This window comes from Onychostoma macrolepis, chromosome 20 (genome assembly GCF_012432095.1).
Source record: "Onychostoma macrolepis isolate SWU-2019 chromosome 20, ASM1243209v1, whole genome shotgun sequence".
Taxonomy (NCBI): Eukaryota; Metazoa; Chordata; class Actinopteri; order Cypriniformes; family Cyprinidae; genus Onychostoma; species Onychostoma macrolepis.
In genome coordinates, this window is record NC_081174.1 from 28,601 (window position 1) to 100,689 (window position 72,089).

Genomic DNA, 72,089 nt, shown 5'->3' on the forward strand with positions numbered 1-72,089 from the left:
ACCGTTAGGCTATAAAGAGCTTAAGGGAAAGGGAGGCCAATGAACGAAGACAGTATAAAAACAAAATATGGTACACAGTTTATTAATAAAATATAGCCTATTATGCACAGGAAAGCAGACAAGCCCAGAATAGCTATAAACAAAAAACCTAATTTAAAGCGAAACTGAAAGTAGCCTATTGGCTCACGTACCGCTCTCATTCAGCATAAATTCAAATGTTTCCATATTCGCAATGTATCTGAAGCTAAACCATTATTTATTAAAATAACTGGGCATTGTATGTTCCAATATCGACGGGAAAAAAATCATAATGAACAAAAATGTGCCGCACTGGAGTGGAACGGGGCTCACGCTGTACGGCACAGACTATAATACAGACTATTTAAATTGACTGTGTAACATTTTATCTGTATTGGTGATTCTATGTTTTATTTTAATAATGAACAGGCAATGTTCTGTTTGCAATGAATATGTGCGCATGAGGCGCCGGCGCGATCAGATCGCTGAAACATAAAGTACTCCTACAGTAGGGCATAATTAGTACGAAATAATAATAATTTTAAATCGAAATAATAGTTCCAACAAATTCCGCAACAGAACTGGTGTGCATCTCCAAGCAACAGCGGTGTTTCATTAGTGAATGAATCTGCAGCTTTCAATGATTCGAGAGTCAGTACTGATTATGTAGCAAATCAGCTCAAAAGGAAAATGTATATAAATAATTACAATTAATTATGATTAATTACAATTATTTATATCTAACTGTAGCAGAATTAAATTGTCATACACAGAATGTTCGCTGGATGAACAGATCAGTTGAAGTTCATATCAACTCAAAGAAAGGATATTTCCGTGGCCACAGAAAATACTTTCCTATTAATACATTAGAGCATGTAGCGAGGGTCAAAATCGTAAAGAGACATTAATTTGCAAGGCAGAACCAGAGACTCATGTAATTTGTGCACACAACTTTTATTAACTAAACGCTAACACACATAACTAATCTAAACAAACAAACAAATAAACATACACTCAGGAGTACATACAAAGGGGAGCTAAAGTGGGTGAATTAAGCCATTAGAAAAAACAGAGAATGCAGTTATGGAAAGAGTCAGTTAACCACCTGAGTAAAACCATCAGCGCCGTTTATAATGGGGTCTATAACTTATACTAAACCTCTGTTTCGTTTAGTTAAATGTACGATACTTGCATTGCCTTGGTCGTTGACTGAGTGTCCGGATGCAGTCTCGGATGAAAGTTCTGATGGTTTGAAGGTTTGGTGGTGTTGGAGTTCTTCAAGTTCTTCCGGGTTTGAAGGGTGATGAACTCCAATAGATGTTATTCTGGCTCTGTGGTAATTGGGAGTTTCTTCCCTGGTAGAAAGTGAAAAAGAGCTAAGAGAGAGATCTGCTGAGATCCAAGGATCCTTGGTTGAATGGAAAGTCAAGGCCGCAAGGCCTGGCACAAAAACTTAAGGGTCGCTGAGGAGCTCACATCCTTCTCATCTTCTTAGGATCTAACAGAACCGCAGACTGAGGGGTGTCACTGATATGAGAGCTTTATCTGATATAGAGGTCACACCTCTGGGGTGTCAAAGAGCCAATGGTGACTTTCAATTTTGGAGTGAAAGTTTACGACTCTTTGCCTCCGAGCATGGTAATTTGCCTATGAACTGAATTGGAAGTTGATATACAAACTAATAAAGATTCTTAGAACACTAATTATGTTGCATAGGTATCAACATATAATATACACTCTCAATTAGATACGAATTGATAGAGACCAAACATGGTATAAGTAAGGTGATATTAACTAGTGATCTATCATAAGCATACATAAAACAGTATACAATACACAAGAACATATACAAGAACAGTAATAATATACACAATGACCTGAAGATATGTGTGTTCATTCAAAGAAAGGTTTTTCTACGAATTAATTAGAGAAGAGTCCAATTGTATGTGTTGCTCTGCCCGCATTCCTTTGAGCAATAAAACTAGTTTTATCAGATTGGTTGCCATGGATCTGGGGGCCTGGAGTCATTCACAGACATACGGGCACCCAGTATGTGTATGTATCGGTCTGTGATTATTTGTTAATCTAATAACTAATTGATTTGTTAAATCAAATGAAAAATTGTGTGTCTGATTGGTCCAAATGCTACAATTAATAACCCATTCATAACTACAACCATTTGCTTCGTTACTGAATGAATGAATGAATGAATGGCACGATGCCTTGCTCATTAGACAGTGACTTGCCGTCACGATTTTAGTTTTGAATCTACAAGTATCACTTCGTTTTGCCATCATTTTTTGCTTTATTACAACCCAAATTCCAGAAATGTTGGGACGTTTTTTAAATTTGAATAAAATGAAAACTATAAGACTTTCAAATCACATGAGCCAATATTTTATTTACAATTGAACAGAGTACATAACAAATGTTTAAACTGAGAAATTTTACACTTTTATCCACTAAATGAGCTCATTTCAAATTTGATGCATTGCTACAGGTCTCAAAAAAGTTGTCACGGGGACAACAAAGGGCTGAAAAAGCAAGAAAAGATTCAGCTGGGAGAACATCTAGCAACTAATTAAGTTAATTGACATCAGGTCTGTAACATGATTAGCTATAAAAGGGATGTCTTAGAAAGGCAGAGTCTCTCAGAAGTAAAGATGGGCAGAGGCTCTACAATCTGTGAAAGAGTGCATAAAAAGATTGTGGAATATTTTAAAAACAAAGTTCCTCAATGTCAAATTGCAAAGGCTTTGCAAATCTCATTATCTACAGTGCATAACATCATCAAAAGATTCAGAGAAACTGGAGAAATCTCTGTGCGTAAAGGACAAGGCCGAAGACCTTTGTTGGATGCCCATGGTCTTCAGGCCCTCAGACGACACTGCATCACTCATCGGCATGATTCTGTCATTGACATTACTAAATGGGCCCAGGAATACTTCCAGAAACCACTGTCGGTAAACACAATCCGCCGTGCTATCTGCAGATGCCAACTAAAGCTCTATCATGCAAAAAGGAAGCCATATGTGAACATGGTCCAGAAGTGCCGTCGTGTCCTGTGGGTCAAGGCTCATTTAAAATGGACTGTTTCAAAGTGCTAAAGAGGAGAGAGAACTTCCCGCGTATTATCAACGTTCAGTTCAAACGTCAGCATCTCTGATGGTATGGGGTGCATAAGTTTATACGGTAGGGGCAGCTTGCATGTTTTGGAAGGCACTATGAATTCTGAAAGGTATGTAAATATTTTAGAGCAACATATGCTACCCTCCAGATGATGTCTACGTATTTCAGGGAAGGCCTTGTGTATTTCAGCAGGACAATGCAAAACCACATACTGCCACTTTTACAACAGCATGGCTTCATAGTAGAAGAGTCCAGGTGCTGAATTGGTCTGCCTGCAGTCCAGATCTTTCACCTATATAGAACATTTGGCAGATCATTAAATGAAAAATACGTCAAAGATGACCACGAACTCTTCAGCAGCTGGAAATCTACATCAGACAAGAATTGGACCAAATTCCAACACCAAAACTCCAGAAACTCATAACTTCGATTCCCAGACGTCTTCAAACTGTTTTGAAAAAAAGAGGTAAACATGCCCCCGTCCCAACTATTTTGAGACCTGTAGCAGGCATAAAATTTGAAATGAGCTCATTTTGTGCATAAAATTAAAAAATTTCTCAGTTTAAACATTTGTTATGTTATCTATGTTCTATTGGGAATAAAATATTGGCTCATGTGATTTGAAATTCTTTTAGTTTTAATATTATTCAAATTTTAAAAACGTCCCAACATTTCTGGAATTCAGGTTGTATATTAATAATACACTTAATGGAATGTTAAGAATGTGACATAAAACATGACATACAATTAATAAGGCTAGAAAAACTTTGATTTACAGGTGCATTTTTATCGTTATAGAGGCAATTTAAGGGGGAAAATATTGTCCCATAATGGAAAAGGTGTGACTGCGGTCTAAGTGAGGGTACTCAGAAGAATGTTAGGCCAAATGCCCTAGGGGCAGGGATAGGCAGTATTTCAAATACATGTATTTAAAATACGTATTTGAAATAGAAAATACTATTTTGTATTTAAATACCTTTGAAAAAGCAAAATGTATTTTGTATTTACATTTAGTCATTTTGCAGTCATTTTGGATTTAAATACATTTAATCTTAGTATTTTTGTATTTTCAAAATACATAAAATACTTTTTGCCAATCAACCTCTTTATTAGACAGCTGATTTCCTGTATCAACTAGTTCAAACCTCAAACATGCCACTTTCATGCATGTGAGCTGCAGCTGTATGACTCCATCTAGAATTGGGTAATGAAATTTTCTGGAATAATACAGCCTTCATGTGCTATCAAAATTTCCTACTTCCAATTTCAGAAGTCCTGATTACAAGCATGTTGCATTCAAGTGCTTCGCTGTTGGAAAGAATAGGAATCATGGAGGACCCCAGGTTTCCTGGGAAAATCTTATTAAAGCCAAAATGGTAGATATTTAAGATAATTAATTTTGAATAAAATGTAGCATCCCATTTATTGACACCTATCTCATCATTCACAGTGCTATCTTTATAGTTTGCTTGTTGATGATTCTGGATTTTCAGTCAAATACATGCTGTTTTGCTGTGTATAAACCATACAAAATGCTTGAAATGGTTATTGCACTACTATGTGCATGACTTTAACATTAAAACAAGATCTTGATTTTGTGGGAAAAAAAGCATACCTGTCCAGTAGGTAAAAAATAAAAAAAAGGAAAAAAATAAAAAGAGCACTAGCAAGGGCAACATAGCATTAGCACTAGTCATTCTTGTTAGTTTTATTTTGGTTTTAGTCGAATGTGTTCATTAAACTTTAGTCATTACTGCTTGCTATGGCGACATATGTTGGCGATGATATAAAGTGTAAATCGATTGAACTTTTTCTATATCATTTATATATCGTCGTGATATGCAAATATATCTGTGGAGCTTTTAGTGGCCAGGAGCTACTGACACGTCAAAGTGATAAAGAAACATGGATAAATTAGTAATTAACAGCTTTCTGTATGTGTGTACTCCAAGACAAAGATAACTATAATGCTAATAATAAAGATATAAATAAATAAAAACTGTTCTAGGGGCATACTCACACTAGGCACAGTTGCCTCGTACTAAAGTCCAAGCGCGATTGTCCTTTCACTAACAGACAGATATCACAGGATCATTAGATGCATCTGAAGTTAATGGTGGAATTTGCAGCTTTACTCAAACTACAATACCTGTTCATCAATAAGATAAGAACCAGACCCATTATAAATCTAAATGTACTCAAAATTTAGTTAATTGAAAAGTGTGATTTCCAAGTAGTAATAAAGATTTTTGTTGTCATAATGATAACAATTGCGCATACAATAATAGTAAATTAACTGTTCCATGCTACAGCGTGGTTAGCGATCAAACCGCACCCGAGCCACCTCCTCAAGCGGGCTAGGGCATGGTTAAACAAACCGCACTGGACACGGTACAGAGCAGTCACACTTGTGAAATGAACTGGACTTTGGGGGTCAATCGCACTCAAGCATGAATCAGATCCCCTAGTGTGAGTACATCCTAAATCTAAGTTTAGGATGTAGTTCAAGTATGTAAATAACAGATAGCACACCATAACTATAACCATAACAGCACAAAACATGATGAATGATAAAAACATTGACAGCTAATCGAAATCATTTCTGCTTAAAAGAGCTTGAGCATTTAAAGTGACAGATGACACAACTGCACTATATACTTAGAATACACTAATATAATTATCTTTATAATTATCGTTTTTGGTGTAAACAGGCCTTAGTGTTACTTCACTGGATGGCCAATTTCAAATGTATTTTGTATATTTTCAAAATACAAAATACTGTATTTTTATTTGGTAACACTTTATTTCGATAGTCCACTTCAGACATTCTACAAACAGTAGCTTTGCAACTACATGTCAACTAGCAGTCATTAGAGTATTAGTACACTGTCTGCTTAATATCTTATAACACTTTATTTTAATGGGTCCAAAACATACAACATACTGACTAAGAGAAACTTTGCAAGTATATGTCAACTTATTGCAACTTATTCTACTAACCCTAAACCTACTCTGAGAGCTAGTAGACATGTAGTGTAAGATAGAGCTGGAGCCCACCAGGGCGGAGCAGAAGACCTCCACGGCGGTGCAGACAGAGCAGAAGCCCACCACTGCGGAGCAGACAGGACCGGAGACCTCCACGGCGGAGCAGGAGAACCCCACGACGGTCAGAAACACACAGCAGAGATTGAAGCCTAGGAAAAACTGAGAAACAAGCAACAGAGAGAGAGCATATATGGTCTCAAGGACCGAGGCAGAAAACACAAAAAGTTAATCAATATTTTGCCTTGTGATAACAGAGCGGGCAGACAGTCCATAAGTCAACTCTCTGATGAAAACAGGACAAGCAGACAATTCACAATTTAAATCATTGGCAGTGATAGAGTAAACGGGACAGATATAGGGTGCATTTATCCTTTCTGGGATTAGGACAGACAGTTCAGGGTTAGATTCCTTGACAGACACAGGCAATACAGACAGTTCGAAATCAGACACTATGGCTGGTTCAGAACGGAGCAAGAGTTCAGAGGTAGCCTCCTCGGCTGGTTCGGAGCAGGGTAAAAGTTCAAGAACGGCCTCTGTGGCCGTGACAGAACAACCCGGAAGTTCATAGACGTCCTCCATAGCCGTGACAGGACTAGAGTTCAGGGACAGCCCTTCTGGCTGCGACAGGATGAGGGTTCGTAGATGGCCTCCATAGCCGTGACAGGACGAGTGTTCAGGGACGGCCTCCTTAGCCGTAGCAGAGCAAGACGAGAGTTGGTCAGTGGATACCACTGACACCTCCGGAGGTTCTGCAGCGGTTGCCGCCACCTCTAGAAGTTCTACAGCGGTAACAGTCTCCTCGACAGGCTGAGAGGACATTGCTGGGCACCACCACCATACAGTGGGTTGAAGCGAGCCCCGCCGCCTCTGGAGGTTCTGCAGTGGGTGCCGCCACCTCGGGCAGTTCTGCGGTGGTGTACGCAGCCCAAACGCAACACAAAGCGATTCCAATCACAGCTGGGACGTGCTGCTGTGACGTGAAGTGACTCTGGATGATCAGCGGAGACTTGGCTTGACTCGAGAAGACCAGCTGTGACTTGGCTTAACTCGTGAAGACCAGCTGCGACTTGGCTTGACTCGTGAAGACCAGCTGCGACTTGGCTTGACACGAGAAGACCAGCTGCGACTTGGCTTGACTCGAGAAGACCAGCTGTGACTTGGCTTGACTCATGAAGATCAGCTGTGACTTGACTTAGCTCATGAATGGCAGCAATGACATGACGGGGTGTGGTTATAGGGTGTGCCCATTTTGTGAACGGCTCCGGTGTTGCTGCCATTTTGTGAGTGCACGCTGGTACATCTGCCATTTCAGTCACAGATGCGACGTCGCGTTCCTCTTCCGTGACACCCACAGTAAACAAAGAGCCAGCACACAGCAAAGCATAATTCCTAAAATTCCTTAACCTACAATTAAATTTCCCCTCAGGTAAACATGACTTGATTGGCTCTCTCAATCCAAAACGGAAAATGTTTTTTAATACAACCTCAAATGGAATCATATGCGCTAGCTCATCCATTGAAGAGTACGTCACTCAATTCTGTGAAGTCCCCTGTCGTAGATCGAGCAGCTGGTTGAATGGATATACCTGACCAGGGTCCATTGCTGGAAAAGCTGCTGGATCCTCGTGTGGCCGAGTATTCTGTAACGTGGCTGACGAGACGTGAGACGTGCAGATCCATGTGCAAGCTTTTATTTAAAGGCATGGTCATAAATAGTCAAGTCAAGTCAGGTCACCTTTATTTATATAGCGCTTTTACAATACAGATTGTGTCAAAACTTGTGTCAGTAATGTATAATGATAAGATTAAACACTCAATTTTCAATTTTCAGTTAAAGGCATTTCATTATTGAATTCAGAGATGTCATTGTCTAGCTCAGTTTAGTTTAAATAGTTTCTGTGCAATCAAATCGGCGATAATCGCTAGAAATTAAGTGTCCCCAACTGAGCAAGCCAGAGGCGACAGCGGCAAGGAACCAAAACTCCCTCTGAGACAGAATGGAGAAAAAAAAACCTTGGGAGAAACCAGGCTCAGTCGGGGGGCCAGTTCTCCTCTGACCAGACGAAACCCGCAGTTCAAAAGTTTATATTTCTATTTTAATTTTGTTGCAATTTCTAACAATAGTAGTATTATGTAGTTAGGTATTTTATTATATTTTTGTTATTTTGTTATTTTTGGTTGATATATCTGGGGATATATCTCTGGGGGTCATCTGGGTGTCCTGGTCTCCGCTGACGATCAGGGCTGTAGACATCCTCTCTTGTTGCTGATCCACCATCTGACCGGATACAGACTGAGAAACAGACTAGGAAAGAAACAGACAAATATTAGCGTAGATGCCATTCAACTTACGATGTAACGAGTACATCGTGTGTTATGGGGAGTGTTCCCGGTTCCGGTTGATCTAATTAATGCAGCCTAACAATCCTTTAACGGATTTGAATAATAGAAGCGTATTAATGTGTTATGTGTAAGCCAGGCTAAAGAGATGGGTCTTTAATCTAGATTTAAACTGACAGAGTGTGTCTGCCTCCCGAACAGTGTTAGGTAGACTGTTCCAGAGTTTGGGTGCTAAATAGGAATAGGATCTGCCGCCCGCAGTCGATTTTGATATTCTTGGTATTATCAAACGGCCGGAGTTTTGAGAACGCAGCGGACGTGGAGGACTATAATGCGATAAGAGCTCGCTCAAGTACTGAGGAGCTAAACCATTCAGGGCTTTATAAGTAATTAACAAGATTTTAAAATCTATCCGATGCTTGATAGGGAGCCAGTGCAGTGTTGACAGAACCGGCTAATATGGTCATATTTCCTGGTTCTAGTAAGGACTCTAGCTGCTGCATTTTGGACTAACTGTAGTTTGTTGATCAAGCGTGCAGAACAACCACCTAATAAAGCATTACAATAGTCTAACCTTGAGGTCATAAACGCATGAATTAACATTTCTGCATTTGACGTTGAGAGCATTGGTCGCAATTTAGATATGCTTTTGAGATGAAAAATGCAGTTTTACAGATGCTAGAAACATGGCTTTCAAATGAAAGATTGCTATCGAACAGCACACCTAGGTTCCTGACTGATGAAGAAGAATTGACAGAGCAGCCGTCAAGTGTTAGATAATGTTCTAGGTTATTACATGTGGGGTTTTAGGTCAGATAATTAACACCTCTGTTTTTCAGAATTTAGCAGTAAAAATTACTCGTCATCCAGTTTTTATATCGACTATGCATTCCGTTAGTTTCTCAATTTGGTGTGTTTCACCGGGCGAAGAAATATAGAGCTGAGTATCATCAGCATAACAGTGAAAGCTAACACCATGTCTCCTAATAATATCTCCCAAGGGTAACATATAGAGCGTGAAAAGTAACGGCCCTAGTACTGAGCCTTGAGGTACTCCATACTGCACTTGTGACCGATATGATACCTCTTCATTCACTGCTACGAACTGATGGCGGTCAGATAAGTACGATTTGAACCATGCTAAGGCACTTCCACTAATGCCAACAAAGTTTTGTAGTCTATTCAAAAGAATGTTGTGCTAATAAACTAATAAACTAATAAAGAGATACAACCACGATCAGATGATAGAAGCAGGTCATTTGTAACTCTAATGAGAGCAGTCTCAGTACTATGATACGATCTAAATCCTGACTGGAATTCCTCACAGATATCATTTTTCTCTAGGAAGGAATATAATTTTGAGGATACTACCTTTTCTAGTATCTTTGACAGAAAAGGGAGATTTGAGATCGGTCTGTAATTAACTAGATCTTTGGGGTCAAGTTGTGGTTTTTTAATGAGAGGCTTAATAACAGCCAATTTGAAGGTTTTGGGGACATATCCTAATGACAATGATGAATTAATAATAGCCAAAAGAGGATCTATGACTTCTGGAAGCAGCTCTTTTAGTAGTTTAGATGGAATGGGGTCTAACATACATGTTGCTGGTTTAGATGATTTAACAAGTTTATACAATTCTTCCTCTCCCACAGTAGAGAATGAGTGGAATTGTTCCTCAGGGGGTCTATAGTGCGCTATCTGATGCGATACTGTAGCTGACGGCTGCAGGGATACAATTTTATCTCTGATAGTATCGATCTTGGAAGTGAAGTAGTTCATAAAGTCATTACTGCTATGCTCTTGGGAAATGCCAACACCTGTTGATGCTTGATTTTTTCGTTAATTTAGTTACTGTATTGAATAAATACCGGGGGTTATGTTTGTTTTCTTCTAGAAGAGACGAAAAGTAATCAGATCTAGCAGTTTTTAATGCTTTTCTGTAGGATAGGGTATTTTCCCGCCAAGCTAAACGAAATAAATACAGGCAGGGTCGAAACAATGGCAAACAGGTATGGCAGGGACAAGACAAAGAGTAATCCTAGGGCAAGCGTGGGTCGACGATCGGCGAACAGTATCCAATGGGGCAAGGCAGAAAGATAATCCAGGTACACGAGCAAGAATCCAAGAGAGGTGCAAACAGTGTCCAAACGGCAAGGCAAAAAGTGCATACAATACTCGGCAGAGAGGGAAAGAAAGTCCAGGGTTTAAATAGGATATGTAATCAGTGTGTGCGTAGGATCAGGTGTGCGTGTGATCAGTGCAATCAGCCTTGTGTGCAATCAGTGCAATGAATGATGGGAAATGGAGTCCAGTGTCATGGAGTCAATGTGATGAGCGACTGACCTCTGGTGGAGGGTGAATGGAAGTTCACAGACCGGATTCGTGACATGTAGTTGCAAATTAATGAGAATTAGTTGACATGTAGTTGACATGTAGTTACAAAGTTACTTATAGTTAGTAGAATGTCTAAAGTGGACTATCAAAATAAAGTGTAACCTTGTATTTAAATACATTTTCCCACACAGTATTTTGTAATTGTATTTAAATAAATATTTCCACATGGTATTTTATATTTTTATTTTAAACACATTTTGATGTATTTGTGCCCATCTCTGCCTAGGGGGTACGCCACTGTAAAAAGTTTGAGAACCACTGGCTTAATGGATTACTGCGTTGATTGCCTGTAGAATATTTTTAATAAAATATAAAATTTCGGCTTTTTCTATCTCGGTCTTCTTATATTAAGTGTTTTAGAATGTCCGAAAATCATGCCTTGAAAAGCATGCACTGACTATTTCATCCAAGATTAAAATAAAACTCTATGAACCACTCCATTGTAAATGTATGGAGCTGAATGAACCACTACAATCTGTAAACTAAAAAGGAAGTGTTTATCCCAACTCAACTGGTTTTGTGAGGGGAACGTAAATATCTTTGTGAGAGAATACAAATTTCTTTGCAAGGGAATGCAAAAGTTTTGAGAGAGAACGCAAAATAATCTGAAAACGATTTTTTCCTCCCACCCCAATTTTTTTCTGCCTACAGTATATTGTCTGTGTCTATATTGTCTTAATGCAACGTGAGGAGGATAGCTTGAGTTCAATTCAATTAAATTCAATTCAAGTTTATCTGTATAGCGCTTTTCATGATGCAAATCGTTGCAAAGCAGCTTTACAGAAAATTAAAGTTTCTACATTATATTTAGTAATAGCTTATCAGTGGTGACTATCTAACTGCTTGATTTTTACCATACATTTCTGCCATATGGACATCAACTTGAGATAATGTCATGTAATCAAACAGATGATGAACATTATTAACAGAAAAAGCAAACAACAGCACGCACATCTATCTCAAATGGGTGCTCGACTAAAAAACAAGTAGAAGCATATTGAAAATGCAAAGTCGGCAACACCTAAGCTCCAAAAGTATCAAAGTATCAATATTATATTGGTTATATTGTGTTAGGTCATGTGACCTTTTGTTCACATGTATAAATGAAGGCATATCAGTGTTGCTCATTTGTCTGATGAAGAGCCTGTGTGCTCGAAACGTTACACTCTATGTGAATTTTTAATAATGAACATTATTAACAGCAAATATGTAGGAAAGATATGTTGCAATCAAACTTATAGCAAAATTTGGTAGTTTTGTATTTTGTATGAGGGTTAGCATCATCTGAGTGGCAAAAGACTCTCCAAAGATCATAGCTGGATAACGGCAGAAAATATTTAAATCGTGCAGTCAGAAAACCTTATAACGGGCCATGGTTGGTTCTTCCAACAGAACAATGATCCAAAAGGACCATCGAAATCAACACACACAAAAAAGGGTCACTGAGCACAAAACAAAGGTTCTGTCATGGCCATCCCAGTTCCCTGACCTGAACCCTAGAAAACTGAAGAGGAGAGAGTATCAACATTGAGCTGGGAATCTAAAGGTTCTGGAGAGATTCTGGATGAAGGAATGGTCTCTGATCTCTTGTCAGGTGTTCTTCAAACTTATCGTTTATTACAGGTGAATACTTGGAGCTGTTAAATTGGCAAAAGGAGTTTGCAAAAAGTATTGAATAAAAGGGTGCCATTAATTGTGGCCAATGTGTATTAGAGAGAGAGAGAGAGAAAAAAACTTTCATAATGAGATTTCCCTTTTGTTTGTTTTTTAATATGAAGGTAAAATTACGTCGAAAAGATTTGCATGCGCAGGGTAAGATTTCTGAAAGTGTAGGTAAGATAGCAAGCGTAAATTAATTTTGCATTCGCAAGAAAAGTGTTGTGAAAGTGCAAATTTCATTTCAAGCGTAAGAAAAAAAGATTTGCAACCTTTTACTGTTTTTTGTAAGTGTATATCATGTATTGTGAAACTGCAACTTCATGCTAAGGCACAATAAATATGATCTGTATTCTTCTGACTTTCATTTTTCCGCGCTTACACTTTTGCCACTGTTGTTTCGCCCAAATGCAGCCAAAAGTATTGCAAGCCTGTGCCCAGTGTTTTGCAGGTGAAAACAACCATATCAAATCAGATTGACCGCCTAAAACCAATATGTAAGTGTAGAAAAAAAATCGTTGCAACTGTCTAAATTACATCTTGCGTGCATAGAGCAAAATGTTCCCCAAATAACCCGCTATGTACGTCCTGCTTCTTTGTGCTTGCAGTTTTGGCACGATTCTCTCACTGATTTCAGATTTGCAAGTGCGTGTGGAAGGCGGGACCTTCTTCTTTCAGCCAATCAAATGAGGCTCTCGCTGACTCTCGATTTACTCTTATCTGATTGGTTCAATGAACACTCCAGACGTGAGAACACATCTTTATCTTAATTTGACTCTGCGTCATTCTTATTGTGGGGATGGTATTTTTAATGCCCAGATACATATAAAAATAAAATTTAATTAATAATACAATAAAATAAAATAATAAAACAAAAAAAGCATGATCTTTTATAAGCGGTGTAGGCTACCATTAGACTGACTGCCATGTGTTCATTCTGAATTTCGAGCTAATATTAGGAAATTACATTTCTGTGTATTCACTCTATTTATCCTAATCATCCTCCTCCTCTTCAGCAGACCATATAATATTAGTTTGTAATCTTGATGCTACTGAAAGTATCTGCACTACTATGCATAATTTCACCATGTCTCCTGATCAGGGTTGATGCCAGATTTTTTTATTTTTTTTCCCTTTAACATGTAATTTCCTTTAAAAGGAGATTTTACTGTACTAAATATTTACTCCTAAATGATGCATTTACCATCTGTAATGCCATGTGAAACCATATAAAAATATCAACATTACTGTGTATTTCATGGTTTCTGGGAATATTTGATTCAGACATAGTTACTTTGCATTTGGTTTTTCATTTAGATGCATATATTTAGACATTATTAAAGACTATATTTTGTCAAAGTAGTTGTAGTTTTTTAAATGTTGATTTGGTTTGAAGTGTCAGTGTTTGCATTACAGTCAAATCTGGAGACAAATCGCTATTAAACATTTTGATTGTAAAGTTTAACATCATTTCAGTGGTGTAGGCAGATTATCTAAAATCTTACATTTCAATGCAATGTTGAACCAATCCAATAATGTTCACTCTAGCTTGAAAATCAATATATGAGCACGTGGTAGTCAGCCTAATGGTACACAGCTTCTAATCATGCTTTTTGTTTTATTATTTAATTTTATTGTATTGTATTTATTTATTTTTTAATATATATATGTGCATTAAAAATACCATCCCCGCAATAAGAATGACGCTGAGTCAAATTAAGATAAAGATGTGTTCTCACGTCTGGAGTGTTCATTGAACCAATCAGATAAGAGTAAATCGAGAGTCAGCGAAAGCCTTATTTGATTGGCTGCAAGAAGAAGGTCCTGCCTTCCACACGTGCTTGCAAATCTGAAATCAGTGAGAGAATCGTGCCAAAACTGCAAGCACAACGACGCAGACGTACATAGAGGGCTATTTGGGGAACATTTTGCTCTATGCACACAATAAGTAATTTAGACAGTTGCAACGATTTTTTTTATTTATTTTTTTTTCTACACACACGTATTGGTTTTATGCAGTCAATCCATTTTGCAGTTCTTGATACGGTTGTCTTCGCTTGCAAAACGCTGTGCACAGGCTTGCAATACTTTTGGCTGCATTTGGGGCGAAACAACAGTGCCAAAAGTGTAAGCGCGTAAAAATGGATGTCAGAAGAATACAGATCATATTTATTTTGCCTTAGCATGAAGTTGCAGTTTCACAATACATGAATTACACTTACAAAAAACAATAAAATGCTGCAAATCTTTTTTTCTTACGCTTGAAACGCAATTTACACTTTAACAAATATTTTCTTGCGCATGCTATCTTATGTACACTTTCACAAATTTTACCCTGCGTATGCAAATCTTTTTGACGTCATTTACCTTCATATTTTAATAAAAGATCAAAATGATTAACAGTGCAGATTTATTTTCACAGGTTTCTTTGTTCATATCTACAAAGGGTATCAATAATTTTGATATATAAAGACTGGGCATACAATCTTAATCTGAAGTTAAACCTGCGTTAAACCTGCCTCCTAGTAGGTTTAATTTAAGCCTCAATTTTGTCTTGAAGTAGCTCTAGTCTTCCTCCAGGAAAGCAGCCTATTAAAATCTGGACTACACTAAATCTGAGACTATTCAAAACCATGACGGAGAAAGCAGATTTCTGTCAATCTGGTTTAAAGGGCCATTTTAGTCTAGGATTAGGCATAATCTCTGTAATAATTAGAACTGTCAAGTGATTAATCGCCAAATCGTGTAATTAATTAGATAAAAAATTTTAATCACAATCTAATAATCACAAATTTATTGCTAGAAGTGACAAATGCGGAAGCATAGAGGAGAGAACAAAACAAAACAAAACAAAACACCAATCATGAATTAGAAGTACAAAACGAGGATTTGTAAAGAGAAATGTCAGAGGAGTTTGATATAAACCAAGAGGAGACTGGTTTTCCTTTGGTAAAGTAAGGAAACTTTGCTTCCTTTGCTCCTGTAAACAAACGTTGGTTCTCGTAAAACTAGCATATTCTCACAGGCGCATGCGATACGCATACGTCCTTTGTCATCTGTCTGGAACAGTTTGCAAGTACGACAGTTAGCAGAAATTAGAAAAAAGTGTTTATAACGTTTTAAATATGGATATTTTCCGTACAAAAATGCATTGATTTGCAACAGGAGGCCTTTATTCACCCCCCTGAGCCATGTGAGGCAATTTTTTATTATGGATGGATGCACTTTATTGCACTTCTTTTGAACTGTTGAAAGAAAACACCCGCCCACTGCCATTATAAAGCTTGGAAGAGACAGGACAATTTTTAATATAACTCCGATTGTATTTGTCAGAAAGAAGAACGTCCTATACACCTAGGATGCCTTGAGGGTGAGTAAATCATGGGCTAATTTTCATTTTTGGGTGAACTAACCCTTTAAGTGATAAAAGCATATAAAATAGACATTACAAAAAGTAGCTTTTTTTTCAGAAGTTGCATCTGAGTTGGTATTGAGATTTATTTACAGACCGTTTATTGCAGCTCCAAAACAGTTCATAAGTATTACCTGCAGTGCCTGTGAAGTGTTTCTAGAGCATTAATGCAGAGGATTTATGTTGTGGTTACCTTTATCCCAAAATCAAATGAAAGAAATAGGGGGAAAAAATGTAGTTATGAGAATCACTATTGAGAATAATAAGATTGTTTTAAATTTTTGGGTGAACAAATGTTCACATTTCTCATTAAATAAAATAAAATAAAAAATAAATAAATAAAATGATGGTCCTAAAATAGACTTTTCTTTAAACAAAATACAATTTCATCTTTTCTTTTGATCTGGAGATGAAATGTGATCTAGACATGATATCAGAAGATTCACTTTTACAGAGGTTTGATAGTGAGCATCAGCTCTTTGCCCAGAGGAGGGATGATGTATTTTTCCTCTCTGAGTAATCGCAGTAACAGGTCCTTAGCGTCCTCAGGCCACCGGTACAGACGCGTGCTCTGTAGCCACAGTGGAACATGACTCTGCCAGAGAAAGCAACACAATTAAATACATATGTATGTATGAAGAATGCCATAAGTTTACAGTATTTAGTTATTTCCGTATTAAACATGTCTCTCATTTCATGCATTCAGCACATGAGTTCCCTATCAAACGGTCTCTCCTGTTGCGTTGAAACGCATATGGGGAAAACTCCTGTTATACTCTGTACTGAAGCCTGATTTGTTCTCGTTTGTGTAGCTGCACAAATCAATGGTGCTTTAGCCCGCCTGAAAGGGTGGAGCCGACCGCTATATAAGTCGACAGAAGGGAATCAGTTCTTGCTGAGGCCAAAAATCCCTCGAAGAAAGCTCATGCTCCATCATTCCATTCAACACCTGAGCGAAGGAAGTTCTATTCTAGCTGGGCACGTCCTTTTTATTAGAACGTGCCCAAGCAAACTGCTGCTGTGATAGCGGACCCACAAGAGCAATTCTCCTCTCCTCACATCCACGAATGCAAGTTCCCCGCCCACGTTTGGCAAACTTCTATTTGACAATGGTTTATGGCCTGACAGCCATTCCCAGTGTTTCAAGTTGAGTTCTAAATACACTAAATTGACGTTACTCACTATAGTTTGCTCGCAGGCCACCTCGTTTCAGAGGTATTATTCAGACTTTGGTACGGGACAACGAAGCGCATGTTCTCTGGTTCAAAATGGCCAGATGAGAACAGGAATTGGTCGCACACAGAGAGCTGTTACTTAGCCACTTAGAGCACCTCGGGTCGATGATCAACCCGCAGAAGAGTCATTTGTTACCCAGACGGCAAGCTGTCTTTCTGGGAACGATTTTAGACTCAGCCCAAATGCAGGCATGGATTACGCTTGGAATTATTCCTGGTCATTCATCGATTTAGTGGCATCTCTCAAACCGGGGACATTACATCCCCTTGAAGGTCTTATGGCGGACACCCCCTCTGTAATACCTCTAGGCCTGATCCATATGCGGCCTCTTCAATTCTGTCTCAAAGCCTGTGTTCCATCCCACGCCTGGCGCCTGGGATGGTTTTCTATCAGGGTAAACCATCAGTGCGTCATCAGCTGTGGCCCCCTAGACAACCTCTCGAACTCCTCTTGCTAACGGCAGTTCACGTGCCGGGCAGACTGAACCTTGATGCGGATATGCTGTCCAGAGGCAATGTAGCTCCAGGGAAATGGACTCGACATCCTCAAATGGTTCTGAAAATTTGGTCTGACTTCGGGGAGACAAAGGTCAACCTCTTCGCATCAGAAGACAACTCTGACTGCCCAACTTACTTCTCAATACAGCGAGATGCCCTGGCCCACGACTGGCCCAGTGTTCACCTATACGCCTTCCCTCCAATCACCCTCCTAGTGGCCCCACTCTGGAGGAACCAGGCCTGGTTCCCAGAGGTAGTGCAGCTCTCAGCTCTCGCCTTCTCTCACAGGCGAAAGGTATGATTTGGCATCCCCGGCCGGAGCTGTGGAGCCTTCATGTATGGAGCCTCGACGGGAGCTTAGTCAGCTCCCAGCGAGAGTAAGCAGTACCATTTTAGAGGCAAGAGCGCTGTCTACATGACGCCTTTACACCCTAAAATGGTCGATCTTCCATGACTGTGTTCTGCACGAAGTTTGGACCCGGTGTCATGTGTCGTGTCCCACATGCTAACCTTATTACAAGAGCTACTGGATAACGGGTGTGCCCCTTCCGTGCTCAAAGTATATGTGGCAGCTATCGCAGCTTACCATTCTCTCGAAGCTGGCCAATCAATCAGAAGAAACGATATGATCGTTAAGTTCTTGAAGGGCGCTCCGAGGCCAAACCCTCCTCATCCTCAGTTCTCATGGGACTTGGCAACAGTCCTAAGGGCTCTATGAGGCCCCCTTTCAAGCCACTCAGTTCAGCCGACTAGCGGCCCTTATTGTATAAAACGGCCCTCCTCCTAGCTCTGGTGTTGGGTAAGCGAGTGGGCGACTTGCAAGCACTGTCAGTCGGCATTTCATGTCTTGAGTTTGGGCCTAACGACTGTAACGTCATCCTAAAACCAAGACACAGTTAAGTCCCTAAGGTGCTCTTGACTCTGTTCAGAGCCCAGGTGATTACCCTTTTGGTGCTTCCCGTTGCAGAAGGTGAGCAGGGTTCCAATCTACTCTGCCCAGTTAGGGCATCTAGAGCGCTCTAGCCTGTTCAGACAGTCAGAGAAGCTCTTCATTTGCTTCTGAGGCCGCCACAAAGGGGTGCCGGTTAAAAGCATCAAAGGATAGTGGATGCAATATGTGTGAGGCTCCACTCCACAAGGGGAATGGCCTCTTCCTGGGCGTAGGCCAGCAGGATTTCTAGTGGTGAGATTTGTGTGGCCGCCAGCTGGTCATCGACGTCAACATTTGCCAGAGTTTACAATTTGGATGTCCTTGCTCTGCAGGCACATATTCTTTCCGTTTAACTGCCACTACCCGTCCCCTCCCTCCCCCCTCAGTTTGTGCAGCTACACAAACGTGAACAAATCAGGCTTCAGTACAAAGTAAAACAGGAGTTTTCCCCATATACTATTTTTTTTCTTCTTTTTTGGTGACTCACTTGGTTAGCACTGGGAAACAGCACTGGTACCAATCTGAAGTTTAGACATCTCTGCAGAATGAATTCATTTTGGATCTGAAAAAAGGAAACAATCAAAAGCATGCACAGCTAGCCCAAAGGAGAAGTAAATCTATACACAGTGGGTATAAAATTCTACACACCCCTGTTAAAAATGCCATTTTTGAGTTGTCAGTTTTAGACATAATACTGTAACACTTTAGAATACTGTTCCATCATTAATGAATAACTACACAAGAACACATGAGTAATGCAATATTAGCACTCTAGTAACTACTAGTAACTAACAAGCAACTCTGATTAATGAATTAGTAAGTAATAGTGCTTAGTCGAATGTGGTAGTTCACTATTAGCTAATCAGCAAGTTATTTTTTTCATACCTCCCCAAGAACTACTAAGAACTACTGTATACAGGTTGATAATTAATATGAATAATACATAATGTATAATTAATTCTAAAGTAAAGGTCAATATTACCAAATTCTTCAGAAGGAATTACTAATTATTTGGATTATTTGGATATTCACTTTAGAATACTGATCCAAATAATCAGTAGTTTCTTCAGAAGGATGTAGAAACATATGAGTCATTACTATCCAAAACCTTACATATATCTCAAAAGCTCACAATGACATTAGTCAATATTAGGAAGTTATGATGATTTTTACTTTAGAATACTGATCCAAGTAATTAGTAGTTCATTTAGAAGGATTTGGTAATACTTGAGTCATTACTAGTGGGTTACCATGATCTTCATTTTAGAATTAATTATACAGGTTCATAATTAATGTGAATTATGCATAATGAATAAAGTAGTTCTTAGGAGTTCTCAGGATAGTAGTTATTGGTTAGCTAATAGTGAACTACCAGTTTCAACTTAGCGCTATTACTTAATAAATCGTTAATCAGAGTTTCTTGTTAGTTAATAGTAGTTACTACAATGTTAATAGTGCATTAGCCATTTGTTCCTGTGTAGTTATTCATTAACGACGGAACAGTATTCTAAAGTGTTACCCATAATACCTTCAACGTGTGCTAGAGATACCAGTTCAGAATAATTATTCTAGTTATAACTTCAACAACAGCATTCCCTGATGGTAAAATGCTACATCTTATAAGATCAACCTTATCAAAACATTTAAAGAAGCTTCCACACAGATCTATAGAAGGATGAGAAGAGACAACTGTCAGTCAGCTCTCACCTGAGTGTGTATGTACTTGGTGTGTAGTCCATGTTGATCAGATCCATCTCCCTCAACATCTGTCTTATACTTTGGACTGATCACTACAATGATTAACACGGACTTCTGCAAAACAAATTGATCAGATTCCAGTAGAAAGCACAGAATATAAACGCACAAACAAACTGGTCAATTTTGCCTAAAATGTACCTGTTTATAGAATGGATATCTACAGACAAATTACAGCCGTAATAATTTTCATAACAGCATTCCTGCATGTGATATTGCTCAGTTTATCTACAGCTCATAACTGTGATATTCAGTGTTGTTCAAGAAGTAAGTTTTAAATAACATATTGGCATGGTCAGTTGAAGTGAAGGAGAAATGTAGCCCATTCTAGTTGCAGCAGTTTTATTAAAACTCAAAAGATAATCCGAAAAGACAAAAATGACAAAGAGCAACTAATCAAAACAATGAGAACAGACAATGAACAACCGAAACTGAGGGCTATATACACAGGAACAAACAAGCAAGGGCAGGTGAGCATACTCAATTAACCAATGAGTCACTTAGGAACCTAACCAAAGGCGGGAAAATGAGCACAAAGTAAAAAATTAAATAAATAAATAAAAATTAGGACATTTACATTTATTCATTTAGCAGACGCTTTTATCCAAAGCGACTTACAATTGGGGAATACATCAAGTGATTCATCTTAAAGAGAGGCAAATAGACAAAGGAAGTGCTCGTAATACCAAGTTTCAAGCATTGTTCAAATAAGTACAAACTAGACAGGGAAAGATTAAAGAAAAGAGAAAAATATTTTTTTTTTGTCTTTAGGATGAAGTCAGATAGTGATAAAAGATGTGAGTTTTCAGCTATTGCTTGAAAATTGTCAGGGAATCAGCATTCCAGATAGAGGTTGGAAGATCATTCCACCAGCCAGGAACGGTGAACGAAAATTTTCTAGAAAGTGATTTTGTGCCTCTCTGTGATGGCCCCACGAGGCGTCGCTCATTAGTAGATCTCAGACTTCTGGTGGGAATGTAGATTCGTAAGAGTGGAAGTAGGCAGGTGCTGAGCCTGTGGCTGTTCTATATTGATGCATCAGTGTCTTGAACTTGATGCGAGCCATAACTGGCAGCCAGTGCAGGGAGACAAAGAGAGGTGTGACGTGGGTACTTTTGGGCTCGTTGAAGAACAGAAAGACACACTGCACGATTTTCAGCTGTCCCAGATGAAAGATTGGCATCGTGAAACAATCGTGGCGATTTCTGTAATCATGGCTCCTAATCAGTGGTCCTATGTCGTACAGTGAGACAGGCTGAAAGACGGCCATTGTCACAGTCTTGCGACCAAAGATAGCCTACAATCATTTTCTGACTGTGTCAGAAATTCAGCATGATCATCGCACAGTGTGTTTGCAGCTACGATCCACATTTACTGACCAGCCAATAAAAATGCGACATGAAATCAACGCAACATGGTGCTAAAACATAGAAGCTACTTACCTCAAGGTCTTATTCCTTCCTCTTTAGCCGCTTCCACTTTTTTTTCAGCACACATAAAAACTACAACAGCCAAAGTGTGATTTATAATGCTCTTTTTGTTTACCACTAGCGCATGCTGATGACATTTTATTCTTCTGTAGAAACGGGAGTCGTAGCGTACGAGTCAATAGAGATCATCATCGTACAGTCTACACACACACGTCGTACCCAAGTTTATTATATCCATGTCACATAAAGTCCTAAAATTGTGCATTGTGTAGAAGGCTTAACACAGGAACTAGAACTAAAGCAAAACAGAACATACATGAGAAACATAACCAATTAATCACTTGAACTTTGTTTTTCTTGTTTTAAATCTAACTAATGCTATGTTCACACGGCAAATTTTTTCAAATTTTTTGCTTGGATCAGATTTTTTTATATGGCTGTTTGCGTTATTTTTAAATGTGGCCAATATCAGATTCCAATGTGTACCAATGAGGAGAAGAGTTATCAAATATTTCTGGTACAGCCCCTTATGAATGAGGCAAAAAACATTTTTTTAAATAAAATAAAATGAGGTAATAAAATAAATGAAGTAATGCGGACGGTGCCGACGTGGATGGCCAAAGTATACTTTGGCCTTTAAGTTTAGCTTGTATAGAGCTTTCATTGTAATACACCATAAAATAACACCACACGGTCTCTCCACTGACTACCTTTTACAACTGTCTGTCATTTTCAACTGAGTGATCTAAGAACTACCGGAATGTAAAATAATTGAAATGACTCCTATCAGTGCAGAATAATGAATGTTGATCTAGAGTGACATAAAAGTTTCATGAACTTTGATATGACCATTCAGACTGCGGTCACATTGCAAAACATCTGACCTGAATTGGATTTAGGACCACATATGAAAGTGGCCCAAATCAGAAAAGAAAAGATCAGATTCCATGTGGTTTGTGCTGTTCACAATATCATGAAATAAAATGGTCCGAGTCACATATTGTCACGTTTATATTCTGTTCCGTTTGGTTTTGTTCTAGTTTTACTTGAGCATGACGAAGCACAGTTTGACAGTTGTACTTTTTATATGTGCTGAAAAATAGAGGAAGCTGAGAGAGAGAAAAGGAAAAGAGTTTGAAGTAAGCAGTTAAGTTTTAGCACCATGACGCATTGATCAACACGCCATTTTGTGTTGCATTTTTATTGGCTGGTCAGTAAAGCTCGTAACATCATGCTGCATTTCTGACACTGTCAGAAAATTATCGAAGGCTATCTTTGGTTGCAAGACCGTGACAACAGCCATTTTTGAACCCCTCTCACTGTACGACATAGGACCACTGCTTAGGAGCCACGATCACAGACATCGCCACGACTGTTTCACAATGCTAATCTTCTGTCTGGGACAGTCGAAAATCATGCAGTGTGTAAAAGGCTTTAGTTATGAGCCTGAGCCTGCCACGATACAATTGCCAGACCCAGGTGAACACCAGAGCCACAAATCACCCTGGAACCCAAGCCAACTAAGTCTGACCAGGTGCATGAGCAAAATCACCTGTGCCAGTGGGATTACTGGTGGAGAATAGTGATCCAATTCTAACTTACTTCCACAAGTCGGTTCTTTTCGGACAATTTGGCTCATTGAGTCGGTTTAAAAAGCCAATTTATCGGTTCCTGACGTCATCAAGCAATGATGTCACGACACATTTCTGACAACCCAGTGCCATGTTGTATAAATTAAACATTCAAATAAAGTCATTTATGTCAATACATATGGAAACATTCAAATAAAAAGTATGTGTGAACGCATATTGCTGATTATTGCCTTTCATTCACTTAAGTTAACGGTGTTTGTGGTCAGTTTCATTCGCGGATCCTTGATGTCAGATACAACTCCACCTCAGTTCTCCGAACCCTGGACTCCATCTCAGGCTTCTGACCCTTCAGCGCCTCTGGCTATGACCTCCCTAAGCTCCACCAGGTTCTGTCTAGAGATGCACCGATCGACCATCGAGGGACAGGAATTAGCCGGTTTTCCGCATGATCAGCCCGGAACAGTGACCGGCCGGTCAGTCTGCCGATTCAGAGCCGGTCTGTTTTGACGTCACACGGTGACTGATGATGTATTTATGTCGTGCCAGATGAGGCTCGCACAGCCTGAGTGAGTGTGTGAGAGAGACTCGTGCAGAAATCAAAACAAATGAGTGCAAGTTATTCATGCATACTGCGGTAGTAAAAAAAATATATATATATATAAATTAGGTACGCTACATTGCACGACCAAAATGTTTCAACATGATTGCAATGTGATTTTATACAATAGTAGTTCAATAAACGAAGTGAAAATTAAGGGACTTACATTTTAGACAATATTGACTGTTTTTACTCTATTTTGCTGATGAAAACAGTTCCAATCAAAGCGACACCAGAACTGTTTTGTGTCTCTGAGCAACACAGCGGTGTTTCATTACTGAATGAATCCACGTTTTTGAGCGAATCGAGTGAGTCAATGATTCAATAACCCATTCATAGACAGTAGTCACTTGCCTCGTTTCTGAATGAATCAGCCATTTGAACGAATCTGTTGAATGAAGGACTAAATGACTCAATCATTCAAACAGTCATTTGCTGCTACCTACTGGTTTGGTTTCATATTTAAAACCATCATTGCATTTATCCCAATATTTTTTATTTGTATTCATATTTGTAAATGTTACCGTGTAAATGCATTTATGGCACCTCTGATTCATCAAAAAGTCTGTGTAAATACATCTAATGCCACTTCAGATGCAGCTTCTGTGTTTGCTGCAGTGGAAAGATGGAGTTTGTTGATACTGATTTCATTTGAATGGTAACAGCTCTACAGTTTCTTATTATTCTAACTGAATTAATTTAAACATTGTAAGAATTTGATGTGAAAGATGATGCATTTAATAAGGTTAGTGAAAATATGACAATTTAAGAAACATAGTGGGAAATGATATCCGTTTTTTTTATATACAGTAACTCCTTTTCAGTTAATTGTTATTTCTACTTCTTTTCTAGTCACCGAGCACTTTATTTTAAGAGTTGTTTAAGTTAGAGAACGTCTGTAACTTGTCCAGATTGGGGGAATTGTAATGTTTAATAATTTTTTTCTTCTTCTTATTATTATTTTTATTTTTTTTTTTTGCATTAAAAAAAAGTATAGATTTTTGTTTCTGTATGCTGTCAATTATTGTTTTTAGAAAGAAAATCGGATTCGGTAAAAATCGGTATCGGCAGGTAACAAAAAAAATTAAATAATTCAGAAATCAGAATCGGCCAAGAAAATTGCAATCGGTGCATCTCTAGTTCCGTCAATTCTCTGACTCCACTGGGCTTCCTCGTCCCTCTCGCTATGCCTTGGTCAGTCATCTACCTCTCTCCACCTCATTCTTCCACTCTTCTGGCTATGCCTCATCCCTTCATCCCTCTTGTTCCATTGGGCTCCTCTTTCCCTCCAACTCCACCCAGGCCTGCCAAGGCCCCCTCTCCACCTCAATGGTAGAGTTTTGACTGATGTTGTCATGTTGACTGACCAAGATGGCCAAACAAAAAGAGTAATGTCCTGATAATATCCAAAATTCACAGTATTTAAACTTACTGAACTGAATGCTTGTAATGAATTTTTTTTATCACCTTAAAAAAAAAAAAAAAAAAACTTTTTCTGCACCGTTACAACTATAATACATACATTTTCTTACATTTTTTAAAAAACTGTCCATCCATTTGTTGATGTCCATTTGTCTAACTCGGTCTTCAAATATATCAATCTGAAAAAAGAGAGACATCTATTATACATGTAACAAACGTTTTATGAATTGACAATGTAAATGAGCAAAAATTAGGCGTTCTTACAGCTGGTCTGAATCCCTGATTAATCAAAAAATTCACAAAGGGCATCAACTCTGCTGCAGTGTCCACAGAATATGTTATGAAAATGTCTCCTGAAAATCATGAAAATTGTATAAGTTGTCAGAATTCATGGTGATCTGAAAATCTGTTTTTGTAGCATCACTCACTGCAGTCATCAGGAAGACTGATGTTGCGCCTCAGTGTTTGAGGGTGGCCGGCAGCAGCTGGTTGGGAAGGCTGGACACACACTTCTGACATGAGCTCTCTAACAGGGGCTGTGCTCTGACGGGATGTAACTTGAGGGGGCCTCACAGCTGCCACTTGTCTATAGATGGGCCTCCAAAAGGAATATATTTACGGCAATTCAGTTCAGTGTGTGTCATAACAACCGCACTTAAGCATGCCAACACTATCCAGTAATGGATATGATAATCAATACAAAATACATATAAAAAGTATCACTTTGCTTTAAATATGCTTAAAGTGATTTTGGACCCCACACACCCAGCCCATTTTCTCTTTGAACTGTTGCCCTCAGGTCGGCACTTCAGAGCACTAAGCACCAAAACTGACAGGCACCAGAATAGCTTTTTCCGTCAAGCTATTTTTTTTTTCTAAGCATTAAAACTGTACATTGCCTCTTATAACTGTACATTTGTACATAACATATCTCAGAATTGTATATCTGTAAATAACATTTCAAAACAATAAATCTGTAAATAGCATCAGTACATTCATAAATCTTTTTTATTCATAAATCACATAAAACCTTTTATTATATTACTGTATTGTATTATATGTATTTAATTATTTTTAAAATATTGTTATTATCCTTCTTTGGGTTTTATAAACTTGTCTCTGTAAATTTTTACATGAATTTTAAATTTCTTTGTGATGATGATCACAAGACCAGCAAAGGGCATCTGAGGAACTAGTCATCCTACAGCTGGCAAAATAAGCTTGTATGAGTAAGCTAACACATACAATTTGATTACATTTAACACAGTTTTGGGGCAGGGCTATGGTGTCAATTTAACACTGTAGGTATTGTGATCTGATATGTGATATGATTAAAGATATGTTTATGTCTCTGTTGTCCCTGTGAGTTATGCTTTATGGCCTAGAGAGGCACCCAATGTGCCTCTTTCATGAAACACGAGCAGAACTAATTTTTGTGTAAATTGTTCGTAAAGCCGTACTGACGTAAACTTTAGAATTCATGAAAATGTTTGTATTTTCAAAATATTAGTTGGTACGAAAGAAATGTCAACCTGCTCCACATGTAAATGGTGCGTAAAACGTTCAGTTCTTTTTGGCGAACTGAATTTTGATGCAGTGCCATAATAATTACAAGTTAATTTGCCCTTGCCCTCCTAGGAATTTTTATTTTATTTTTTATTTTTGCAGCAGAGTTGATAACTGTAAAGCGCAGCACTCATCACTGTCAATATTTACCCAGACTTAAATAGAGGAGAGGCGGGACAAATACCGACCAACCATCCTACTGCCTACAACAATGGAGAAGTTAACTTTACTGGTTACTGCTTTTTTATATCTAGTAAAATTCTTAAAAATGAGATACTAGTAATAAGTTGCTGCCATGGATATTCCAAATCATAGCAACCAAAGTGTCTCATCTGGAAAAATGCTGTGCCACCAACGTGTTCTCAAGCGCCACCAGCTGGTTAAGAAGAGCGCCTGACATTTTTGTCAGCTGGCTAAAAACTCTTTGGTGGACACACGTTATTGAATATTTATTGTTAGGCATATGGCCTATGAGTCTTTTTTGCATTTATGCAATATACTGAAGCCAAACCTGAGAAAGTAGACCAGAATGTTCCACTTCGTTCCTGGACTGGCTGTAATTCATAGGCAGGGATTATGCTAATTGTGAATGAGCATACACAAGAGCCCCATTTACGAATGTTTGGAATTCATTAACATACATGTTTAACTATCAAATCAGACATTTACGAAACGTTTGTGAATCCGGAGGAGAGTTTTCAGGAAGGTCTGTTTTACACGCAAATTACTCTGAATTTACCTACCTGGTCTCATGGCATTTACGTACCTGGGTGCACTTTTTAGCGTGACATGAAATACGTACCAATAAGTACATATCACTGTAAATTTGTGTGAAAGTGTTCATTTATTTTGGAAACTGCAGAGTTGCGATTAATAAAGCGTAATTTTCGCACAATTACTTGAAGAATATCATGCTATGACTTCAAAACAATATTAATATGCTGGGAGATTTGAAAACTGATGCTTTTGAACGTTAGCATCGCACACATCCAGCTTCATATCTATGGGTTTTCATAGATGATAAGTTTGTTCGGTAGCTCACGGAGTACGGAGACGGACTTAGCAGACGAGAAGCACCGGTTCGAATCCCGTGTAACTACGGTTCGACAAAGCAGGTAAAATCTGCGTAAAAGGAAGTTCAAATAGCACAGTTGCATCAGCTAATATGTTTTTATATCAGTTTTGCATTTGTTAACACTATCGGGTAGGTTTAGGGCTGGATTTGGTGTAGGGCATATTTCCAACACGATAGAGCATTAACCTTTAGCGACAGTCCCCGGATATTTGAATTCGGAACCGCCGCAATACGTATCTGAAGCAACATAAAAAAAACAGCAATACGTACCAATATGTACGTAATAAAAACATGCCAGAGTTCACATACTGAACCTGTGTTTTAGCGCCACTCAGTGGACATTTCTATTTGAAACTGCGGCGAAACGTGCAGCAAGGTACATAAAACGGTGTCGCACAAAAAGTGCGCAGAGGTGCGTATTTTTATGAGACCAGGTTGGAATTTACTCATTTATTTACGCAAGTTTCATGAATGAGGCCCAAAGATGGTGAATGATGTTGCTTCTGATATTGCAACTTCACAAGTTGTTGTTTTTTTCTTCAGCTAAAAGGTCATTGCACACTGCCGCTGAAATTTTCGTCCGTTATAAAAAAAAATTCGGATAGGGTTCGATTTTTTCAGTTTTTCACATCTGTAGCAAGCATTTTGAGAGGTGTTTTGTTCATCCACTTCGTCTCGCAGCACAAAGCACTGCGTACAGATCCTTGCAAACTGAGTTCACAGAAATCGGTGGTCTTCTTTTTAATATGTGGCTCTAGTATCACTGGCAAAGCATCGAACTGAGCCACTGACTTCCTGAAGTAAACTTTGTATCGCCCATGATAATGCCGCTGCTCCTTAATAAGGAGGGGGAACTCTCTGTCCTCTCTATATCTCAGGATTGGATGGACCCAATTTTTCTTTCTTTTACCTTTTTTTAAGAAGTGAGAGTACAACAAAATCATCCTCAATGCTTGAAGATTAATTAATTAATTAATTATTTAATTTAATTAATTAATACGCATTGGACTTAATGTGCAAAGTTTCTGTGTGTGACGAATTTTTAGGATTACGAATACAAAAAAACGCATATGAAAATTTTGAACTCAGTGTGCAGAGACCTTTAGTTTTTTTTTTAAGTTATTTTTTCATTGGGAAGGAAGTTTCAAAAGGTCCCAATTTCTCAAGCTACAGTGCATTCATAGGACATCAAGCTCCTTTAGAAAAAATAGTTTAGTCAAGATACAGTAGAACTGCTTTTATTTTTGTTGTTTAAAAATGGAATTTAAGATTGATAGCTGGAAAATCATTAATTGCAAAAATAAATAAATAAATAAATAAATAAATAATAAATAATAATAATAATAATAATAATACCTTGCATGATCAGGTAGGAAAGGATGCAGGAGATAGTTGGGCTGTGGATAATTTGCAGGCTGCTTATGCCAGTGATATAAAACCTCTGGTGGGTACTCATCTATAAAGATACACATTAACATATGATGGTAAACACAGAATTACATTTGTGCATAGTTTAGTTATGGCTGCATTATCTGCAGAGGCTACTTATTCAGGCCCACACTGAATCGGTGTTCACAGATTTCTGCAGAATTGGAACTCCCGTCATGTTTAACTCTTGAAAAAATCTGCACAAAATGAAAAGTCTCTATAAATATAATTATCAGAACAATGTCCTACCTTGTATGAAATCAATGTCCCACCTTAAGCCGAGCATATACTGTGCAATTTTCGTCTGATTTTGAGCCGATTTCTGAATCGTACAACGCTTTTTTTGATTCAGGCTCAATTCAGCTGTCATGCGTGTTTTGTCGTGCAGTGTACAGGGGGTAACGAGAGGAGATTAGTCTCTCCCGACCATCAATCTGATGGTCAGATGAATTTCTAACATGTTAGAAATTTTGGTCGCCCCTCATAAGGGTATCGCACAGTTGAAACAGAGCCACAAACCAGCTGCCCTAAACTCAGTGTTTTTTCCCTTACTGCGCCAACGTGACATGCCATGTGATTTGGATGGAAACGATGGAGGCTACACAGTTCTGGGTTCAGGGGATTGGACCGTATAGTTTAAGCACATAAATCCTGAGCTTTGGCTTGACATCACATGCGATTTACTCATACAGTGAGAGTTGGTATTTAACAAAAACGCTGCTGAAATCACACAGTGTATGCCCGGCTTTAGAGAAGAACTACACAGTGTCCACCTGGCATGAAATCAGAGCAATCAATAATAACAGTGTGGTCATGAATAATAATAGGTTTTCAATATTTACTAGACTATGGATTAACTTTGTTCAGTGCTGATTTTAATTGACACTTCCAGTTTTAAATGTTTGCTGATGGCCTTTCATTTTTAACTAGAAATGTGCATGCTGCTTTGCCAGTCACAAATCACATCCTATTCTTTACTGAAATTTCTATTTCTGATTTTGAACACATTTTTCACTCAGGACATGCACTGTGGAAGCTTAATGATCCAAACTGCACCGGAGCTGACATCAGCTCTTATGGGAAATTCTCATCTGAATGAGTCACAATTGTCTGCTCAATTACCTGTCATTCATCAGTAATATCCGTTTTTGTTTTCTTTGAGAATTAATTATCCAGTGTATTGGGACGCTTAACCAGTTTGTCCAATCATTTAGTTTTCCCTAGTATTCATATCAACAACGATATACTAATGTAGAAAATAAAGATGTAACCTATTGCTTATTTTCTGCTGCCCCTATCAGTGCAGCGATACAGTAATTCACAACCTTTTTGGTTAAGCATTTCTTCAGTATAGCGACATGCATTAACGTTCTCTTAGCATCAATGTTATAACGCAGGGTTGAGTTACAGTTATTACAGAAAGTACAGTTAATATTGATATCTTTTTAAATGTCTGTGAATAATGATTTGCTGGATTAAATCTGTGTAAAAGATTTCTGATGAGCCAGTAAGGGTAATCTCTCACTGGCTGCATGTATCCCAACCACTGATTAAAGTAAACATTGTGTGATCACAGATGCAGAATATCCCACTACATTTATGTAGCTTTTACAGGCTAATAATAATGCAATCAGTTTGAATCAGAACACCATCCCCATCAAAATTTACTTCCTGGACTCAATTACCCGCCGCATACCCTGCATTTAAGATACTATTAAGAGTGTATTACTTTCAGCTCAGTTTAACACATTTTATAATATTGAAATATTTTGATATCATGACCTCTTTAATAATACCAATAACAGGCATACCATAAAATCCTGGCTGCTTTGCTGGGGAATATCCGCAGAAATCCTCTCTCAGGTCAGAGCGAAGAGGACGAGGCTTTTCTAGACTCTCCTCATCCTCACTCACAGGGTTTTGGGTGTGTGAATATAGGACAGGGGAACTGCAGCGATTTTGAAGACTGATGCCTGAGAAATCTTCACTCAGATCTTCTATGTGGGCTCTATAGTCTTTCTGAAGGTGTCTTCTTGAACTTTGAGGCAAGTAGAGACTGGGCAAGCCTGCAGTGCTCTCCATGTGTTGTGAATCACTTATGGCAAGTTTGGTGAGGGGGCTGACCCTTAAATCTTTAGGAGGAAGCCGATAGCAGCCATCTAGGTAATCCAATCTACTTGCATCACGAACACACATCTCTGGGATGAATCTACCACTTTTTCCTGTGTCTTTAAGGGTATGTGATTGGCACTGCTGGCATGCAGGCCAGGCCAGATTGAGAGAGGACAAGGTCATAGACTCATCAGTCTCTACAGGCATACTAACATGAGGACAGCAGTCTGAGAAAACAAAAAAAAATGCACAAATGGAGAGAGAGGTTTGTGGTTGGTGCATTATGGACATAAATAATGTCTTGGATTGATTCAAATAAACACCTTTTAGAGGCATTGACTTAAAGGGATAGCTCACCCCAAAAAAATGAAAATTTGATGTTTATCTGCTTACCCCAAAGGCATCTAAGTTGTAGGTGACTTTGTTTCTTCAGTAGAACACAAAGATTTTTAACTCAAACCGTTGTATTCTGTCAATCATATAATGTCAGTCAATGGTACTTACGGCTTTGAGAGAAAAAAAAAAAAACATACACAGACAAAACCAAATTAAACCCTGCGGCTCGTGATAATACATTGAGGTCTAAAGACACGAAACGATCGGTCTGTGCAAGAAACTGAACAGTATTTATATCATTTTTTACCTCTGATCCGCCGCCCGGTCCAACTGTCCTGAGCTCATACACACAACAGCCGGCACGTGACGCTCCAAATTGAGATTATAGATAGTGTGTCAATGGTCCATTTAAGAGACAGGTGGCGGTAATGCACTTATACATCTGCGATCCGCCATAAAGCAAGAAGACGACGACACGTCACACGCCGGCTGTTGTATGTACGAGCTAAGGACAGTTGGACTAGGTGGCAGATCAGAGGTAAAAAAAATGATATAAATACTGTTCAGTTTCTTCCACAGACCGATCGTTTTGTATCTTTAGACATCAATGTATCGTCACGAGCCGCAGGGTTTAATTTGGTTTTGTCTGTGTATGTTTTTTTTCTCTCAAAGCCGTGAGTACCATTGACTGACATTATAGGACTGACAGACTGACAGACTACTGAAGAAACAAAGTCACCTACATCTTGAATGCCCTTGGGGTAAGCAGAAAAACATCAAATTTTCATTTTTGGGTGAACTATCCCTTTAATAGAAGTACTACTGCTGTATAATGGTTCTCAACTGGTGGCATCCTTGTCTAAAAATAGGTCACATGTAGGGATGTAACTATATATCCCAAGCCGGTTGAAAATCAATAAAAATATGTGGCGATTCATGTCAACAGATGTTAAATGAATCACGATACAGTTGGGGGTGGGGTTTATAGTCTTCAGACAGTAGTATTTATGAGCACAGCGCTGCTTTGGTTACAGCTGTAACCAAGGAAACACTATATTGCTGCTGTTCCATAAGCACCATGTGTTGCCAGAGAGTGAATCTGCTGTTTTTGTTTTGTTTTATGTAATGATGTTTTATTAACAAAGTTTGGGAGGAGCACGTTCAGATAATTAACCTAATTAACACGAGAGGAGCACAATCAGTAATCAACCCAGTTAACAAGATAAGAGGCGTGTATATATACACTGCAATCTTACCTCTGTTCATTGACAGTTTTCCAGCATCCCTCCGCCACCCCTTATCCGCACTTACAACTATTCCTGTCCTATCCTGTAGGGGGCAGGGGTACTCTGGGTTTGGGCCAAAATTTCGGAGCCCTCCCCTCGGACAGCACGCCAAATACACTTAAACTTTATTCTGTTTATTATAGATTATTTAGACTATTTATTATGTGTGAACTTGTGAAGTATAGTTGTTTTGTTTTTTTGAAGTACAGATTCACAAAGCTAAAGTCAGACCATTCTGAATCATTACATGATAATGATTCAGAATGAATCATTACATCACTAGTCACATCTGTTCTGATAGTGTCACAGAAAGCAGACACAAACAATTGTAATAAATACGCAACTAGCCATATAATGATGCAGGGTTAAAATAGCATAAGATTTATCAAGTTTAAAAAAGAAAATGCTTCCCTTATCATTTGTTAATAAGTTCAAAAGGATGTGTATCCAAACAAACTGTATGATATATTGTTAGAAACAGACTAAATTAAAGAAGCACAGGTACTACACATCAGTTGATATCCACCTACTTCAATATATTTATACAATAGATTTACATTAATTTATACAACAGTTAGTTCTGGTCCTCAAATCTGACCGGATGACAGACCTTCCAGAAGTGCTGATATTTCACAAGAATTAGTAGCCAGGACTTTTCACCATTTGAAAACAGCAGTGTTCCTCAATTCCACAAATACACTGGTTTACTCCCCATACTGTATATTATTAAAAGTCCAAGTCTTCAACCAAGTGGAAAAAGTAATATTCTGCCTTTAACACCTTGATTTTATAAAACCGTTTGAAATTTGCACACCATTGAGTTTCCTTTTGTGAGTTTGCTTTTGCGTTACAGCCAGATTGCCATTTCGGTTTGCCAAAACAAAAAGTTAATAAAACATGAATCCCACACCAATTATATTTGATGTGCTGTTTAGATCTAGAAGCACTCTTCATTAACTGCAAGCCTTTCTACTCGCTGCGGGAGTTTTGCTCGTTCATTGTCGTGAGTGTTTACATTCCACCGCAAGCGCACGTGAGCTCAGCTTTACAGAAACTCGCTGATCTGATCACAGACACAGAACAACAACACCCGGACTCTGTTTTAATAATTCTCGGGGACTTTAATAAAAGCAAATCTCTCCCGTGAACTGCCAAAATACAGACAGCACATCACATGTCCCACCAGAGACAATAATATACTGGATCACTGTTACACAACAATAAAGGAGGCGTATCACGCTGTCCCACGGGCAGCTTTAGGACTCTGATCACTGTTTGTTTCATCTTATACCGACCTACGGGCAGAAACTGAAATCAGCTAAACCCGTTTTAAGGACTATTAAAAGATGGACTAATGAAGCAGAGCGGGATTTACAAGCCTTTTTCCACCTCACTGATTGGACTGTTTTTGAAGCTGCTGCCACCGATCTGGATGAGCTCACAGAGACTGTAACACCTTATATCAGTTTCTGTGACGATGTGCGCATTCCTACCAGGACTCATTTAACCTGCAACAACGACAAACCGTGGTTCACTGCAAAACTCAGACAGCTCCGTCAAGCCAAAGAAGATGCTTACAGGAAGGGGGACAAAGTCTTGTATAAACAGGCCAAATACACACTGGAAAAGGAGATCAGAGTGGCAAAGAGGAATTATTCTGAAAAAATAAGGATTCAATTCTCTTCCAGTGACTCCGCATCAGTGTGGAAAGTCAAGTCAAGTCATCTTTATTTATATAGCGCTTTTAACAATACAGATTGTGTCAAAGCACTTAACAGTATCAAATTGGAGGATAGAGTGTCAGTAATGTATAATAAGATTAAACACTAAATTTTTCTCAATTTTCAGTTAAAGGTATTTCATTATTGAATTCAGAGATGTCATTGTCTAGCTCAGTTTAGTTTAAATAGTATCTGTGCAACCAAATCGACGATAATTGCTAGAAATTAAGTGTCCCCAACTGAGCAAGCCAGAGATGACAGCGGCAAGGAACCAAAACTCCCTCTGTGACAGAATGGAGAAAAAAAACATTGGGAGAAATATTCTAGGTATTATCAAACGGCCAGAATTTAGAGAACGCAGCGGACGTGGAGGACTATAATGTGATAAGAGCTCGCACAAGTACCGAGGAGCTAAGCCATTCAGGGCTTTATAAGTAATTAACAAGATTTTTAAATCTTAGGTCCTTAGAAAGGTCTGAAGGAAATCACCAACTACAAGACACCATCCCCCAGCACTGTGGAGAATCAACAACTGGCAGACGATCTGAATGAGTTCTACTGCAGGTTTGAAAAAACACCCCACACCCGCTCTGAACACCTCTCCACACAACCATTAACACCTCCAGCAACCCCTCTCTCCCCCACACCTGCAATTTAGATCAGCGAAGACGAAGTGAACCAGGTCTTCCGGAAGCAGAAAAGGAAAAAAAGCACCAGGCCCAGACTGTGTTACACCAGTCTGTCTGAAATCCTGTGCTGACCAGCTGGCCCCCATCTTCACACAGATCTTCAACAGATCACTGGAGCTGCCACTGGAAGTCCCTTGATGCTTCAAACGCTCCACCATCATCCCCATCCCAAAGAAATCAAAAATTACAGGACTAAATGGCTACAGGCCTGTGGCTAACGTCTGTGGTCATGAAGTCTTTTGAAAAACTGGTGCTGACCCACCTGAAGGACATTACTGGACCATTACTGGATCCTCTTCAGTTTGCCTACAGAGCAAACAAGTTTGTGGACGATGCAGTCAACATGGGACTGCATTATGTTCTGCAACATCTAGACAGACCAGGGACTTATTTGAGGATCCTGATCGTCGACTTCAGCTCCGCTTTTAACACGATCATTCCAAATCTCCTCCTGCCCAAACTAACTCAGCTCTCCGTGCCCACCTCCGTCTGTCAGTGGATTACCAGCTTCCTGACAGACAGGCAGCAGTTAGTGAGGCTGGGAAAATACACAATTCAAATTTGCACATATCATACCTGTACATACATAATTGTCTATATTATATATTGTGGCCTATTCAAGTAGCACCCACACAGCCGATCGCTGTTATAGCGAGGAAAAGTCAAACAAACATTTTAGTAAAATGAGGTTACACACTCTAATTCGCTCAAAGACCCCAGCGATTCAGTGGCGTGGTTTCCACCTCGGTTCAGAGCAAGGAAGCACACGTCCTGCACGCCAAGGTGACGAATTTGCTGGTGAAAAGAGCCGTAGAAACGGTTCCACTGGCTCAGGGCGAGTCAGGTTTCTACAGCCGATACTTCATTGTTCCCAAAAAGGATGGTGGCCTGAGACCCACCCTCGATTTCAGACACCTGAACCAGACACCCTCATGAAATGGCCGGTCAGGATGACTACATTGAAACAGATCCTCTCGCAAGTATGCCCAGAGGACAAGTTCTTTTCGCTGGATCTGGAAAATGCCTACTTTCATATCCAGATAGCCCCCCACCACAGGCAAATCTTGAGATTCGCCTTCGTAGGAGTGGCTCATCAATGTACGGTCCTTCCCTTTGGACCGTCCCTAGCTCCTCGTACTTTATGAAGTGCATGGATGCGGCTCTTTCCCCGCTGAAACAGATGGGAATCCCCATTCTATTTTCCTTGACGACTGGCTCATTTTGGCCAATCGAAGGACGAGCTACTATCTCACAGATCCTTCCGCCTCAGCCACTTAGAATGCCTGAGACTCAGGGTCAATTTTGCCAAGAGCTCTCTGTCTCCCAGGCAACAAACTTTGTTCCTGGGAGCAGTTTTTGACTCAGTCCACATGAATGGCTGTAGTCACGCCAGATCGTGTGCTGGCTATACAGCAGCTCGCAGCTTCCTTCAGAATTGGAGCCTCTTACCCTCTCAAAACATTTAAAAAGATGCTGGGCCTTATGGCCACTGCATCATCAGTACTTCAGGTGGGCCTGCCCCAAGTGAACCCTCAGTGCTGGTTGAAACCTCTAAATCCACCCTATGAGTGGTGCCTGCGCGACAGCCCTGGCCCCCTAGAAGGACCTACAGTGGTTCAAACTGGGTGTGACTATGGGATTGGTTCGTCTTGATAGATGCATCCAACACAGGTTGGGGAGCTCTGTGCGAGGGAAGATCGACCTTCGGCTCCTGGACGAACGCGGAAGGCCAGCTACACATTAACTGCCTCGAAATGATGGCAGTATGTAGAGCTCTTCAGACCTTCTTGCCAGTCCTGAAGGGACACCACGTACTAGTCCGCTCAGACAGCGTGACGGTGGTGTCGTATGTAACATGCTATCTTGGAGCAACGTCCCCTCAGAGGAGTGGATGCTCCACCCACAGACGGTTCAGAAAATCTGAGAGATCTTTGGCAAGGCAGAGGTCAACCTCTTCGCCTCAAAAGACAAACTCTCAACGCCAAACTTACCTATCAAAGAATGAGGACGCGTTGGCCCGCGAATGGCCCAACCTCCTCCTGTATGATTTTCCCCTGGCCACTCTGATCCCTCAGGTACTCAGGTGAGTCAGGGAGCGCAGGCACAGAATGCTTCTGGTGGCCCTGCTCTGAAAGAACCATAACTGGATCTCAGAGCTGTCTCAGCTGCTAACAGCAGCTCCGTGGCCTGTTCCCCTGAGGCGGGACCTCCTCTCTCAGGCGAACAGAACGATTTGGCACTCCCAGCCCGAGATATGGGCCTTGTATCTCTGGGCTCTCGATGGGAATCAACAGATCTCCCCGAGAGTGTCCAGAATACCATCTCATAGGCTAGAGCCCCATCTATGAGATGCCTCTACACCCTTAAGTGGTCGGTTTTCTCCGCCCGGTGTGTGACACACGGCGAGGAACCAACAACATGTGACATAGCAGTGATACTGTCCAAGAGCTGTTGGATAAGGGCCGCCCCCCTTCCACGCTCATGGTGAATGTGGCAGCTATAGCAGCTTCTCATGCTCCTATAGCCGGGCAGTTGGTGGGCTGGAATAACCTAGTTGTTTGTTTCCTGAGAGGATCCAGGAGGCTACATCCGCCCCGGCCCCTCACGGTCCCTACATGGGATCTGCCCACGGTCCTGAGAGCCCTCAAAGGCTCCCCCTTTGAGCCACTACAGTCCGCAATCTTAAAAGCGATTTCGCTGAAAACCGCGCTGCTACTGGCACTGGATAAACCCTGCATGTCTTGAGTTTGGGCCTAATGACTCCAAGGTCGTCCTAAAGCCAAGACAAGGGTATGTCCCTAAGGTGCTCTACACCCCATTTAGAGCCCAGGTTATTACCCTCTCTGCGCTTTGTCCTTCTAAGGAGGACCAGAAGTTTAACCTTTTCTGCCCAGTCAGGGCACTGAGAATTTACATCAAGCGTTCCGCCCCCTTTAGGCAGTCAGAACAACTCTTCATATGCTTTGGTGGCCGCACCAAGGGGTCTCCGGTCACAAAGCAGAGTATCTCTCGATGGTTGGTAGACACTATCGCACTAGCTTACTCCTCCCTGGGTCTTCAGAGCCCTGTGGGAGTGAGAGCCCATTCTACTCGAGGCGTAGCCTCTTCCTGGGCGTGGTCTAGTGGTGTGTCCATAGCAGACATCTGTGCGGCAGCCGGCTGGGCCTCGCCGTCCACCTTCGCCAGGTTCTATAGCTTGGACGTTCCGGCCTTACAGGCCTGGATTTTATCTGCTTAAGGGGCACACACCTATCTAAGACAGTCTAACTCTCAAGCTCTGCCCGTTTATTCAAGAACGCTCTTGGCCCTATTAATAGTGCCGAGGCTGTACATGAGATCATTGGAACGATTATCTAAAGCTGGGCTGACCTCTACGCGTTCAACCCTCTTGCTTCCCGCAGGGCTCACCCTGCATATAATTGGTCCCTCTGAGTCCTTATCGCTCAAGGCCAGTTTTATCAGTCGTTCCTCTTACATGGCACGGCGGGATTGAATTGGTTCCCCATTAGCATCTAGCGATGCAGTACGAGTGAAGTATTGAAAGGGAACGTACTCGGTTACTTACGTAACCTCGGTTCCCTGAGATACGGGAACGAGTACTGCGTTCATTGCCGTGCCATGATGCTGCACGACTCCGTGTCGTCACTTCAGTCGAATTTACCTGAGATCCTATGGCGAAATGCTCGCTTATATAGCCAGATGGCCCCGCGCATTCTGGCGGGCTTCACTGCCATAGGCTCGTGCAGCACCGCTGCCGAGCCATTGGTTCGTTTTTAATACACTGCACGAATCAATGGCCGTGCAGTTACACTGCGTAATTGAAAAAGTCTTCAGTCCTCTGAGAAAAAGGGAGTTTTTCCCCATTAGCGTCTAGCGACGCAGTACTCATTTACATTTAGTCATTTTGCAGACGCTTTTATCCAAAGCGACTTACAATTGGGTACTCGTTCCCGTATCTCAGGGAACCGAGGTTACGTAAGTAACAGTACGTTTTCTCTTCTCCTCTAAAGCAGCACAACATGGCCTTGCCCCCTTTGCTGCATGTTCCTGGGAGCGGGGTTTATCTGGGGTTGTGACGTCACAAACCCCAGAAGTAACTCGTTGTAGTCCCTACTAGGGTGTGCAATATTGTCAAAAAAATTATATTTTGATATTTTTGGGGATTTTATCGATAACAATAATTAGACAATTTTTTTGCTGAATGTGTTGTGCTGTTATTTTAAGGACTACCATGGACAGCTGACTCCTAAATGTTTTGATATTCTTCATATTCTGTGTGGTGGTCAGTTCACACTAATAGAAATTAATCGTTTCCAATAAGTTTAAATTTATTTTAATCTTTTAATGGGCATTTTTACCTTTTATAAAGCCATTTTTCTAAATGTGTGCATTATCTTTTTGAGTCAAATTCTTGCATTTAATCAGTGAATTAGAATAATAAGCCATTACCAAGCAAATTAAATTAGTATCAACAAAATTAATCTTTGAAACAAAGAGGAAACAGAAGCTGCGTCTGAAGTGGCATTTAGATTACACACCGTTTAATGCAGGACATGAATGCTTAACCTGCAATTACAAATGCATAAATAATGTTTTGATATATTAAACATAAAATGTTTAATAATGTTATTCAAAATTATTTAAATAATAAAAGAAACTTTAGATGTGCAATTAAAACCGCCAGTAGGTGGCAGCCTAAATACCACCATTAAATGGTCACCATTAATACGTGACTCATTGCAACCGAACCGAATCATTTAAACGATTCATTCAGGAATGAAACACTGTCATGTTGCTCAGAGACCAAAACAGTGCTTTGTTTGGAATCATTTTTGTTGGTGAAATAGAGAAAAACAGGCAATATGGTGTCTAAAATGTGAGCCTCTTAATTAACTTCTTGTTTTTTGAACTGTTAAAAAAAAAAAAAAAAAAAAAAATTACTACATTTATAATCATGGTCAGTTCTGGAGAAAAAAACAAAAACAAAAAAAAAACGGCACTCTCTGTGTGATACTGATTAACTATATATATATATATATATATATATATATATATATATATATACACTATATATAGATCTGGATGTTATGAATGGTTTTTGAAATACCTAATCACACATCGTTAAAACAAAAATTATGATATTGCAGACGATATATATCGCACACCCCTAGTCCCTACGAGATGTTTTTGTAGGCTTTAAACTGCCATAAGTGAAATCACAATGAACCACCCCTTTAATACATTATTATTAAACACTCATTAGGCAATTGTTTTCCGCTTTTCCAATGTGAAATGTGATGAGAAAAGGAAGAAAAGCGGAACTGGAGCCGAACTGGCAAAAGAAGGATTCAAACCCTAGTCAATCGCATCACATGCTACATTAAAAGTGCATTGCTCTCTGACCTACGCCACTGCAGATGCTGTTTGGTGCTGTTTGGCACGGTCCAACGAGATTAAATGAACATGGCACGGGTGTGTTTATTCTCAGCAGTTTATTTTGACTTTTTTCTAGAAATGTAACCATTTTTTCCCCTCAAAATTTAACAAGTTTTTTTTCTTTAAATTTAACGACTAATCTCAAGATGGTTTTATTTTTTTTATTGTTGCTTGGCTCTAATCCTCTTCTGTACAGCAGTACAATAGGGAAATCCAATCTAGAATTTTTAGGGCCAGTTTTACTGAACAGGGCAAATTAGCATGACAGCGCAATTCCAAAACAGTGCAGATGGGCGTGAAGTTTTCGCATTTACATATCTACCAACGCAATATACCAAGCGCAGCACAAATTCGCATAGTCATGAATAAACAATAAAGAAAGAAATAAGCCACAGTACATTGAAAAGAACCGAAGGCCAAAAATGAAGCGTTGCAACAGATGTAATAGAGCTGGTATTGCATGACTCCTAGATGAGGGTTCCAAGTCGTCTTTTATTTCCTGAAGCAAATTAAAAATAACATGGCTTGGCAGACGATATGTTCGGATAATGTGCTCTTTCCAAATAAATTAATACGTTCAACAACTCTCTGTTCTCTGCGGTGCCTCTTCCTAGCAACAAATTGCATCCATTTCAAGTGCAAAATAGTTTAATACTTGCTTTTTTGGGGGCATTAAATGGCACAAATGCCAGTAATTTGACAAGCGCAAACGTTAGTAAATCTGGTTGCGTGATTCATTTGAATACTCTCCTCCCATATATTTTGCGTCTGAAAGGAAACTCCTAGAAATGCATATTCAGTAAGGTCAGGCGCAAAAATAACTGTATCCATGCCTTTTCGGCACTAATTCGTCACTGCGCTTCTTTAGTAAGACCTGTCAGTACTATTTTAACACCAAAAGACGGTTTGCTTCTCAATGAGAATCATGAGGTCAAAGGAACTGCCTGAAGAGCTCAGAGACAGAATTGTGGCAAGGCACAGATCTGGCCAAGGTTACAAAAAAATTTCTGCTGCACTTAAGGTTCCTAAGAGCACAGTGGCCTCCATAATCCTTAAATGGAAGACGTTTGAGACAACCAAAAGGGTGCTTCTACTAAATACTGAGCAAAGGGTCTGAATACTTAGGACCATGTGATATTTCAGTTTTTCTTTTTTAATAAATCTGCAAAAATGTCAACAATTCTGTGTTTTTCTGTCAATATGGGGTGCATTAATGAGGAAAGAAGTGAACTTAAATGATTTTAGCAAATGGCTGCAATATAACAGAGCGAAAAATTTAAGGGGTCTGAATACTTTCCATTACCCACTGTGTGTGTGTAAATATATATATATATATATATATATATATATATATATACACACACACAGTATATAAATAATACAGAGAAACAAATGATAAAGCTTGGCTTACTGAATATCAGGTCCCTTTCTCTGAAAGCGCTTTTTGTAAATGATATGATCACTGATCATAACCTAGATGTGCTCTGTTTGACAGAAACCTGGCTAAAACCAGATGAATACATTATTTTACACGAGTCTACCCCCAAGATTACTGTTATAAAATGAACCGTGTACAAAAGGCAAAGGGGGAGGTGTTGCTACAATTTATAGCAATATTCTCAGTATTTCTCAGAGGGCAGGCTTTAAGTATAATTCCTTTGAAGTAACGGTGCTTCATATAACTATCTAGAGAAACAAGTGTTAACTAGACACGCTGATTTCCTCCTGTACATATAACTATCTAGAGAAACAAGTGTTAATACGTGACTCATTGCAACCGAACCGAATCATTTAAACGATTCATTCAGGAATGAAACACTGTCATGTTGCTCAGAGACCAAAACAGTGCTTTGTTTGGAATCATTTTTGTTGGTGAAATAGAGAAAAACAGGCAATATGGTGTCTAAAATGTGAGCCTCTTAATTAACTTCTTGTTTTTTGAACTGTTAAAAAAAAAAAAAAAAAAAAATTACTACATTTATAATCATGGTCAGTTCTGGAGAAAAAACAAAAAAAAAAAAACGGCACTCTCTGTGTGATACTGATTAACTATATATATATATATATATATATATATATATATATACACTATATATAGATCTGGATGTTATGAATGGTTTTTGCGAAATACCTAATCACACATCGTTAAAACAAAAATTATGATATTGCAGACGATATATATCGCACACCCCTAGTCCCTACGAGATGTTTTTGTAGGCTTTAAACTGCCATAAGTGAAATCACAATGAACCACCCTTTAATACATTATTATTAAACACTCATTAGGCAATTGTTTTCCGCTTTTCCAATGTGAAATGTGATGAGAAAAGGAAGAAAAGCGGAACTGGAGCCGAACTGGCAAAAGAAGGATTCGAACCCTAGTCAATCGCATCACATGCTACATTAAAAGTGCATTGCTCTCTGACCTACGCCACTGCAGATGCTGTTTGGTGCTGTTTGGCACGGTCCAACGAGATTAAATGAACATGGCACGGGTGTGTTTATTCTCAGCAGTTTATTTTGACTTTTTTCTAGAAATGTAACCATTTTTTCCCCTCAAAATTTAACAAGTTTTTTTTCTTTAAATTTAACGACTAATCTCAAGATGGTTTTATTTTTTTTATTGTTGCTTGGCTCTAATCCTCTTCTGTACAGCAGTACAATAGGGAAATCCAATCTAGAATTTTTAGGGCCAGTTTTACTGAACAGGGCAAATTAGCATGACAGCGCAATTCCAAAACAGTGCAGATGGGCGTGGAAGTTTTCGCATTTACATATCTACCAACGCAATATACCAAGCGCAGCACAAATTCGCATAGTCATGAATAAACAATAAAGAAAGAAATAAGCCACAGTACATTGAAAAGAACCGAAGGCCAAAAAATGAAGCGTTGCAACAGATGTAATAGAGCTGGTATTGCATGACTCCTAGATGAGGGTTCCAAGTCGTCTTTTATTTCCTGAAGCAAATTAAAAATAACATGGCTTGGCAGACGATATGTTCGGATAATGTGCTCTTTCCAAATAAATTAATACGTTCAACAACTCTCTGTTCTCTGCGGTGCCTCTTCCTAGCAACAAATTGCATCCATTTCAAGTGCAAAATAGTTTAATACTTGCTTTTTTGGGGGCATTAAATGGCACAAATGCCAGTAATTTGACAAGCGCAAACGTTAGTAAATCTGGTTGCGTGATTCATTTGAATACTCTCCTCCCATATATTTTGCGTCTGAAAGGGAAACTCCTAGAAATGCATATTCAGTAAGGTCAGGCGCAAAAATAACTGTATCCATGCCTTTTCGGCACTAATTCGTCACTGCGCTTCTTTAGTAAGACCTGTCAGTACTATTTTAACACCAAAAGACGGTTTGCTTCTCAATGAGAATCATGAGGTCAAAGGAACTGCCTGAAGAGCTCAGAGACAGAATTGTGGCAAGGCACAGATCTGGCCAAGGTTACAAAAAAATTTCTGCTGCACTTAAGGTTCCTAAGAGCACAGTGGCCTCCATAATCCTTAAATGGAAGACGTTTGAGACAACCAAAAGGGTGCTTCTACTAAATACTGAGCAAAGGGTCTGAATACTTAGGACCATGTGATATTTCAGTTTTTCTTTTTTAATAAATCTGCAAAAATGTCAACAATTCTGTGTTTTTCTGTCAATATGGGGTGCATTAATGAGGAAAGAAGTGAACTTAAATGATTTTAGCAAATGGCTGCAATATAACAGAGCGAAAAATTTAAGGGGGTCTGAATACTTTCCGTACCCACTGTGTGTGTGTAAATATATATATATATATATATATATATATATATATATACACACACACAGTATATAAATAATACAGAGAAACAAATGATAAAGCTTGGCTTACTGAATATCAGGTCCCTTTCTACGAAAGCGCTTTTTGTAAATGATATGATCACTGATCATAACCTAGATGTGCTCTGTTTGACAGAAACCTGGCTAAAACCAGATGAATACATTATTTTACACGAGTCTACCCCCCAAGATTACTGTTATAAAAATGAACCGTGTACAAAAGGCAAAGGGGGAGGTGTTGCTACAATTTATAGCAATATTCTCAGTATTTCTCAGAGGGCAGGCTTTAAGTATAATTCCTTTGAAGTAACGGTGCTTCATATAACTATCTAGAGAAACAAGTGTTAATGATAAATACCCTGTGATGTTTGTACTGGCTACTGTATACAGGCCACCAGGGACCATACAGACTTCATTAAAGAATTTGCTGATTTTCTATCCGAGTTATCTGCTATCTGATTTTAATATCCACGTTGATAATGAAAAAGATGCATTAGGATCAGCATTCATAGACATTCTGAACTCTATCGGGGTTAGACAACACGTGTCAGGACCTACTCATTGTCGAAATCATACTCTAGATTTAATATTGTCACATGGAACTGATGTTAATGATACTGAAATTCTGCAGCAAAGTGATGATATCTCAGATCATTATCTAGTCTTGTGTAAACTCCATATAGCTAAAAACTGTAAATTCTACTCCTTGCTACAAGTATGGTAGAACCATCACTTCTACCACAAAAGACTGCTTTGTAAATAATATTCCTGATTTATCTCAATTCCTCAGCATATCCAACAGCACAGAAAAAATTGATAGTGTAACAGAAACTATGGACTCGCTCTTTTCTAGCACTTTAGATACGGTTGCTCCTTTACGCTTAAGGAAGATTAAGGAAAAGACTCCAACACCGTGGTATAATGAGCACACTCGCGTCCTAAAGAGAGCAGCCCAGAAAATGGAGCGCAGCTGGAGGAAAACTAAACTAGAGGTATTTCGTATTGCTTGGCAGGAAAGTACCCTTTCCTATAGAAAAGCATTAAAAATGGCTAGATCTGATTACTTTTCGTCTCTTTTAGAAGAAAACAAAAATAACCCCTGGTATTTATTCAATACAGTGGCTAAATTAACAAAAAAATAAATTATCAGCGGGTGTTGACATTTCCCAACAGCACAGCATGAATGACTTTATGAATTATTTTACTTCCAAGATCGATACTATCAGAGATAAAATTGTAACCATACAGCCATCAGCTACAGTATCGCATCAGATCCCCTGAGGAACACTTCCGCTCATTCTCTACTATAGGAGAGGAAGAATTGTATAAACTTGTTAAATCATCTAAACCAACAACATGCATGTTAGACTCTATTCCATCTAAACTACTAAAAGAGGTTCTTCCAGAAGTCAAAGATCCTCTTTTGGCTATTATTAATTCGTCATTGTCATTAGGATATGTTCCCAAAACCTTCAAATTGGCTGTTATTAAGCCTCTCATTAAAAAACCACAACTTGACCCCAAAGATCTAGTTAATTACAGACCAATCTCCAATCTCCCTTTTCTGTCAAAAATACTAGAAAAAGGTAGTATCCTCACAATTATATTCCTTCTTAGAGAAAAATGGTATCTGTGAGGATTTCCAGTCAGGATTTAGACCGTTTCATAGCACTGAGGCTGCTTCACTGTTATGCTGATGATACTCAGCTCTATATCTCTTCGCGCCCCAGCGAAACACACCAAATTGAGAAACTAACAGAATGCATAGTCGATATAAAAAAACTGGATGACGAGTAATTTCTTGCTGCTAAATTCTGAAAAAAAAAGAGGTGTTAATTATCGGACCTAAAACCCCCACATGTAATAACTTAGAACACTGTCTAACACCTGATCAGTTAGGAACCTAGGTGTGCTATTTGAACACATTAGCCAGGTTCTGTCAACACTGCACTGGCTCCCTACTAAACAACGTATAAATTTAAAAAATCTTGTTAATTACTTATAAAGCCCTGAATAGTTTAGTAGTGATGTGACGTTCGACACCGAGGCTTTGAAGCCTGTATAAAAAAAAACGAAGCATCTGGCAGTGAAGCACTGTACCGGAGCTTGATTCATTTTGCCAAAACCACGTGATCTGTGACGTCCGAAGCTTCGTTTTCGCACACAACCACGTGACTGCTTCGTATTTTGTTTCAAATAACGCAATCCGCTTGTGCAGTTTGAAGTGTCACTCACTTCTTTGATAAGAATGAATCAATATACGAATAAATGTATGCATGTGTAGTTTTGTGCATGTTCATTTTGTATTAATTCCCGCTTCACAATCACTTCAGCTGACCATTCCGATAATCTTCTTTTATTTTGATAATTTATGCATATGATATATTCTTGCCTATTTTTTCCACAAATTTATTCACAGACTCATTTATTCATATATTGTGTAAAACAATGACTGACATGTAAAAGATTAATTTATATAGAGTTAATACTTTCTTTGCTTTATTTTCATAGCACAAACAATCTGAAACAATCCAAAAATGGCTGGGTCGTCTGGGACGCAAAGGCAGCTATTTCCACCTTTTGACCACAAGATGTCGTTAGTGTGCGCAGTGTTGGAAAGCTTCGAGTAATGAACCTTTTTACTATACACTTGAGGGGAAAGCCTTGGTGCTTTGAAAAGCTTCATTTCACCATCACTATGGTTTAGCTCCTCAGTACTTGAGCGAGCTCTTATCGCATTATAGTCCTCCACGTCCACTACGTTCTCAAAACTTTGGCCATTTGATAATACCTAGAATATCAAAATCAACTGTGCTTTAACCTGGCTGACACATAATACAGTAAGACGCTTCTAATATTCAAATCCGTTAAAGGATTGTTAGGCTACATTAATTAGGTCAACCAGAACCGGGAACACTTCCCATAACACCCGATGTACTAAGTTATTGTAGAGGACCAAGTCGGTGGGGTTGAAGCTAAATTGTGAAAAGTGTCTACTGAGACTATTATACTATTACTTTTATACTATTAAACTGAGACTACTATGACAACTACTATTCACACTGACTGAATCAATAATTTCTTTTTTAACCTTGCCTTATACACAGAGGCATTGTCATGTTAGAACAGAATTAGAATCTGTTGCTATAAAATTAGAAGCACACGATTCCCTAAAATATCATTATTTGCTTAAACCATTAAGATTTGTACCCATGGAAATTACTAAAGTAGTCAAACCTGTTCATAAGACGGGGGTGTCCCAATACTTTTGGCTATATAGTGTATCTTGAGAGCAGCAATTATGTATCGAATACACAACAGGCATCAAGGTTTGACAAAGTGTAGGGAGTGGGCTAAGACATCTGTGTAAGCTGTAAGGAGAAAGACACAATGGAGCAACAGTGAAAAGTCCTGGTGCTGATAGGGATGATTGGAATACCTCTTAGCCACTCAGATTTGAGGACCATATTTAACTGTTGTGTAAGCTAAACTTGTATACTATACACAGCAAAAATGACTGCACCCCTCTGAATCTTCAATTCTGCTGGTATTTTGTCATCTTCCAACAAACTGTATAGTGATCATTAAGAAATATAAATATATCTTTATGTTCAGATGGAGTGTACTCCCTCTTATGCTGTGCACTCTATAGGCCTAAAGACTTATTGTTCATAATATCAATCAAAATCAACAAGACAAGCAACTATTGTTTTAAATGTCAATGAATTTAAATAAATAAATAAATATTCTATAAGCATAATTTAAATCAAAGTCATGTATTTAAATCAAAATCAGTGTATTAAATTCAATATTTAATAGTAAATATTAATTTTTTTTTCTTTATACTTCCTTTCTTGCACAATATAAAATAAAGGATTATTCTAGCTTTGATCAAATGTGTAATTCTTCTGTACTTTTCTCAACCGGTCGAAGCCAATTATTATTTGGCAAGAAGAGTGGTATTTTTAAAAATCATTTAAGGAGAGAATCTTATTATAGCATGCCATATCTTATTATAGTATGTATGGAGAGGAGGCAATCTTATAGTATATATTATGTCTTATTTAGGCCACTAAATCTCAAGATTAGCGACGCTTCTGTTTGGTAGCCACTGTAATGAGTCGGCAAATTCCAATGTAAATGCGAGTGCTGAATAAAATCAAAATCAGTTGAGAAACACTACATGCAGGTTTGATTTCACGCCGAAACCAAAATGAATGTTTTTCAATAATACCATTGAACCTACTTTAACCTTTCTTTGCCAAAACTTGGAACCTTTTCTTTACCTACCTGGAAATGATTCCATTGCTTTTCCTGTATTCCTGAATTCGGATTGTGATATCTGATGGAAATAACACAAAATAACACAACACCACGTTCAAGAAATTAGAGAGGAAACGAGAGAGTTTTCATGAGGCCTCCTGTGAGGCAATAGTTGAAACCGTTCACCTTTCTTTACGAAACATTCCCAATCATCAAGACAAGCACATATACGGTAAATCTAAAGTTCCATGCAACAAAATAAAATAAATAAATAAAACATTTAATCTATTTAAACTTTTAAGTTTAAACATAAGCATTAATTACAGGTTTTTGTATGTTCCTTACCTGTCTCTTCCTGTAAAGCTGTAAACAGCGGCACACCTGCTTTCGGTTTGTTCAGGAAACGTTCTGTCCTATGCAAATTAGGGAAAGTCCACATTCTCTTTATGCAAATATTGCGGAGAGAAAAGTCTGAGCCATCCAATCAAGATATAGAACAACGGGAGCTGTTGTGTATTATTCAGTTCCTGTGACAAACAGTTTCAGTGGGTGGAGTAAATATGAAAATTTATTATAACATGGCCGAATGCCTTTTTTTTTTATTAATAAATATGTTGATTCTGGGTAAATGTAAAGGCCATGCACACTGAAGTGTTTGAAGACAAAACCAAATTCGTTTGAGTGCGTAACAGAATATTGAGCAAGTTTGGACATAGTAGTAAATTTAGTAGTAAACAAACTTAGTTGTGTCCCAATGACGCATAGACGCTATGCAATACAATCTACCGCTATACTGTAATGTCAGAAGGGTAGTAGCATTCCAAATAAAGCACTAACGTTATTATTATTATTGTTGTTGTTGTTGTTGTTGTTGTTATGAAGTAAATAATAATAGTAAAAACTAAATTTTTGAAAAATTATATTTTATTTATGTTTATATGTATGCATGCTACATCCTCTGTAGAGGATAAAGGGGCTTTAAAAAGTCCTTTTTAAAAAATAAATTTAAAAAAAGATTCTAAAAATGCTGGTTAAATACAACCCAGCACTGGGTAAAATATGGAAGAACACAGCGATTGGGTTGTTTAGACCCAGCGGTTGGGTTACTGCCCAGAAGGTTGGGTTAAACATTTAACCCAACTGTTGGTTGAAAACAACCCAGCATGTGTTCTGTCCAGTATTTACCCAGCACTGGGTTTGTATTTAACCTAGCATTTTTTAGAGAGCATGAATAGACATGAAAAGGCAAAAACAGTGGGATTTTTGTTTTAATCACAAATAAATGTTTATTTTTTTATACCAAACTTTACATAAAGATTATTCTCAACTATGTTATGAAAGATATAACAGAATGATTTGATATACCATTTGTCTTTATCCAAATTGTGTGTAAAATGGACCTAAACAGGATTTCCCATTATAAACAATGTATCTATAAATTGTGCATATTAATGTATTTTTGGGCCAACATATAATGAAAAGAAAATAAGTGTAATAATGGGAGTAATAATTGGCTAGATTTTCATAATAATATGTAATATTTCATCATAGCAATATTAAAATATAATTTATTTTCCTATTCACTTGTTGTGTCTCCCAAAATGCCTAATAAACATGCTTTAAGTCCTGGGGCCTGTTTCAGAAAGGAGGTTAATTGAAAACTTAGTGCACTGAGTATATTAACCCTGAAATGAGGGAAACTCTGGGTTTTCCGTTTCAGAAGCGGAGGTATCTCAAACCCGAGAAAGCAGGGTAAGTCAAGCCAGTTTCTAAAAGAGAGGTAACATATACTCGGAGTCAGTTACCATGGTAACTTACTCTGTGAACCTAACCTGGTCGGGAGCAGGTTTTCTTCGGTAAACCCAGAGTTTCTTTTCGGTCTCCTCCCCTTTTTTAAAGTGGAAGCAGTGTTTAAATAGCCTACCTCATTCATTCTTTCGGTACATTCATTCATTGCGCGTATTTCCGTCTTGCAGACTGTCTAAAAAATTAAAATGGCATGTCCTTGTATAGAAGATCCTGTAGATGAGGAGGCTGCATTAATTCGCAGGGAGTTACATTTCTGTCAGGAGAGGATTTTGAGACCCTGAGTGGATTTTTTGTCATATCCTCATGCATTTTTATTTGAGCGGTACCGTTTTTCTAGACAGTCAATTGATTATATCCATAATCTCATCCATCCTTACATCAGAAACATCACTCATCGTGGCCGTGCTCTTACATCCGAGCAGACGCTTTGTGTTTCTTTACGTTTCTTTGCAAATGGTAGTTTTCTGTATAACATCGGGGATGCAGAGCACATTAGTAAGGCCACTGTATGCAGAACAGGAAGGAAAGTGTGCCTCGCTCTCAAACACTTTCTGAGAATTTTTGTGCTGTTTCCTGGGCACAAACCCCTGAGAGTCATCAAAGAGGGGTTTCACAGGATTGCAGGTTTGTGGTATAGAAATCATTTTAAATGAGGCTACTCTGAAAAATGATGATCAGTTAATAACATGTTGCTGCGACCTCTGGAAGTAACCTAATAATTAGAATTCCCTTCAGGATTTCCAAATGTGGTTGGATGCATTGATGGCACACATATTCCCATCATTGCAACCTCCGAAAATGAAGCTGACTATGTCAACAGGAGGTCTATCCACAGTATTAATGTGCTGGTACACTGACTAACCTACTGTTTGTAATGGTCAAAGACTACATCACAATACTGTAACTCACATGTCTCATTCTTTACACTGTCAAGATCATATGTGATGCTGCACATATCATCACAAATGTGGAGGCCAAGTGACCCGGCTCTGTTCATGACTCACGAATATATCGTGAGTCGACCCTGAGCAACAGGCTAGAATGTGCTAAGTACATGTATGCCCTATACACTTATTTCAATACATGCACGCACTACACACTTACAGGGGCACTTCTGCAGCACTAAAGCAATGTGAACTTTCTTACAGGAGAGACTGATGGTTCTCTGCTGGGAGATAGGGGTTACCCATGCCAACCAACACTAATAACCCCTTACCCAGAACCTGAACCAGACCCCCTGCAGCACTTCAATGTGGCACACTGCAGGACGAGAGCCCAGGTGAAGATGACCATAGGCCTGTTGAAAGCACGTTTTCAGTGCCTACGTCACCTCAGGGTAACCCCTGAGAGGGCCTGCGACATTATTGCGGCATGTGTTGTTCTCCATAATATTGCCATAAATAGAGGGGAGCAACACCCTGCCCTACAAATACAAGACCCAGAGGGAGACCCCATCCACCCTGCAGTCTTCCAGGATGGAAGGATAGTCCAAGTATATAAATTCTTTGCTGTTTTTTTCTATTTTTTTTTAATAGGATGAAGTCTGTATAACTCCTTTACTGTAACTAATACAACTAATCTACTGTATTGCCAGTTACCAGTTGTTATATTTCGTAGTTCTTCATGAATTGTACAGAATTAAACTGGCATTTACAGAACTGTGTTCATCTGTGCAGCAGAATTTGATGGACCCTCCTCCTGCTGTTCTTCCACACTCTGGGGGCGGGGGCAGATAATAATATCAGTTTATACTTAAATATAAACTTTGATTCTATAGGCTATTCCACACAAAAATGTGAATAAATGTCAATTTGTAGATTGTTTGATGTGTAGACACTATATGAATATTACCTCTGTAGGCCTCTCTGTGGCAGAAGTGGTTTCATCATCCTCAAATTCCTGTGAAGATTAGCATCTGGTTGAGTACAATTTATAATACTATTTGTCATAATTAATGGTTTATTTAGTACTTACAACTGCCTGGGGTTCTGTTATGACAGGAGGCTCCAAAAGGCAGATATTACCATCCGAATCTGTTAGAACCAACAAAAAACCCCAACCCAAAGTGAAATAAATGCATATGAAAAATAGCCTATATAAAAAAAGATAATATACATAGGTAGGCCTCTTACATTTTATGAAGGCACTTGTATCCCTCCTGGCATTCCCTCAGCCACTGGCCTTCCAGTGTTCAGGCTCAGGGCCATCTCCTCTGCATTTGTGAGTGGTGGTGGTGCAGGTCCTCCCCCAGTTTTGCGAGCCTCTGGCTTCTTTCTGTTGGCTGAGTAGAAGTCAAATAAGAATGAACATTTCATTGTGTGAAAACAGCATTACACCCATGTCAAAAATGCTACTGCACTGCAAGACACTGGATGCTATTTAGTTATTTAATATGTTAAATGTTTGTAAAGTCAAGTAGCCTACACCAATGATATGCTCAAGCCTTATCTGATTGAATTATGTTTTTATATTTCATTTTTAGCTGCTGCCACGTTGTTTTTATGCCTGCAGGATTGCACCTACATGAAAATTAAAATTAGGTTCAATAATGTGCTGTTCTTCCAGTTTCACTTCTGATATTATAACAGCAGTGTTGGGTAAGTTACTCTAAAAAAAGTAGATTAATGTGATAATTACTGTCCCTAAAAAGTATTAGATTATTTATTACTAATTACTTTATAAATCCCATATCAAACTCAACAACAATACAAGGATAGAGACAAAACTGCACTTTTAATTCGTACAGAAAAAATCTGTATTTAATGTAATTGCATCAGAAGTTACTTTCATTAAATTACAGAAACATTAAGAGTAATCCTTTACTTTTTCAAGTGAAAATTAAATTACACCAATTACATTACTTAAAATTACGCATTGACTCGAGCAGATATTTTCTCCCAAGCTAACTCTCTCTCTTTCGCCGCTGTAGCTGTGCTGCTTTTTTGTCTAAATATGTGCTCATACTCGCTATACGCTTGCAGAAGTACATCCAGTTCGGCTGGGGAGAAAAATGCAGACCTCTTTTTTTTGGGTGCTGTTGCCATGGTGACTCATAATATCTGCACTCTATTGATCGTGGCTTTTTATAGTCATGGTGCACGCGCTTAACTCAGAGTCAACCTACTTAGAGTTGATTGAACTAACTAATTTCAGCTGTTTTGTAACCGAAAACTCAGAGTTTCCCATCTCACGGTAAGTCAACTCTGAGTTCATGTTTAAACTCAGAGTTGTTTGAACCTCCTTTCTGAAATGGGCCCCTGGTGTCCTCTACAGAGGACATGTGTGAAATTGATGTCCTGTTTCATAACAGAAAGTCATATTTTGATTTGAAACCCAATAACATTTTCCTGAAATGTTGATTTATGACAAACAATTTGAAAATTAGTCAGATTTAAATGATCGTTACAAAATATTATTACATTTCCATAAGAGTGTTCAATTTGATTACTAAATTAATGTCAGTCATTTTTAAAGACCAAGGAGAGGTGTGGCCAAGGTGAAACTTCCAATCATTTGGTATCTCTGAATGTGCTTTTTACAGGACATCCAGACTTAAAACTGTGACATGTTTTACATGCTGATTGCTCCTCTGAGTTTGATTGCTTCAGTCTGTTGTGCTGCTGAGAGGTTTGTGTTTGTAGCTCCGTGTACCTTCGCTTTTTATTGAATCTCTACCTTACTTTCAATCCCTTTTGTCTAAAGTGATAATATATAACTTAATTCCCACCATATTTCTGGTGTTATCTTTCAAACTAATCTAACTAATTTGACTTGGGTAATGTTGGTTTCATATTCGCACATTCACAACATTCACAACATTTCCGCGTTCAATAACTTTCTAATTATATGTGCAAAACATGTTTCTTTTGCAAATTCGATTCAGCGACATCATTGTCAACCTACTACCTTTTTTTCACAATCGAACAAAATGGCCAAGTATTGTTTTAATGGCATATTTACTTGCGAATGTCCGCCGAATGTCCAATGTAGAGCGGAAAGCAAGATAGGGACCGTCTAAAAAGTTCAATTTGTTTTAATTGTGTGCAAAGAGACAATTACTTGTATCAGAAATATCACTCCCATTATGCCTTCTAATGCTCCTTTAGCAACAATAAAAAAATAATAAATAAATAAATAAAAACTGCAATATAATTATGCTGTTTGAAGAGACGTTTAGGAAATGACAAATAATGAACTTGTACATGAAGTGTAACTTTGTAGCAATACATACAACTGGGAAATCATGTGTAATCTCCTGAACATAGTTAATGTCTAATTTAAATTTATAATGATTTTTATTTATTTCTTTGCCTCAAAATGAGCAAGAACTGTGTTGGTGTTAACAATGACATATATGATTTATTTCTATAGGTTCTGAAAGCATGGGTCGACTGCTCCAAAGCAAGTTGGAACATCTTGTCTGGACCCTACAGAGCATACTGCAGCCCATGTCTTGCTGTTTTATTCACCTCTGTTTTTTTTCTGGTTTTAAGTGTGCTAAACACTTAACATTGTAACAGTATTCTCCAATTGTTGAGTTGAGATGAAAATAATTGCTAAAATAACTTTTATGTTTTCCTGTTGTATGAAATCTTTATTTAACATTACACTCTGACAATATCACAATTCATGTGCATTGATTGATGTTTACAGTCCTGCAGAAATATCACTGTCCATGGTACTGAAACCATCAGATTCTTGACAAGAACTCAGAAAGCATGGTATTTTGGGTCAACACTTCATAAAGTAATGGCTAAACTTTCTTTAAGATGTTTTATAAATAAATTGTGCCTCACTCACATATTCTATAATTGTTTTCTTTACATGTGTAATTTCTACCAACATTGTATTCAAAGTTTTTCTTCATTGACACACCTTCCAGTTCAATAACTTTTGAAAAGAGGCTCACACTGTTCCAAAACAAGTTGTTAAATATTTATCAGACCTTGTACAACATATCAGAAGTCTTTAAACTACAAGAAATCGCTCTAAATGATACATTTTCAACATCTCTCTATTCTATGGGTTTCTTCATAGAGACACCTTCCAGTTCAATAACTTTTGAAAAGAGGCTCACACCTTTACAAAACACATTTCTAAATATTTAGCTGAAATTGTACAACATATCAGAAGTCTTTAAACTACAAGTATTTGCTCTAAATGATACATTTTCAACATCTTTCTATTCTATGGTGTTCTTCATTGAGACACCTTTCAGTTCAATAACTTTTGAAAAGAGGCTCACACCTTTACAAAACACATTGCTAAATATTTAGCTGAAATTGTACAACATATCAGAAGTCTTTAAACTACAAGTATTTGCTCTAAATGATACATTTTCAACATCTCTCTATTCTATGGTGTTCTTCATTGAGACACCTTTCAGTTCAATAACTTTTGAAAAGAGGTTCACGCCCTTACAAAACTAGTTGTTAAATATTTAGCTGAAATTGTACAACATATCAGAAGTCTTTAAACTACAAGAAATCGCTCTAAATGATACTTTTCCCACATCTCTCTGTAAGATGGGTTTCTTCATAGAGACACCTTCCAGTTCAATAACTTTTGAAAAGAGGCTCACACCTTTACAAAACACGTCTAAATATTTAGCTGAAATTGTACAACATAGCAGAACTCCTTAAAGGACAAGAAATCGCTCTAAATGATACTTTTCCCACATCTCTCTGTTAGATGGGTTTCTTCATAGAGACACCTTCCGGTTCAATAACTTTTGAAAAGAGGCTCACACCTTTACAAAACACGTTTAAATATTTAGCTGAAATTGTACAACATATCAGAAGTCTTTAAACTACAAGTATTTGCTCTAAGTGATACATTTTCAACATCTCTCTATTCTATGGGTTTCTTCATAGAGAAACCTTCCAGTTCAATAACTTTTGAAAAGAGGCTCACACCTTTACAAAACACATGTCTAAATATTTAGCTGACCCTTTTCAACATAGCAGAAGTCTTTAAACTACAAGTATTTGCTCTAAATGATACATTTTCAACATCTCTCTATTCTATGGTGTTCTTCATTGAGACACCTTTCAGTTCAATAACTTTTGAAAAGAGGCTCACACCCTTACAAAACTAATTGCTAAATATTTATCAGACCTTGTACAACATATCAGATGTCTTTAAACTACAAGTACTTGCTCTGAATGATAATTTTTCAATATCTCTCTATTCTATGGGTTTCTTCATAGAGACACCTTCCAGTTCAATAACTTTTGAAAAGAGGCTCACACCGTTACAAAACAAGTTGCAAAATATTCATTTGACCCTAAAGAACATACTACAAGTCTTTAATGTAGTAATATTTACTGTAGATGTAAAATTTTTAACATCACTGTATTCTATGGATTTCTTCATTCACATACCTTCCATCCAAAAATATTACATTATCTAAATTTATTTATTACTGTAATGCCTGAAAATAGTAACTTTTTTTAATTAATGGATTTATTTATAGAGGAATTATTTGCTTTAAAAGAACTCTGATTCATGAACCATTATGAGCAAAGTATAATACAAAAATGTTACAATTGTATCATTTAGAGCAAATACTTGTACTTTAAAGACTTCTGATATGTTGAAAAGGGTCAGCTAAATATTTAGAAACTTGTTTTGTAATGGTGTGAGCCTCTTTTCAAAAGTTATTGAACTGGAAGTTGTCTCTATGAAGAAACCCATAGAATACAGAAATGTTGCAGTTGTAACATTTAGAGCAAATAATTGTACTTTAAAGATTTCTGCTATGTTCTACAAGGTCAGATAAATATTTAGAAACTTGTTTTGTAACGGTGTGTGCCTCCTTTCGAAAGCTATTGAACTGGAAGTTGTGTCAAAGGAGAACCCCATAGAAAACAGTGATGGTAGAAATTAAAAAAGGTCTGCAATGTCTTTCTCTAAACTTACTGAATATACTACTGCTAAGCATTAAACCTCAAATGAACTTGGCTATGTTTGTATGGCATGGCGCTGTCCACATATGTGGTGCTGAAGGTCCATCCACAATCCTACCTGCAAATTAAAGTATCAATAACTTTTCGCTACCCAAGTTAACACCAAACCACTTTGATGTTATTATGCACACTCCAAATAACACACTACACCATGGGGATTGGCATATTTATTGCATTTAGTTGACTGTGAAATGCAGCTATATATACAGCTCAAATCTTATACGGTGGAACAAACAGCTCCAAAGCTTGTTCAAAGTACACTGTTGCTGCAGTCTGGTAAAGATTTCCTGGCCAGAAAAAAATACTACTTATAGCATTCTTGCATCCTAATTAGGAAATAAACATTTTAGGCCTTGTAAGCATTTTGTAGATAATAAATAAAAAGTGAACTATCAAAATATCAAATGTCACATTTATTCCTCCCTCACAAATGCAAGTGTGCTTTTAACAACTACATTCACATAAAGGGCCAGCAGAAGACAACAAGCACCACAACAATATGAAACATAAACAGAATACTAAAAAAAAAAAATTGTATTTCCATGACATATTTTGACATCAAATAGGCAATACACATTTCTCAGAATCAGAATCAGAAAGAGCTTTATTGCCAAGTATGCTTGCGCATACAATGAGTTTGTTTTAGTGTCACAGGCTTCCAGCAGAGACAACACACAGACAATAAAAAATAGGATGAGAATGAAAATACACACATACACTGTCCTCCAAAAGTTTGGAAACACCCCTGGCAAAGTGTGGTTTTGGATGACATCAGCATAAATCCTTATCATTTGTTTGGTGCAAATACTGTACATTAAAGTAACTTGACATTATCATTGAAGACCAGCAATAATAATTTTCATTTTGATTACATAATAATGGCAATATATACATGTCAAAGTCAGACATGCCCCTTTGCCAGCTGTGATGCCTGGTTACTGGTTTAAACTTGGCCCAGGTTTTTAAAAGATTTTTGGGTCAGCACACCTTAATAGCTTCAACAATTGATTGCCAATTAAGTTTTGAATACAATTAACCTGTTTTATGAATGAGCTGTAATAGCTGCTAATGGTGGATATTTTGATGAATCGAAAATTTAAGTATTTTCTATGTATAAACTGTTTATGTAATAAAATATGTTTTCGTAGTTTGCGTTGTCCCTTATCAGTGCAAAACAATTTTCTTACAATTTCTTTCAGCATCAGCTCTTCTAACTAAATAGCTTACAAACACACATCACAAATCCATGCTTGTTCTTCTGGTAGCAGATTAATGTTGAGGCACTGAACATGAAACTACCTCTGGCATAATTCACATTGAATCTGGAAGGGAAATAGGACATGTTGTTAGATGTATTAAGAAAGTGTTGGAATTATTAAATGTAGTTGTGAAAACAGTCAACAGGCAGAAATGGCGTAGTGAATACCCAGATGCATTGCTCCTCTGTTTGGGCTCTTTCTTTTTCTCCACACACAGAGCAGTACTCCTCTCTTCACACTGCAATCATTTGAATGTAGATAGGATTATAATTCATCTCTCTGTGTCTGACATGGAAATATACTGTTCTTTCAAAGTACTTTATACCTGATGCCAGCAAAAATTTAATTGGCCACATTTTTCCTGTAGTGGCAGATCATCTCCTTCTATTAATGCTGTCAGGAATTTTTGGGAACTCTTCCACCACCGGTTTCGCCATCTAGAAGGACAGCAATGAAAATTAATAGACACAGTGTCATATGGGAAAAGGTGAAGACAGTGTTTATGTAAACCACCTTCCCCCTCCATTTACCAGCATCACAAAGACACCACAGCTGGAACCATCCTCCTGAAATGAATGTTGGATTGTGCCAGGTTTCCACTTGGTACTCACCAAGTCCTCTCTTTCATACTTGTTTTTTCTCATTTGGAAAAATTCTCTGTTTTTGGAAAAATGCAGTGTGTGTGTTTATTGTGGTTTTAAGCAACACCAACTATGGTAATTTACCATCATTAATGTTGTGGAGCTAAACAAGCCAAATTACTTTTTAAAACAAACTGTCCTACCAAAGGTATTTGCAGGCTTTTTTGGCTTCTTTCATTTAATTTGTACCACTTTGAGGGTCAAGTATTAAAAATGGTGTCAGTGTAAGCATGTAGTCACTAAAATGGAGAAAAGGAAACAAATAAATTATAACTACTAAGTCAATCAAATGTCGCTGAAAAGATCAAACATTTCTATATGGGCATGTCCATGTTTACATGTACTAGCTTAACATTTGTATTTGCAGTCTTTTACTTACCGCAAACCTCTAGTGTATGTTGTTGATATTTACGAAAGTGATGAGCCCATCATATTGCTCAAAGTTGACCTGTTTATCAGAAATATGCATAATCATGTCTGTGTACTGTACATGTAAAAATTAAGAATCATAAGGAGCTGCTCTCACTTTTCGCAATCTTTGCCATGCCATCTGCTCCCTTGTGCTATTTAAAATGACACCTGTGGTGTAATGGTTTTGCTGGTAGAGATTTGCACCCTTCATATTAAGTACAGCTCTTAAATAGCACTCAATAGTCTACAAATAATACAGCATTTTGAATCAAACGTCAATTTGAATCAAAATACTTGAATATATTGAGGACAGCATTTACAAATACAAATATAATTGTACAATTATGCATTCAGATTTTTGTTTTGATATGTATTCCTCTCAAATAATCATTCATGTGGCCTCAGTGTTTGGAATTCCTTGGGATGTAACAGGTACTCAGATTCTGGCTAGGAGACTTATCAACTCTGTAGGTGGCTTCTTCCATAGCATGTCGACCTATAATGACATGCAGTTCATACAGTAAATAATAGTGTACTTTAATATATGCAATAAATAAATAGTTTTCATTTTTGTATAATGATTTCATTACCTCTTCCTCTACATTGAGTACCTTTGCAGGAAGCTGACATGCACCAAAACTTGAACATTTCTTGCTCTGTGTCACATACTTGTGGATCCTTTTTTGGGGGGAACATGTTTTTTTTTTTTGGTGGAACAGAAAATCATTTGGAATTGGTGGATGGGAAATGTTTGTTCTTCTTCATCCAAGTTTCTTGAGACTGATCAAGGTTCATAGGTGGCTCAGTTGTCATTTGCACTGTGTGTTCATTCGTTCACTGCTGTCTGTGTGCAATTTGGATGGGTTAATTGCAGAACACAAATTCCGAGTATGGGTAACCATACTTGGCCACGTCACGTCACGTCACTTTCACTTAAAATTTTTGGGAGGGGAGGGGCTGAGAGCCGTGGGAGCCACCAAGCCTCACGTTCATGGTTCTCAGTCCCACCCCATGCATTACAATGATAATTATATATTTAATAATCTTTAATTTAATTCAATAATTTCTCATTAATTCTCAGGACACTGCTCCACTGATCATGTGCTGGTTACCCCACTGCACACCTCAGATCACTTCCTGCTCACTCTTAACCTCAACATGGTTCCTGACACAACACATACCCCTCCGCATGTCATCTTTCGATGTAAACTAGGCTCACATTCACCCTCCAGGCTCTCTGTTTTACTTTCATCTTCGCTTCCTCGCTCTAAACAGTTAGCATCTCTTACTCAAACTGTCAAACTGTCAAACACATCTTACCAACAAACATACACTCTTTCACATCCTTCTCTCCACTCTCTGAGTCAGAAGTCTCTAAACTCATCCTTCCTAAATCATCCTACTACTTGTCCACTTGATTCTATTTCATCTCATCATATTTCATCTCATTCACACTGGTGTTTTTCCCTCAGCATTTAGACAGGCTCGTATAACCCCACTACTTAAGAAACCCACTCTTAACCCAACTCTTTTAAATAACTTTTTTCCCTTCTTCCTTTCATAGCAAAAACTCTTGAACGAGTTGTGTTCAACCAAGTCTCTGCCTTTCTCACACAGAACAACCTCCTCGACAGCAACCAGTCTGGTTTCAGAAGTGGACATTAAACTGAGACTGCCTTGCTCTCAGTTGTTGAAGCCCTAAGACTGGCAAGAGCGGTTTCCAAATCTCCATTACTTAACTAGCTGGATCTGTCCACTTCTTTTGATATGGTCAACCACCAGATCCTCCTGTCAACCCTATTGGCAAAGGGCATCTCAGGAACCGCACTCCAGTGGTTTGACAATTATCTCTGAGACAGGTCCTTCAAGGTATCTTGGGGGGGTGAGGTGTCCAAGTCGTAACATCTAGCTGCTGGGGTGCCTCAGGGCTCAGTTCTTGGACCACTTATATTCTCTGTCTACATGGAATCACTGTCTACATTTTGTCATTCAGAAACATGGCTTTTCATATCACTGCTATGCTGATGACACTCAACTCTACCTCTCATTCCATCCTGATGATCTGATGATAGCTGCTTGCATCTCAGCTTGTCTAACAGACATTTCTTGCTGGATGAAGGACCATCACCTTCAACTCAACCTTGCCAAGACAGAACAGCTTGTGGTTCCATCAAACCAACCACTTCATCACAATTTCACCATCCAGTTAGACACATCAACCATCACTCCTTCAAAAACAGCCAGAAACCTTGGAGTTGTGATTGATGATCAGCTCACTTTCTCAGACCACATTGCTAAAACTACCCAGTCCTGCAGATTTGCTTTATTCAACATTAGGAAGATCAGGCTCTTTCTTTTGGAACATGCAACACAACTCCTTGTTCAGGCTCTTGTTCTGTCCAGGCTGGACTATTGCAATGCTCTCTTGGCAGGTCTTCCAGACAGTTCTATTAAACCTGTACAATTAATCCAGAACATGGCAGCAAGATTAATTTTTAATGAGTCGAAAAGAACGCATGTCACGTCTCTGTTCATCAATTTGCACTGGCTACCAATAGCTGCTCACATACAATTCAAGACATTGATGTTTGCCTACAAAACCACCACTGGCTCGGCACCCCTTTACCTAAATTCACTACTTCAGACTTACGTACCCTCTAGAAGCTTGCGTTCTGCAAGTGAACGACACATTATTGTGCCATCCCAAAGAGGCACTAAATCACTTTCACGGACTTTTACATTAACTGTTCCCTCCTGGTGGAATGACCTGCCCAACTCAATTTGAGCAGCTGAGTCCTTAGCCATCTTCAAGAATTGGCTAAAAACACATCTCGTCCATCTATATTTGACCCTCTAACTCTCTCTATTCCAAATCTATCTATCTATCTATCTATATCTATCTATATATCTATCTATATATATATATATATATATATATAAAAAACACACACCTTGTTATGTGTATTAATTTACAGCGATTATCGTCCATTTGATTGCATAGACACTATTTAAACTAAACTGAGCTAGACAATGACATCTCTGAATTCAGTAATGAAATGCCTTTAACTGAAAATTGAGTATTTAATCTTATCATTATACATTACTGACACTCTGTCCTCCAATTTGATACTGTTAAGTGCTTTGACACAATCTGTATTGTTAAAAGCGCTATATAAATAAAGGTGATTTGACTTGACATGTACTGCGTTAGGCTAACCACGACTTCTCACAGCACTTGCATTTTATTGCTCTTTTGTTGGTTTTGATTACTTCTACTGTCCTCACTTGTAAGTTGCTTTGGATAAAAGTGTTTGCTAAATGATTAAACATAAATATGTGGTTTGTTTATATAAACATTGTGTTCACAATGATCTTTTGTTTTTTGTTGTTAATTATCAACAGCATATACTAACGTGACAATCAAAAATGTTCTCACTATACATTTACATGTAAACAGTCAAAGAACATAAAGCACACACAATCTTAAAGTTTTGCTGTCCATCCTGAACCTAACCACAGGCTCTACTCTTCACGACAACGGTAACACTACAAAACCAACATAACAGAAACTTCTGTAAATCCTGAAACTGGGAAGTGGATTTCTAGTTCCCAGCATGCTTTGCATAGGGCTAGATCAGGAGTGTAAATCTGTTAATTAAGTACTGCTTAATGTGTTTTTTTAGTAAAGGGAAAGACTTTTTAAAGTTTGTTGTTCAGCTATTTTTGACATTTAAAAGAGTTTTTGTTTATGCCGATTTTTGAGGTTACCATTATTGTGAAGTGTAGGCCTTGTGGTTAGGCTATGGCTACATGAGCTAAAACTGTTGTTCTCAATGAGTTGATAACCTTTTTTGGTTTGTTTTAGCTCATTTGCAGGCTGAAAAAGTTTGATGTGAGAGCAAGTATTATGTTGGCTGTTTGTTTTTATGAGTATAACTAAAATATGTCAATTTAAAGCTAATCACATGACTTATATGGTCAGCATTTCTACTCTTCCCAATTATATAATGCTTATAGTAACTACTGATAATCTAAGCATAAACTCCACTCTTCACCACAATGGTTAAAAAACATATATATGTTAGATGTTTGAAAAAAGTAAACATTAAATTCCAACAGGTTTCTCCATTTTTATAAAAATGCAGAAAACTCACAACTCTTCAAAGTCTGAACATCAACAGTACTGGGTGGATCTATATGAGTGAATTGTGTTGTGAACATTCACAGAATATGTGAAATGAAACTGATGTGATCTCATTAAATTAGCATGATTTTTACTCATCAGTACAATTAACTACATTTAAGTTCAAATAAATCAGTTCAACTGTATGGAAATAAGTGTCATAATTTCATTAATGCTTCAGCTGTTCTGGTATTTTTGACACAACTCCTCCCGTGGCATCAAGATAGAAAGACACAGGAGACCTACTTTGCAAATGATGCAAGAGAATGCTGATGACATACTCTGTGTACAAATGATCAATGAACAGATTCATACTGAAAAGTTGTATGTAGCCTGGTATTTTGTGGCACATTCCTTGATTATTGTCTGCATTAACTATATTTATATCATGATGTCAGAGTGAATGGAATCCCTTTTCCTCATTTCTGAGCCTATTACTTTTAACTCTTTTTTATTGAGACATTGTGTCATGTTCCCAGCCAAGAGTTGCTCGTTTGGTGTTGAGTGTGCTGTAAAAATGTTAACTGGGTTCATGCGTTAGGGTCTTTGTTATTTTTCCTCTTTTTAGGTTGGTTACTGGCCTAGCCTTTTTCTCTGAAAGTTTGTGTTGTATATCTACATTTTGTTGGACTAACATGTTTACATCTTGGCCCAGTGCAGCAGGATTATTTTGGATTGTGAAACAGGGTCATTATGTGTCAACTCAACCAGAGGTCCCCAGTTCAAATTTTTGATTTTGCTAATATTTTTTTCTGAAGACAGACAGACATGTATAGTGATGAAAGCCAAAATATTAAATGTCATGGATGAATATTTACTAAGTAATCCACTATTTTGTAGAGGGGGTCAAAATGGCCATTTTCACCTGAGATTCAGAGCCAAATTACAGGGGGTAAAAATGGCTTCAGAAAAATGGCAGCATCATAATGTAATTTTACACAGAGATTGGTAGGCATGTTAGTAAAATCTGTTCACTTTAGCAATCTTTTTGCATTATGTGCCGATGGTGACCTGAAACAGCACTTTTCAAGTTTTTTCTCCAAAGTTTGCATGCCTGTAACTCAAGAAGTATAAAGATATCTTGATGCCCTTTTACATATTGGGTCTTAACAAACATTCCGTTTGACATCTCCATTTTTAAGGCCCTATATAGTTCGGTTCCAGAGATATTGGAATTTTAATATGGCTTCAGATGTAAATTGTTAAAATGTACATATTTTCAGTGGTCAAAAACCAAATGTGAGTCAATTTGCAAAATATGATTTTCTTTTGGAATCTTCATTTTCAAGGCCCTACATTGTTCAATCCCAGAGATATGGGGACCTCAGTGAGGCTCCATTTTCAGATTGTTGAATATTACATTTCAGCACTTGAAAACCAAATGTTGGTCATGGTCACTTTGTATACAGCTGATACTTAATGTATTTTAAAGCAGAATGTCTGAAGAATAAGTAATGTTGAAACTAGGAATGCGTCTTGTTTCCTCTATCAAAATAATTGTATAGGACATACCTGTTTGAGTGTCATAAATATCCCAATATCCCTGTATGGTTTAATCCAACACCTTGGTGCAGCTCCATGTCCAAATTGTTGTGTCCTACCCATTTTCACACCAAATGTGGTTTTGTGTTTATGTAGTTATCATTGCTGACAATGCAAATAATAACAGTAACCTAGTGTTTAGGAATGTGCAGTGTGACATGATCAGGATTAATTGTTAACTCTAGATAAAGTATGAACAGTGTGAAATGTACAATAAGATTACACAGGATCAAATTATATAACAATAAAAAAGAAAAATAAATTATAATAATTAATCCAGGTTAGGCAAATCTTGGTTTATTGATGTGAATGCAATGTGTGGTAAAAGCAACCACTTTTCCCTATGAGGTGTGGGATTTGATTCAAACATGTTGAACTCTTTGTTAGCTTCAGAAGCTGTTAAAATGAACAAAATCCCTTCTTCCAAATATCCCTGAAACTGATTCAAATCTTATGAATAGACTACTGAGAGAAAGATAATGTCCCTCAACTCCAATTTCAGTGCATTTTTAACACTCCAACAGGTATGTTCTGTGCATATTGTTTTGATAGAGGAAAACAAGATGCATTCCTAGTATGCCTAGTAACATTACTTATTCTTCAGACATTCTGCTTTAAATACAATAAGTATCAGCTCTATACAAAGTGACCAACATCTGCTTTTCATCCACTAAAATAGGGAATATTTAACAATCTGAAAATGGAGCCTCATTGAGGTCCCCATATCTCTGGGACTGAACAATGTAGGGCCTTGAAAATGAAGATTCCAAAAGAAAAGTTTATTAGGAACTAGAATACTTCTTGAGTTACAGGCATGCAAACTTTAGAAAAAGAATATTCATGGCACTCGGATAGGTATGTTCAATGCAGTTGCTTTGACAGAAGTAAACAAGATACATCTCTAGTTTCAACATTATTTGTTCTTCAGACATTCCTCTTTACAAAGAAAAGTATCATCGTATTTTTGCAAATTGACCCACATTTGTTGTTTTTTTTACCACTGGAAATATGTACATTTTAACAATTTACTCTTGGAGCCATATTTAAATTCCAATATCTCTGGAACCGAACCATATAAGGCCTTAAAAATGAAGATGCCAAAAGGAACATTTGTTAAGACCCAATATCTAAAAGGGCATTAAGACATCTTTCTACTTTGAGTTACAGGCTTGCAGACTTTGGAGAAAAAAACTTAATAATTCACATAATTCGACAAAAATTGCTAAAGTCAACATATTTTACTAACAGACCTACCAATCTCTGTGTAAAAATTACATTATGATGCTGCCATTTTTCTGAAGCCATTTTTACCCCTGTAATTTGGCTCTGAATCTCAGCTGAAAATTGCCATTTTGAAATTTGGTTGATTTGACACGGAATGACCCAATAGTATTTGGCTGGGCAAAAGGGGAATGTGCACACTGCTTTCATTTGTAAATATGGAAGATTTTTTTCTGCTCCAGGGAGCCTTGACATGTTGATATTTAAATGAGAGAGTACAACATAGATTTTCTTTTTTTTTTTTTAAAGCGGTCAGACACATGGTCTGTCCAAGGTTGTCTTGATTTTGAGGACCCTTCTTGTGGCCTAATCGTATCTCACATTTTTTTCGACATAGGGTTATTTATTTATTTATTTCACCTCTAAACATCATCTCCAAACATTTAGTCCAGGCTCTCCCTCCTGTACTTTCATGGCCTCAGGTGTATGCTTGAGACACTCTGAGTCAATGTCCGGCTCCTGGTATATAGGTTTTGAGTCAGAGTCTGTCTCTCTTTCCAAAATATCTGTGTTGCTAGATTGAGTACCCACACCTTGACAATTAAGATCCAGCCCTAGATGCCAGATGCCAGATCCCATCAGAAAATAACAGTTTGTCCGGTAACAGAACAACTAGTCAGCAGAGCTGTCGATACCCAAACCCTGTTTACAGCAAGTCTTGTCTGGTACCCAAAAATACCCAAAACGACTGTTAACAGTCTTCTGTCAGTCAAGAATTTGACCGAGGAATGCCAGAGAAGAGCGGAAGCAGGAGACGAAGTGATGCTGGTAAAAAGTAGCAGAGTTTATTGAACAATCTTAGTTGCGTTTGTCTCAATGCTCAGACTTTGTCTGATGAGCACAAATTCAACAAGTAGTATTATACCAAACTGATTCACAACAACATCCCATTAACCTTGAGTTTCCATAAACATTCCCTGCTATCTCTTATTCATACAGACAAAACAGTTCATTAAACCCCATAATCCTAAAATTGAACAATAATGGAATTGCATAAGCAAGAAAAACAAAAAATAAATATGAACTATAGAAGCATAATAAAATTAATAAGTAAATAAATGAATAAATGTTAAAAGACTTAATGATTTAAATGATAAATGATAAAAATAATCAAATGATAAATTATATAAATGTGTAATGACTAATGATTATATGAATAAATGATTATAAATGAATAAATGAATGAATAAATGAACAGTTTGCATTTGAGGATCCTCAGAACCTTTAGTGCCATACTGGGTTTCCACATCTGCCACTTCTGCAGCTGTTGTAGATCAGTTTAATCAATTACTAAAATTTCAAACACATTTAGATTCACCCTTCTGTTATGTCATACAGTGTCTTGCGAAAGTATTCAAACCCCTTCATTTTTTATTTTTTTTTGTCACATTTTATGTTGCAACCTTATGTTTAAAAAAAAAAAAAATCCACATCAATCTACACTCCATAAACCATAATGGCAAAGCAAAAACAGAACTGTCACAACTTTGTAAATTTATAAAAAATAAAACACTGAAATAAGTACATTGCATAAGTATTCATACCCTTAACTCAGTACTAAGCACCTTTAGAGCCTCAAGTCTTTTTTGTTTGATGCGACAAGCTTTGATCATCATCATCTGGCAATTATCTGCCATTCTCTCACCTGTTCACCTCTTAAGCTCTGTCAGGCTGGATTGGGGCAGATGCACATTTTCAGGTTTCTCCAGAAATATTTGATTGGGTTCAAGCCCAGGCTGTGGTTGGGCCACTCAATGGACATTCACAGAGCTGTCTATAAGCCACTCTTGCTGTACTTAGGGCCATTGTCCTGTTGGAAGGTGAACCTTCTGCCCAGTCTGAGGTTGTGAATGCTCTGGACTGGGTTTTCATTAAGGTTATCTCAATATTTTGCTGCATTGAGCTTTTTTTCTTCTCTGACGAGTCCCTCAGTCCATGCCGCTGAAAAACAGCCCCACAGCATGAGACTGATACCAGCACACTTTACTTTTGGCATGGTACTCTGCAGGTGATGATCAGAGCTGGTTTCCTTCAAACATGATGCTTGGAATTCAGGTTAATCAGACCAGAGAATCTTGTTTCTCACAGTCTGAGGGTCCTTTAGGTGCTTTTTTTGCAAATTCCAAGTGTGTTTTCATGTGTCTTCACTGAGGAGAGGATTGAGTCTGGCCACACTGCCATAAAGCCCAGATCGGTGGGGTGTTGCAGTCAGGTTGTTGATCACCACTCTAACCAAAGCCCTTCTCCATCAGTTGCTCAGTTTGGCCAGGAGGCCAGTTCTAGGAAGAGTCCTGGTTGTTCCAAATGTCTTCCATTATGGATAATGGAGGCTACACACTTCTGTGAAACTTCAATGGAGCAGAATTTTTTTTCCTGAACTCTTCCCCAGATGTGTGGTTTGATGCAATCCTGTCTCTGAGCTATACAGGCATTTTTAGTTTTAGTTTTTTTTTACTTCAGGGCTTGGTCTTTGCTCTAATATGCATTCTCAGCTGTTAGACCTTTTATTAAGACATGTATGCCTTTCCAAATCATTCCCATTCAATTGAATTTGCCACAGGTTAACTTCACTCAAAGTGTGGTAACATTTACAAGCAAAATGAATACTCCTAAGCTAAATTTCAACTGTCCCAGATAAGGGTATGAATACATATGTAATGGAATCATTTCAGTTTTTTATCTTTAATAAATTTGCAAAGATGTTAAAACCGGTTATTTACTTTGTCGTAATGGTGTATATAGTGTAGATTAATGTGCGGAAAAAAGTAATTTAAAGCAGTTTAACATAAGGCTATAACAAAACAAAAAGTGAAAAAAATGAAGGGGTTTGAATTCTTTCACAAGGCACTGTATACACACACACACACACACACACACATACACACATATATATATATATATATATATATATATATATATATATATATATGGCTGTGGCCAAGTGCAATGGATTCTATTTACACTATTTAAGTGAAAATAGCAGTATATGTTAATGATATGCTATTTACACTATGTTAAAGTAGCAGGATTTTCTGCTATTTATACTACTTATTGCAAATAGTGGCAATTATCTGCACTTCAGTATTGTAGTACATTATAAAACAGTATGCAATAACGTATTGAGTGTAAATTATAATTCTAATTTAAATTATTAAATGGATGCAACCTCATTGGGATAATAAAGCCCTCCCTACACCTACCATAACCAGTACTTTATTTTCAACTTTTTGATTATTTCCTTAGCTTTCCTATGAGCTAAATGCCTTTCCGATGCGATATGAGATTTGAAAAGGGAGAAAAAAAGTTTGGCAAAACACGGTCTCGAACTCGGGTCGATCACGTCAAAAAGCATGCATTTTATGACATACGCCACTGGAGACACACTCTTATATACGTCTTTTATAGTATTGACTATCCCAATCACACCTTGGTGGGCAGATTTAGTGTAAATAGCTTCTGCCAATAAGACGGGATATTTGCACTTAGTGTGAATAGACACTCCGTTTTGTTATACAATATATATAAAACAAAACTCCCTGTTGAACAACTTTGCAATACATTTATTTTCATTAGTGTATTTGTGCATCCTGAGCTGAATAGGTTTTATAATCAATAGAGAATAAAACTATAGATTTGTACTTTTAATAAACACTTTACTAGAAAGAAAATGCTGTATGAATGCAACAGTAGTTTCCTCTGCTGGACAACACCTGCCACCTTGTGGGGTATTTTTACTTGATTACTGTGCTTTTACAACAGTTATGTGTCTGACAAAGCAAATTAATAAATATCCCTTTGTAACATACAAGATCAAGATGATAAACATTCCTGACACATCACTACAGTTAGAATTAATAACTGAACATGATAACTAGAAAATTACAAAATACTTTAATATTTATAATTGTTTAAAATGTTTTTAAAGTATTTGTTTCAGCTGTTTAAAATGTAAGAGTTTGCCCAAATAAACCTCCTCTATATGACTTTAGTACCATGGACAGTAAATCCTTGCAGGCTGTAGTGATCGAAACATGTTATTTGTAGACGGTCCCTCAGATGAGCGACACTCCATAGAGGTAAGCCTGTTTATCAGCGTCTTTAAAACGTCGAGTTCTACAGAAAAATGTGTTCTGCTTTGTGCTCATAGTAGTCGGTAATGATAACTGACCGAAATTAGCCTTTTTTGATGCAGATTAACAAAGTTATTGAACGCGGAAGTTATTGAACCAACTTTACCCAAGTACTAATTTGATCGTTCTCCTTTAAAAACCGCGAGTGCAGCTTGTTAGCCCGTTAGCTTGTCACTCGCGGTTCCATTTGCATTTCTATTCGCGCCTATTATTATTTTATTTTTTTACCAACAGTGGTAAGTGGTAAGTTAAGTTGGTATCATTCATCAATCACGGTGAGTAATGGCTTCTTCTCCTGCTATTGTTGTTTGCACTGTTTGCCACATGTATAGTTTATCTGTCTCTGTCAGCAGCGAGGGATTCACATGTGATAAATGCAGGGAAATAGTTAGGCTGACAGAGAAGGTTTTAGAACTAGAGACACGCATCCAAACTTTAGTTGAGGATAGTAAGAATGTGAGGGCTGTAGATACTGCTTTGGATGCGACTAGCTCAGGGAGTCCTGTACATTGTTCGGTTTCGGTTGAGCCCGTGCAGCAGGGCAACTGGGTGACAGTGAGGCGGCATAGTCGCGGGTCAAAACACCACTCTTCCGTTCCGATCAGAACATCAGAAACCTGATGAAAGTGCTCTAGTTATTGGCGATTCTATTGTACGGAACGTGAAAATAGAGACAC

General features: G+C 38.1%; 1 protein-coding gene and 1 long non-coding RNA gene across 3 annotated transcripts; both read right to left on the reverse strand.

The window, feature by feature from the left end:
- Positions 1–14,730: 14,730 nt before the first annotated feature.
- Positions 14,731–49,618, reverse strand: traf3ip2a (TRAF3 interacting protein 2a). 2 transcript variants are annotated; one of them, XM_058756823.1, is made up of 10 exons: positions 49,534–49,618; positions 49,216–49,267; positions 31,336–31,863; positions 29,453–29,552; positions 25,884–26,053; positions 25,720–25,808; positions 25,566–25,634; positions 20,366–20,470; positions 19,146–19,220; positions 14,731–16,589 (listed from the first exon to the last, which is right to left on the reverse strand). In XM_058756823.1, exons 2-10 carry the CDS (start codon positions 49,229–49,231, stop codon positions 16,443–16,445), a joined length of 1,299 nt encoding a protein of 432 aa, XP_058612806.1. In that variant the 5' UTR covers positions 49,232–49,267; positions 49,534–49,618; the 3' UTR covers positions 14,731–16,442. The 2 variants fall into 2 exon arrangements, with proteins under 2 accessions (XP_058612806.1, XP_058612807.1); XM_058756824.1 differs by lacking the exon at positions 31,336–31,863 and having other exon boundaries at positions 49,534–49,591.
- Positions 49,619–52,594: 2,976 nt separating this feature from the next.
- LOC131526667 (uncharacterized) lies at positions 52,595–54,999 on the reverse strand. Its single transcript, XR_009267513.1, has 5 exons — positions 54,958–54,999; positions 53,130–53,278; positions 52,972–53,030; positions 52,849–52,896; positions 52,595–52,713 (listed from the first exon to the last, which is right to left on the reverse strand). It is a non-coding gene; the product is annotated as an uncharacterized LOC131526667 (long non-coding RNA).
- Positions 55,000–72,089: the final 17,090 nt, after the last annotated feature.

Excerpts from the sequence above, each read along its gene's own strand:
- traf3ip2a (XM_058756823.1), bottom strand. Across the intron at positions 20,471-25,565 it reads TGGACAGTTTTTTAAAAAAT|AAGTCCGTGTTAATCATTGT; the intron begins GTAAGAAAATGT and ends TTTGTTTTGCAG. Across the intron at positions 19,221-20,365 it reads CCAAGTACATACACACTCAG|ATCCAAAATGAATTCATTCT; the intron begins GTGAGAGCTGAC and ends TCCTTTTTTCAG.